Source organism: Apodemus sylvaticus, chromosome 6 (genome assembly GCF_947179515.1).
Source record: "Apodemus sylvaticus chromosome 6, mApoSyl1.1, whole genome shotgun sequence".
NCBI classification, from domain to species: domain Eukaryota; kingdom Metazoa; phylum Chordata; class Mammalia; order Rodentia; family Muridae; genus Apodemus; species Apodemus sylvaticus.
In genome coordinates this window covers 16,544,027-16,616,115 of record NC_067477.1, presented here as the reverse complement: position 1 = coordinate 16,616,115, position 72,089 = coordinate 16,544,027, and positions in this window count along the sequence as shown.

The following is a 72,089-nucleotide window of genomic DNA, read 5'->3' as shown; positions in this document are numbered from 1 at the left end:
CTCCCATGTAACTCCTTGAAGAGATGTCTTAAGCATTACAGGTAGCCTGGGCTTGGGGCAGTTCCTTGTGCATTATGGCACATGTAGGTATGTCTCTGTGACCTGGATGCCACCACCTATACCTTTCCTAGTGTGACAACAAGTTGCCCCTAGCCACATGTCCCCAAGGTGACATTATTATAGATCATGGCAATATCTGGGTGACAGTGAGGAGCCCTGTTTTTCCAAATTGGCTTCACAGCCAGTGTGCTTTGAAGCACATTGGCCTCAAATGAGCTGACCAGGGTTTATGTTGGACAGATGTGTGGATGCCACAGAAGCTGTCCTCCTGGCCATAGAAGCAATGAATTCTTTTCAGAAAACTTGGCCAAGTTAAACACAAAGATATGCACCTTTTTTCACCAGACATAAATCAGTCATGAATATATCTATTTCTGCCCATGTGCCAGTGTACTGTGTGTGTGTATATATTTATGTTATATGCAGGTATGTGCATGTATGTGGTGTAGGCAGATCTGTGCATGTCAGGTATATAGTTGCGTACATGTATGCACATGTATTACATAGATATGTGTTCATCTGTATTGTACCTGTATGGGGCAGGTACTTGCATATATGTGCACATATATGCACATAGAAAAACATATTTATATATATGACTATATGATATATATGCTGGGTTACAGTCACATATAGCCATGCATAATTTTGTTGTTGTTGTTTTTGAGACAGGGTTCCTCTATGTAGCCCTGGCTGTCCTGGAACTCACTCTAGACCAGGCTGGCCTTGAACTCAGAAATCTGTCTGCCTTTGCCTCCTGCACTCTGGGATTAAAGGCATGTGCCACCACTGCCCGGCCCAGCAGCATAATTTTTTGATGTGGGCACTGGAGATTCAATCTCAGATCCACACACTTTCAGAGCAAGTACTTTACCTACCAAGCCATCTCCCAGGCCCCCTGACCACCTAGCTTTTTGAGATAAGGTTTCCTCTTGGCCCCAGAAAAGCAGCCTAAGTAGGCTGTCTCTGCCTCCTTAGCTCTGGGACTACAAGAATGTGCCATGGTGGACTCACGAAGCAAGCATTTTACGGGTTGAGCTACCCTCCCCCCCAGACCCTGCATCTAAGTTTTCCCCTCTTTGGCATCTGTGTGTTGCTTGATATATGTACCGTGCCCCAGTTTGCGCCGTCTCTATGCCCACCCTCAAGATCTCAAATACTGTCAAACATGCTACGGGCCTGCAGCAGCTGCGTGGAACTCTGTCATGGAGACTGGCTGTGAGCTGCTTCTTGGTTCACAGTTACGGACATCCCTGCCGTTTCCGGTTTTTCTCTGAGATAGACACGGAGATAGAACAGTACATTTGGGCTGGAGATAGGCAATAGGTAGCAGAAACAAGATGGGGTGATGAGGGGGCATGATGCCGGGGTGCCAACTTTGGTCATGCAGGAGGATGGAGAGGCTCTGCTGACTGACGAGGGAGGCATGAAGGCAGACTGACAAGGGAGGCATGAAGACATGTGCGCATGCTCATGCTACCCAAAACCTAGAGATGCCCAGGGGTCAAGTGGAAGCTCTAGTTCAGGCTCAAGGTACTGTCTGAATTTATCTTTGAGCTATCATGCAAGCCACATGGGTCATACTTAAGTTTGATAACAATTTATTTACTATCCCAATATCCACGCCGTTGTCAATGTTCAGGGCTAGCTCTATCTCGAGTTCTTAGCAGCCAGAGGTGGCTCGCGGCAACCTTATCAGAAATAAAAGTGTTCACTTTGTTACCTTAAGTACGAAGAACAGTGCCTAGAAAAGCTGATGCTGCCACGTAGCTGGTTTAGAAACAGCTAAAGACCCCGGCAACACAGGGGTGTGCCGAGAGTGATCCGGCCCAAGTCGCCCACCATGCTGAGCCTGGGCTACAGTCATCCACTGCCGACAATCGCGCAAGAGTACTGGATTCACCGTGTAAGTTCAAAGCCAGCCCAGACAACATAGGGAGTTTTTGTCACAAAAGGAATGCATTGAAGGGCTGAGGGGGTTAAATCAGTGGTGGAGCATCTGTCCGCCGCCATGTGCGGACTCTAACCAAACACTGAAGAATGAAGTCAAGGAGAGGAAGGGTGAGCCCGTCACTGGCAGGTCAGCAAGGACTCGTGAGCTGAATCCCATGAGGAGCCCTGTATACAGGCAGGGGAAGGTGGCCTGTGAGTGAGCTCACACAGCTGGGGCCGCCTCATCAGAGGGGGTGAACAGCAGATCTGTGAGAGTGTTAATATTCACTCCAAAATCCAGTGTATATTGCCCAGCCTTCATTGATTCATTTCTGTATAAATGTTATGCAACTCTCTCTGTCTGTCTGTCTGTCTGTCTGTCTGTCTGTCTGTCTCTGTGTCTATCTGTTTGTCCCCCCTCCCCTTCCCCCTCCCTTTCTCCCTCCCTCTCTCTCCCCCTCTCTCTCAGGGTAGCCCTGGCTATTGTGGAACTACTCCCTATTGTAGATGACCAGGCTGGCCTTGAACTCACAGAGTTCTGCCTGCCTCTGCCTCCCGAGTGATGAGATTAAAGGTGTAGGCCGTGAAGCCTCAACTTCCCTCCTTGATAATTTGGGGATTAAAGGAAGAGCAAAAGCCCACCATATACTGCCATGGGTCCTGTGTGACACTTTTAGCCATGCTCAGCTTTTGGTGTGTGTCCCCAGTCCCCTCTCCTGTTCCTTCCCTGATTGCTGCTCCCCTTCCTCCCTCCAGTACCCCCAGCCTGCATCTCTGTTGAGTGTACATGCACACTACCACACCCCCACTCCCTTAGGACCTCCCTTGCCCCAGTGATGGCCTCTCTGTATCTTCCTGACCTATATCCTCCTTCATACACACACCAAAGAGTTAAAGATCTAGAAAAAAGATTATCATCTAGGATCTACATAGAACAGAAAATATGACGTTGTCTTTCTGAGTCTGGGTTCTTTTGCTGACTGTAATCATCTGCAGGTCCAGCCATTTTCCCAATGACTGATTTCTTTGCCTGCTGGGCCACACACGGGCAGTCAGCTAAGCAATCTAAACTCCTGCATCCTCACCTACAAGGCTTGTGATGTCAGGCTCATGAGGTGAGTGTGGACAACAGCTTGGTGGTGCAGCATGGCGTTTGAAAGTGCTTGACACCTGCTCACTAGCTGCCGGATGAACCTAGGTCGGTTGGCATCTTGTCTCTTGTGTGCACTTCAGCAGCTGTCGGAGGGAAAGCGTGGCCTCTGATTTTTTTGTAGGGCCAGGGTAATGTATATATCCTATACTCTTGAAGTTTACAGCCAGGAAGGTCAGAGCTACAGAACAGAATCACATTTCCCTGGAATGCAAACGGAAAAAAGTACTGGCAAGACCCTGCCCTCTGCCTGTGCCTTCAAATATTTGACCCTGCCCTCTGCCTGTGCCTTCAAATATTTGGGGAAGCAGTAAGATTCCCAAATCAGTGTGATGAGGCATCCAAAATAGGACATTCAAGGGAGGGGGGAAAAGCCCCACTGAGTGCAAGGGCATTTGCAGCGCGGAGTTGGAGTGTTAATTGAAATCGGACGCTGCCAACAGGAGCTTTGGAAGGCACCCAATCAGGATCTGACTAATTAAGACATCTTTAAAATTGAACAGGTTGGACTGCCTTAAAGAAGAATTGAACCACAGGAAAACTGCGTGCTGAAGAATCTGACTCTGGAGGTCTAGAGAAACGAAACAAGCACGTGTGGCAAGAGAGTTCTGATGAAGCCCAAGGGCTAGGGAGGTGGCCAGGGTCATGACCTTGAGCAGCTGTGCCCCATCACAGGCAGGATAGGTGGGCTGGGCCTGGGTCATACAGTCTGCTCAGGACACCCAGGAAGGAACCAGCTAGAGTTTGCTTGTGAGTGACTTTGATTTTTGTTTTTTTAATTTACTAGGGATTGAACTAGTTTCTCACAGATACCCAGAAGTACTTTACTGCTAGGCTACAGGCCCAGTCATTTATTGTCTGTCTGTCTGTCTGTCTGTCTGTCTGTCTGTCTGCCTGCCTGCCTGTCTATAGTTTCGAGACAGACTCCCTCTAAATCACTCAGGTCACACTTGAACTCACTTTGTAGCCCAGGCAGGCCTGGAACTTGCAATCCTCCTGCCTCAACCTTGAGATCAGGTGGATTAAAAATCCTGCACTGTCTGCTCATTTTAGACATTTTCAGGGTCTCCTCTCCTCCTTCGTGAACTGTGCCAAAACAGTTCAACAGGCCCCTGCCATGCGTAACCTGCATCTTGTCGGTTTTCTTTCCTTTTGAAAGTCTTCCTGTGGCCTCACTCTCTCTGTTTCCCACAAAGCCAGTCACAAAGGCTCTATTTTAGCGTGTTACTAAATAAAGTAGTGATTCTAGAGAGAACACAGATAAGACGCCTAATTTTTAAGGTTGTGCGAAGCACTCTGCTCACCTGACAGCCTGTATTTAGTATAATGATTTATTTGCTCTTCCAGAAAGCTAACAATTTACGTTAAAATTTCGGATACAAAAGGTAAGGTTACCACGGCATCGTTTAATCAATAGTGTGACTCCGTACACAGGAAGACTCCAGCCCCACCAGAAAATATTTTGACAAGACTTAAAACAGTTAGAACTTCATCAGATTTGCTCATTATTGGAGACGGTGGTTGTGTGTGCCGACTGAATCGCAATAAATATTTCCGTGATTGAGAAACTTGTTACTGCCTAAGAGCGAGCCGACTCGAGCCTTAAATTATTTCTTCATAATCTGTAAATAAGGTTGACAGTCCTTTGGCATCACAATAAATATTAAGGCCATTTGGAAGAGAATGTGCTGGTTTAGAGGCCCGATTCACACACAGAAAAGCTTATTTATATTATTGGCACAGAGGACGGGGACACATCATAGCCTTCTGCGTTTGGCAAACCAGCCTGACATATTTCACGTTATCGTTACATTTGTTTTGGGGTTCAGAAGTCATATAATTAATATACTAATAAAGAGTTGGTGGAGCTGTTTTTGCAGAAGTATATGCCCAAATCTCTCTCTCTCTCTCTCTCTCTCTCTCTCTCTCTCTCTCTCTCTCTCTCTCTCTCTCTCTCCTTCTTTCTTTCTTTCTTTTTAAAATAGCGCAGTCAGTGAAGGCTTATTCAGCCAATACTAGTTGATAACAAGACCGTCCATCCATGGTTTTGCTGTTTTTATTGATAGGTAATGCCACCACAGACCGTGGGGCAGCAGCTTCCACAGTCACATTTGCTGGCACAAATGACTTGGTGATGTGCGAGAGAGATGAGGAGCCAGGAAGGTAAGTAAGGAAACAGAGGGAGAAGGGATGGAGCTCTTTCCTAGAATTTTTATTCATTTGTTTTTTGTTCAGTGTTACACATTGAACTCAAGGCTTTGCCTGTGCTACACAGGCACTCCACCACTGAGCTGCGTCTCTTGAGGTGGTCAAGACGTTTGCTCTATTGGCTTGAATTCAGAGGCAGTCTTAGTAGGTAGCCCAGGCAGGCCTTGAACTGGAGAGCCTCCTGTTCACCCTTCTGAGTAGCTGGGACTGTAGGCCAGGCCACTGAGAGGGCAAGCGGTGTTTGTTTTTGTGCTGGTGAATCACATGAATTGCCTAATGACTAAAGCTATGTTCCACCTCATTCCTGCCTCATTGTTCTTGCCTTTCTGTTTTTAAAATTGAAAGAACCACTTCTCTGTTGTGCCTTTCTCTGTTGTGCCAAAAGATGATGGTCACGTCATCCTTTCTAGGGCGAGTAAAACCGTGTGATTTATTACACTTGTGGGTTTCAAATGTTGCTGAAAAGAAGTTAAATTCTGGTGCGGGGTGGGGTGGGGTCAGTGTGGGGTGTGTCTGTGACACCCCCCCCAACCCCCCGGGCATCCCTGTGTTTCCAGCCATCCCTGGCCTCATCCCTTCTCTGTTTCACATGTCCACAGTGGGAAACTTGCAGCTGCTCTCTGGAAACCCAAATATGTTCCCGCTGCCTCTAGTCTGCTCTGGTCCTGGCTGTCCCCCGGGAAGATCATCACTGTACCTGCTCTCTCCATACCACATGGATCTCAGAAGGCTCTGCAAAGCTTTCCAGAGGGGTCTTCTCTGGCGCTCTGAGATGGCCCCACCTACTCCTGGGGACTTTCTTCCTCTCTACCCCACCGTGTTTTACTTCTCAGGACGTGTCACTACCCAAGTGTGACCATGTGGACGCTGTGCGTTTCCTGTCCCTCTCATCCTCTGTGTCATGAGCTCTGAGCTCGCGGACCTTGCTCATTCTGTATCCGTTGAACCCAGACAGAACAGGTGGTCCTCAGATGTCCCCTGAATGCCCCACAGAGAAAACTGGGCAGATAGGGTCCTGCTTTCCACATCATGAGACCGAGATCTGGAGAAACTAGTGACTCACTTAAGGAACCTCAGCAAAGGTGACAGACGGTCTTGGCCTCTGTCCCCAGCCCAGACAACTCTACTTGTTTTCTCTGTGGTCCTTCCTTGAGACTTCATTCTTGTGTAGACTGCCCTTCTGCAAGCCTCCTGACACACACAGGGAAGACTGTCACCTGTGTGCTTGCCACACCTCTCTCTTTTTTTTTTTTAATGAGCCCCATGGCTTTGGTGTGAGTCCCATGGAGAGTGCATTCACTCCTTGTTTATTTGTATAGTGCTGGGGATTGAACCAAGGGTCTTGAACACACTAGGCCCTTGTTGTCATGGAGTCACAGCCTGGGTGTCACTTATCACTTTTACTAATTTAGCAAGACAAGTGGTCTTAGTCTTCTTAAAATTTCAACTCATGGGGTTGTTGAGATGGCTCAGTCTGATGACCAGAGTTCAATCCCTAGGACTCACACAGTAGGAGAAAAGCAACTCTTTCAAGCTTATTTTAAAACACACACACACACACACACACACTTAAAAATTATTTTACTTGATAAAGGGACTATGACTTCACGACACTATGTGTCGTTGGAGGTAACCTGAGGTCAGACCCCATCTTGGTAGCTGGACTTCTTGGTGCTCAGGAGATGACCTCCCCCAGGTGTCTGTCTGTCACACTCACCCCCCAGGTGTCTGTCTGTCACACTCAGAGGGATGCCCTCATTCCTTACAAGGCTCTCCAGCAGGGGACTTCTGCAGGGAAAGGGGACAGCACTGGAGAAGGTGCAAGGTTGAAAAATAGAGAATGACATCAGGGGAACCAGGAGGTGAGGAGGCGTTGGGGGGACAGAAGGGAGGATCTGCCAAGCTGTGCTCAAAGGGGAGTCACGGACTCTGCCATGCTGAACATGGTTCTGGGGAGGTCTCAGAGTGTGGCTGTTCCTCCTATTCCTGAGTATTCAGTCACACACACACACACACACACACCCTTAATGAAAACTAGAAACAGTCACTATAGAATATCAGAAAAATGAATAATACTGGAACCTTACCACTCATGTTAATATTGACCTTCTCACGTGTTGTTTCTGTGTGTTTTTAAAATTAGAATTCCTCTTTAAACTTTTATCATAAAAATGTGCGAATAAAAACATCACACATCAAAATTAATCAGACTGGAAGTCTATATGCTTCAGCAAAGTTCTGCGCAGCTCAAATCGCCATTCCGAGCTGGCGAGGCTTCGCACTGGATTCCGCTATGTAATGGATTTTTGTGCACGCATCCACTGCCCAAACCAAAAACATCCATGACAGAACCAGAGCTAGCTGTTTTTTTTCCTGTATTGCCATATAATTTTTTAAGCATCCTTTTGTTTTTTAACGTAGTGTTCCTAAGTCTTGAGTGGGTCCCTTTAGTGCTCAACCATTAGAGTCTAATTTTAATGCGATTGGCATGGCCCAGGGTAAGATGTGTCACTGTCAGGAAGCCATCCCTCTATATTTAGACAGCTCCCTCCCTGTTTGTCACAGTTATAAAAAGTTGGATGTAGACGGTCTTGTGTGACTCAGAGGTTCTATGGCTGACTGTCTTGAGGGCCTGAGTTCACCCAAGTGGAAGCCCTGAGTGGGAAGTACAGGTGATTTAGATTCCTGGTGTCATGGTCGAAGGGCTTGGAACCTGTTTTCCTCTGTGTCTGCCTGGTAGTCCTGAAATCAGAATGGAATCCTACAAGGTGCGCTCTCCCCACGTCCGCATCACAGGCAGACAGTGACATCAGAGCAAAGCTGTATTCCTGGGACTGCCAAGAAGCCTCGGGGTCCCTAGCTAAGAAAAATCCAGAGATCAGCCTCCTGGCTTCCCGAAAACTGGGCTCTGCTAGAGACGGTGGTGGCGAAGACACACTTTTCAAAGATTTTCATCTGTTTTCGGAAATAAACTCTAAACACGTATTTTTGAAGCTGCTGTAAATTTTGCTAAGCTACAATGTTTTCCTTGGGCGTCCAGGACATATGGTTCGTCTTTCGGTGTTACTAGTAGCCAAGTCCTGAAAATATTAACTATTTCATTCTTCCAAGGAGAGTGTAAAATTATCCTTTATTTTCTTTTTTGCCTCCCACACATTGGTTTTAACAAAAACCGAGACATTCCTATTATAAGTAATTACAGCCCTCTGTTACAGTCGTTCAGAGCCATAAAATTAGCTATTGTACTAAATAATTAGCACATGTCATTCAGAATATCCTAAAAATTATCCGCAACATCAAGCAGGAACTATACACTGACACAGGGCCACGCTCTCCAGCAAACTGCTCAATGAAAATTAGGTGCTGGCAACAGGTGCCGTGAGAACAATTTATTAATCATTACCAAGAAGAAGAAGAAGAAGAAAAGGCTTTGAATGATGGCATGTAAAATTGTTTCAAAGTTCAGAATTGCCTGAACTCTGACTTTTGAAACACAGTCTTTGCCTGCTGGCATGCTAATTGTATCCTTGAGGAGAATTCCAGCACTGACTTTGAGCAGCTGATTTAAAACTCATGCACAAACAGCCGAGCCTCCTGTGGGAGCAAGAGGTTGGACAAATGAGGACTGGATCCCCTGAAGGGTGAGAGCCCCCATGCAGAGAGGCATCACCAGCAGAGAGAGAGAGTGCTTTCCTTTAATCAGTGATATGCATGTATGTATGTGTGTGTGTGTATATGTATACATATATATATATATATATATAATTGCTTATGAAAATGTAGCTGTTTTGAAAGCTTTAGTGGCTCTGTGGTTAGGTAAGGACCTCAATGTGCTCACAGACCTGAGTTGGGGAGTCAAACATATTATTCCATGAAGTAATGAGAATTCCCAGTTTCTCCAGCTAGGGAGACATGTCTGATGGAGACCATGTGTTTTAGAAGTCTTGCATTGAAGATCCCATCAGAATTTTGACTGGAATAACTTAGTCCAAATTAGGTAAGAGTTTGACTTCCAGAAGACTTTTTTTTTTTAAAGGTAGATTAGTTTTAGTATCTATGCAGGAACTGATACTCAACTGACAATCAGACTCTGTGGAAGTTTGATAAGAATTAGACAGTTGTGTGCTTAAAACTGACATGAGCCCACGGAAGACGAGACAGAAAAAGAGGAATATTAACTCCCAGAGTAAGCTCCTGCACTCTGCTAAGAATTAGACAAAACAGGCCTGCTGAAGGTAGGAGGGGGTTATTTTATACACAGAGAGGGTCAAGGATGGCCGATAGTTTCAGTTATCCCAGCTCTAGAAGCCAAGGGTAACTCCGACAAAGGTTGCAAACTGAAACTTCCTGCCCCACCCCCACTCTGTCACAGTTACAGACTGGAAGGACACAGAATACTGGACCAACTGGCCAGAGGGATCACTGAGAGCCACCATTTCCTGCCCAAAAGGAGGCACGTTGCTCTGAGGTGTGTGTGTGTGTGTGACACTTTGCAACCTCTTAAGCTATGACCTTACAGTATATGTTCTATTGGAAAGCGCCCCTTAAGCAGGCATTGTGATTTTGCTGGAAGAGGGTGTATCCTGGGCAGGAGGGATTTGAAAAGTTCGCCAGTGCATTTGGGGTGTGGAGCCCAGACAGGGAGCCGCCAAGCCAGCTTTTGTAAACCTGGACAGGTTTCAGAGAGCTCGTGAGTGGGGCCTGGGTCACCATCACTTCAGTGCGTTGACACAGATGCACCTAGGAAAAAAAGTGGGTACTTGGCATTAAAATTCTTCTTCTAAACAGTTTTTGGGACAAAAAATAACCCCAACAAAAACAAATTATTTAGAACTAGTTGATGATAATGGTGGTGCTAGTGTGTGTGTGTGTGTCTGTGTGTGTGTGTGTGTGTATTGAGAATAAAACTGAAGACACACATAGAAACCAACATCCTTTAAGGGCTGGAGAAATGACTCAGTGGATAAAGTGCTTGCAACACAAACGCGCAGAGCATGAAGACGTGAACCTGAGTCTCCAGCATCGAGCAAAAGCTCAGCACAGAGGCCACTGTTTCTAACCACATCGCTGGAGGTTCCAACGCTGCCAGGTTCTGGAGGCTCAGTCACCACTGGCCTCGTAGATCAGATTTAGTGGAAGACTCTGTCTCAAAGACTAAGGTGGGAAGTGACAGAGAGATGGACAATCTAGACAGCCTTGACTTCTGGCCTCTACATTCACGGGCAAGCCCTCCCCCACTCACCACACACACACACACACACACACACACACACACACACACACACCACACAAACCACACACACACACACACACACACACACACACACTCATCATATATACCTCACACACCACACACTCACACACACACACACACACACACTACACACATACCACACACACCACCCACACCACCCATGCACACCACCCACATACCACACACACATCACACACACATAACACATACCACACATACACACACCATACACACCACACATACACACATACCACACACCCTCACACACAACTACCACCCCCCACACTCACCACACACGCACGCACACACACACACACACACACACACACACACACACGCACACACACACACACACTCATTACACACACCACAAACACACCACACACACCACACACACACACCACACACACATCACAGACCACACATACACACACAACTACCCCCCCACACACACAGACATGAGAAAGAGAGGCTTTAATTAGGAAATAAAAGGGCAATGTTAATGAGAAATTAATTTATGACGATAGAAAAAGAGCATCAGGTTAAATCCAAGGACACAGACAGAAAAACAAGCCATGGAGAGGTATTAGCAAAATAGGAAGCAGCAACAGCAAAGTACTGTATCCACAGAGAGCGCTTGAGCAAACCAGCGTCCTCTGGTCCATGGTGAGACGGACAAACCTCAACGTTAGGACAGCAGAGAAGGAAGACACACGAGAGATAAAGGATGGCGAGGAGTTTAAACTGGGACACCATGATGGAAAAAAAAAAATCACGCCAATACATTTGAAGTCGTCAACGAACCTCAAATACCAGAAAAAAAGCAATTCCTCAAACCAATTTAATAGGAAACAGATCTAAATTCATTAAAGAAACTGAATCAGGGCTTATTTTTTTTTCCAGAAAGAAAACAGTAGAGCCGAAATGCAGTTCAGAGGGAATTTAAGCCTCTTAGTTAAATAAAAGAGGCACTTGGTTAGTGCCTCTTGTACAAACTCTTTAAAATTTTCTTTTTCAGGGGCTGGAGACATGGCTCGGTGAGCACTTCTGCAGGACCTGGGTTCAATTCCCAGAACTTACGTGGCAGCTCACAGCTTCCTGTGACTGCAGATCCAGGGTGCATTCTCACACAGACACACATGCAGGCCAAACACCAATGCATAAGAACTAAAAATAAAGTAAAGAAGAATATTTTTGGTGTGGTGTGTGTGTGTGTGTGTGTGTGTGTGTGTGTACACATATGCGTGCATGCACCCACAGAAGCCAGGAGAGGGCGCCAGAACCCCTGGAGCTGGAGCTGCAGGTGTTTATGAGCCTTTGCAGGGATGCTGCCACTGCCCTTTTCTCTGCAAGAACAACAAGTGCCCTGCACTGCTGCATCACCCCTCCAGCCTCAGCAAACCCTCGAGCAAGAACTTACAACGCATTTTTACAAAGCTGTGTTCTTCCTTTAACACCAAAACCAGAGGAAGAAAAACCAAAACGAAAAGACAGTTGTGTTAATTTCTTGTCCGTGGACAGAGTACAGGAATGTGGTCTAACATACAAGCAAAACAGACTCAAATGATATATGCATAATTTAATGTCATGGCAAGAGGGCTTCCTAAGGGGAGGGAGGGTCAGTCAGTCTTCCCCTGTGAAATCAATGGCTTCATTGCACTCATCAAATAGAAAGGGAAAACCATGGCAGCCTCTTGAGAGAACAAAATTCCACATCTAGGCGCTGCAGAGATGGCTGAGCATTTGTGAATGTGGACCTACTCTTTCAGAGATGCAGAGCTACGTTTCCAACACCCACCTCTGGTAACTCGCACCTGTAACCCAGCGCCAGGAGACCTGACCCTTCTCCTGGACTCTGTGGAGCATTCCCACATGCACACACAGAGATACAAAATTAACAATAAAACACATCTTATAATCTTTTCACCTCTTAGGACCTCTTTGCTTCTAGGTTGTTTTGTCTTTGTGGGTTTCTATGTGTGCAAATGTGTGTACCTCGGCCTCTGTGTTTGTTTCTTGTGCTTTTTCTTTGGCTTTTTCTTCTCTCAATTTGTTTGTTTTGTCTTGCCTGCTCTGATTTATTTGTTTTTATTTTACATTATTATTACTATTACTAATGTAGGTGCCTGTTTGTATTCTAATGGGAGAGAGAAAGAGTCTGGGTTTGGGCCTGTGGAGAAGTGAGGAGGGTCGGGGAGGAGACGGGGAAGGGGAAACTGTAATCGCAAGATCGTATTGAAAAAGCTGTTTTCAAGTTAAAAAAAAAGTCTTTAAAAAGTTCTACATCTGTTCAGTCTAAAAGCCATTCTAATGAGATTTGAAACACAGAGAACTGTTAATGTGAAAGGAGATGACAACACCTCTCAGTGGATGCCACAGTTGGTGGTCAGTGCTGGGACAGATCTCTTCAAGGCTGGAACAAGGAGAACTGAAGGCCTTATCCCTGAGGAGAAGAGACAGCAGCACTGTATTAGTCAGGTTTCTCTAGAGTCACAGAACATATCCGTAGTCTCTATATAGTGAGGGAATTTGTCGATGACTTATGGTCTATAGTCCAACAATGGTCAGTAGCAGCTAAGGATGGAAGTCCAAGGATCTAGCAGTTGCTCAGTCCCACAGGCAAGCAGGTGAAGAAGAGAGAGTGAATTTTCCGTCTTCCAATGTCTTTATGTAGGTCTCCAGCAGAAGGTATGGCCCAGATTAAAGGTGTGTGCCACCATGCCTGGATCTGGGACTTGCTTTGTCCTAAATGACTTAGAACTCAGAGATCTCCCTGTCTTAATCTTCTGGGATTCATAGCCACTATACCCCAAGATCTCCAAGCCAAGATCCAGGTCAGAGCTCATTCCAGATAGAGTCAAGTTGACAACCAGGAGTAGCCATTACAGGCACCATAGAGAGGGAGAGGTGACATTGTTGGGAGTTGAAGCTGACATCTCAGTATGCTGAGGATACCCTGAAGAATCCACAATAAAAACAGGAGTATCCACTAGAGATTAGTGCAAGCTGAGAATTATAAGCCCCATGGGGAAAGGCCATTCTTCACGGAACTGTCATCTGAAACCTTTGTATGACACCGAAGTTATAAGGTCTCAATAAACCAGCTTTACATGATGCAGTAGATTTTTATGGGGAAAATTATACAACTTTATTCTTTGAGACTATGTTCATTTGTTGTAGGGTTAAAATATTTTGTATGTGTGTGTATGTGTGCTGGATATACATGCATACTCATGTGTGTGTTTGTGTGTGCAGGTATGGAGGCCAGGGGCCAACTTCAGGTGTCTTCTTTAGTCACACCTCCAAAGGTTGCGTAATACAGGATTTTCAGCCTGTGGTTTTAATAGACCTCTTTCCTTTATAAACCTAGCCAGCCTCAAGGTTTTTTGCTATAGTAAGGAAATCAGGTAAACACACCCGCCGTGGCTAGTAATATGACAAGGACAGTATTATGGAGAACATGGTGAATGAAGCCCCTGCTCTGAAGGGGTGTACTCAGGCAGCACCTGGCAGAGAGGGGGCTGGACTGGAGGTCAGGACTTGGTACCAAAAGCAACACAGGAGTCTCAAGGACCCCTCAAGACCGTGATGCACTCTTAGTAGTGGGATGCTGCTGGCAGGAAGGAGGAGAGGCCCGTCTCTCTGTAGTCCTGGGGTGGAGTAGATGCTTCAGAGGTGGAGTGGGAGTGGAGGGGAAAGGGAGTGGAGTGAAGGCTGTCATTTCCCCTGCCACTCAATGCTGAAATCTGCCTGTGGTGGACAGGGCTCCCTGCTGTGTAAAGAAAGAGGAGAAACAGACTCATTTTTTTCAAGATGTATTTATTTATTATATGTAAGTACTCTGTAGCTATTTTCAGACACACCAGAAGAGGGCATCTGATCTCTTTACAGATGTTTGTGAGCCACCATGTGGTTGCTTGGATTTGAACTCAGGACCTCTGGAAAAGCAATTGGTGTTCTTAACTGCTGAGCCAACTCTCCAGCCCCGAGACAGACTCTTTTGCATGAGTTCTACAACCTTGCCTTGACACAGCCTCCTTTGGACCACATCCATCATCAAGAAGATCCTTCCAAGCATGATGCGAGCAGTCCACATACTGCCTTGGACTAGTTTAGGAATATATGACATACTCACTGACCCCAGCCTCCCCCCCCCCTTTTTTTTTTACAGAAGCCACAGCTGTCTGCTGATGTTCAAACACTCTGATGAACCTTAGTCTGTCTTCTCCATAGGATGGAGACATTTCTTTGGGAAACAGTAATAAAGATCTCTAGGGCCAGTTGGAAAATTACGCTGTTCTTAAGTACTTACTTTTAGAACAGTGTCTGGCACATGAGAACTCCGTATGTGTTGGCCCGTCTCTGAAGAGGTTTTGAAGTTTATTGAAGATCTCTCCTCAGAGCTGCTGGGGGCCACACTGCAGCCTTAACCTGAGCTTCTGTGGTGGCAAGCTGGACAAGCTCAGCTAGTGGAAGAAGCAGCTGACATTGAATCAAGAACACACGGCTCTGAGGAATGTGACTTCCGGTTGGACTTCTGTGGTTGTCTGCTGTTCATCTTTTTAAAGGCTATCTCACCAACTGCATCATCGACCCAGCCATTGATGTGTTTTGTCTTGACTTTCATTTTTAAAACCTTCAGCTGTCTTTTATGTGTGTGTATTTATGATTGTGTGTGTGTGTGTGTATGTTTCTGCCCACCACATGCATGCAGTGCCAACAGAGGCCAGAAGAGGGTGCCAGATCCCCTGGAACTGGTGTTACCTATTGCCATGAGCTGTTTTGTGGGTACTGGGATTCAAACGCAGGTCTTCTACATGAACAGTCAATACTCTTCACAGCCGAGCCAGCTCTCCAGTGCCAGTATTTTTTATATGAAGATTTAATTTTATTTTATATGTATGTGTGAGCCCGTGATGTAAGTGCACCAGGTGTATCCCTGGCACCTACAAAAAGTCAGAAGGAGAGTTTTTGGACTTCCTGGAACCAGGGTTACAGGCTGTTATGAGCTACTGACGTGGGTGCTGAGAAAGTGTTATTAATGACAGAGCCATCTCCCCAGTTGCTTCATCCAAGGGTTTGTTTTGTTTTGTTTTTTAAACTTATTGGTATACTTTTAATTGTCAAGTTCACCTGCACCTGAGTTTCCAGTGTTGTAAAGTCCTGAGCAGGAAGCAACTTGTTGCTGCCTGTAAGACTATACCTCCCTGTGGTTCCAGCATTCCCGAAGCCCACTGGGTTCCAGCTCCTGTTCAAGTTTGGCAGTCCTCCTGCCCCCAGTCGGCACTCTCTGTTTGTCTCTGAGGATGTACCTGATTTGCCATCACGTCTCTTAAAGGTTCGATGCAATCTCGGAAATCTCTTTCCCCATCCTGGTGTTTTAATCATATTAAAAAGGCCAAGGTAAGACAATTTCAAGCTCAGGAGAGCAGCTGACTGTTCATGTGCCCAGCTTTTCGAGTTCAAGGGTCTCTGCTTTGAGTATTGATTTCTGTGAGGGCGTCTTGGAATTCCTTATGGTAAAGCTCCACTCTCCCTCCGGCCTCAGCTCCACCTGCAGAGAACAGAGTGGCCTTCATATGGGAATAGCATGACGTGGACAAATCTCATCAATTAAACGAGAGAGGAACTTAGGTGCAATCTGTACCCACTCAGGAGCCGGACACCGAGAAACGAGCAGACGGGCTAGGTTCCTCCCTCGCCCTTCACCCATCTGCTGGTGGACCTGCTTTTAAATTCTGTATGAGCTACTTTTCTTAAAGCTATGATGATACTCGAGACAAAAGTAACCCTTAGGCAAGGGCTTCTTTTGGCTCAGAGTTTGAGGGGTGAGGGGTAGGACTAGCTGGTCACACTGCATCTGCAGTCAGGAAGCAGTGAGATTCGAGCCCTGGCTGCCTTGTTCAGTCCAGGGCCCCAGACTGTGGAATGGCGCCACTCTCCCTTTGGCGGATTCTCCGCTTTAGTTTACCCAATCCAGAAACTTCTTGCAGACACCACTGCAGGTTTGTCTCCTCGGTGACAGTTCTAGATACGGTCAAGTTGACAGTCAATATTAACCACACATTTGGTTATTTATTCAATCTCTTTTCAGTACCGAGGGCCACCTGTGACCTCATCCTGGCCACAATAATTCAGCCCTTGGTCCCAGTTGCCCGTTATGGATTATTTAGGAAGAACATCACCTGTTCATGACAAGCAGGGACCCATTACCAAGAAGTTTCCTCTTCCTCAGTTACAGGACTAGGCTGAGCGGCTGGGGTTGGAGCTTCAGTGGCCACCCCAGACTTGACTCAATGCAACCAGATGTTTCCAAATGTATACTTTGTGTCCAACCAAGGATGCCCAGCTGGAGAGGCTGACAGTCAGGAAAGACCTCCCCCTTTTTTTCTACTTTAGGATGTCACCGGCTTCCTCAGGGTCAAGGACTGGCATAAGTCCAGGTTCTAGCAAAATGTCGGAGGGAGGCAGGACTCAGAGGAAGAGGAGATGGGTGTCAATCCAACCTTGTAAGTCAAGACCTGTCAATCAAGCCCCGTCATTCACTCAACACAAACTCTTCCTTAGGGAAAGGGCTGAGGTAGATTCTGTGCCTGTGACAAGACACCCAACAGCAGGATTTCCCTTGATGACTTTCCCAAGGAGCTTTGGGACCAGACATCCAAATGATGGCTAAAAATTCACCATGAAATTAATTTTCTCTTCTTGTAATGGTGCGCTGGTGTCATTTTGTCACTGTCCCTTACTGCAAGGGCAGTACCTGCTTCAGAGAGCTAGGTTGGGACTTTGAGAAATGCTGGTCGGGCAAGCCAGGCCTGCCAGGGGCAGTTGTCTTTCACATTCTGATGCCAGGGGTAATCACGTAAGTCAAGGCTTGCTCTGTCTTGGGGGATGAGGCTACCAAGAGAGGGGGACTCAACAATCAACTTTTCATACATCCTCTGAGCTCTTAGCAAGCAACAGATTTGAGGCACGCTACTACAGTGGGCAGCTGAGAAGGACTGTGTTCAGAGTACCAGAGCTGTCGGTTTGGAAGGTGGGGGGGTGCATCTTTCAGTCCTACTGATGTTAATAAGTCAAGCGAAATCATCCACATATGTGGGAACAGAAGATTTTCAAAGCAGCGCCTTCATTATAAAAAATGTGTTAAAATTAGTAACTATTTTATATCTTGCCTATTTTTCCATCCAACCTAGTTTTTTTAAACATCCAAATATAGATTTTGCAATATTAAGGTAGATATGCATGAAGTCTCAGAATGGAGAGAGAGCAGGATCTGACTCCTTGCCCTGAGGGGAACAGGCATCCTGGGGGACAACAGCACTCCTGCCTTAGGGACTGTGGTCCAGCTTCAGCGAGAGCCCTCTGTGTCCTCAGCCACAGTCTCAGAGAAATCTTTCTCAATCTTTACTTCACAGCCCTGAGTCTCTCTTGATTTTTATGGGCTCATTGTATAGTCATTTTAAATGCATTTTTTAAACATTTATTTATTTAAATTGGAGGGCAGTATACACATGTACCACATCATTTGTACAGAAATCATAGGACAACATGACTCAGTCTTTTTTTCTACTATGCGGATACTGGGGCTCAAACTCAGGCTGTCGGGCTTGGTGGCAAGCCCCTTCATCCCCTGAGCCACAAGATGGCCTTGGGGTGCAGCTGCTCAGCATACTCTTCCTCTCCTAACTCAGGTTCTCATGCTTGGGATGGAGCAGGTCCTCTGTGCACACTTCTTGAAGGAGGAAGTAATGAATAAACCTTGTAATCATGTCATGGCGTCAAGGAGCTAAGCTCTCTCCTATTGTGTTATGGTATTGTGGACAGTGATGGCCTGTGATACCCACGTTAAAGCCATTTGTGGTGGTGCTGTCAATGTTGTGACTTGTTGAGATAGCCACGCCATTTCCTTTCGGAGAACGGTCTTTGCCATTCCATAAAAGTTCACTTAGGGGGACGCAGTTTGCCTTCCGGTACAGGCACCCCATACCAGCTCAGGGTGGATCAGCTCTCCTATAGCCTTTGGATACAACTAGAACAGGATGGAATAGAATCCGCCTGTTTGGGGTCAGGAAGGAGAAGATTCACCAATTCCAGTGCACAGAAAGTCTTGTGTATGTAATTTCATGAAGATGATGGTGGCAGAGCCGGTCAGTAGAGTGGTTGGTTCCCTTTAGAGTGCAGAAGATTGTGAGTGAGTCCTAGACATCCTCCATGGGGCATTCCACATATGTGGGCTTTGGTTTTGCTTTGCTTTGATTGTGGCTGTGCTCTGGTTCTTCTCTTTTAGAATAAGTATGTAACATGCTTAGAGTAAGTATGTAACATGTTTAGGGTAAGTATGTAACATGTTTATGGTAAGTATGTAACAGTTTAGAGTATGTATGTAATATGTTTAGCTTAAGTGTGTAACATGTTTAGAGTAAGCATGTAACATGTTTAGACATTTAAACATCAGTCATCAGTCTGTCATGACTTATTGAGACAGCCATGCTATTTTCTTTTGGAGAACAATCTTCTTTGGATTACAGATTAGAGTAACTATGTAACATGTTTAGCATAAGTATGTAACATGTTTAGAATATGTAACATGTTTAGAGTAAGTAGTAATATGTTTAGAGTATGTATGTAACATGTTTCAGAATTTATAGGAGCCTACTGGTGAGAGATTTTGGAATTTTAGAGAGACTTTAGAGGTTTAGAGAGACTTAGAAGTTTTAGAAATACTTTGGCTATTTTAAAGAGGCTTTGAACTTTTAAAAGTGAGTTTTAGAAAAACTATGGGAGTTTTAAAAATTGGAATGTTTTAGTGGTATGAAAATAAAATATTGGGGATGAACAAGAAAAGAAAGATTACAGATTAATAAGTGATGTGCTTGCATGTCAAGTTGACAGTGGGCCAGCTGTGCTGGTTGTTTTTGTCAACTTGACACACACACATAGACATATGAGAAAAGACAGAATGTTAACTGAGAAAATGTAGGCAAGTCTGTGGGAGTATTTTTAAAGAGGGATCAGCTCTCTGTGAGCAATGCCATTCTGGGTAGGCAGACCTGAGTTATATAAGAAAGTGGGCTGAGCAAGCCGTGGGTAGAAAGCCAGTAAGCAGAGTTCCCCCCACAGGCCTCTGCATCAGGTCCTGCCTTCCAGTTCCTTCCCTGAATTCCATTATGATGTACTATGACTGTAAGCTGAAAGAAACCCTTTCCTCCATAAGTTGCTTTGAGTCATTGTATTTATCATAGAAATAGAAACTCTAAGACATTAGTATATTACATAGAGAAGTGTGTGTGTATGTGTGTGTGTGTGTGTGTGTTGCATGCAGGATAGTATCTCAGACTGCTGAGTGCATAATTAGAAGAGTAATGTGTACATAGCCCAAGCCAAGTGGAGTCCCAGGCCACTAAATGATTCCCTATGCATATCAACCTCACAAATGTAATCCTCACAGCCTCCACATAAGGTTTTTCAGACCTCATTTTCTCTTAGTCTCCTGCTTCACAACTAGAAAGCCAAGGTTAAAGCTGCTTTCTTTAAGGGGGGCTTGACACATTTGAATGGAAGTTTAACCCTCTAAAATTTCCCTTTCATTTCAGAAAAGTCACTCTAGAGAAACTATAAAGAACTTGTTCAAACCAGCTAATGCCATCAGACCCTCTTCTAGAGAGACAAATTTTTCTCTTATTATATAACACGAAGGTCTTTGCCCACGGGGTTTCCTCTGTTTGTTGTGTGTTGGTGGTAGAGGAAGAAGCTGGCTGTCCTTTTGGAGACTTAGCCTCTGAAGTCACCTGGTGGTACACCCACTCATCTCTATGCCTTGAAGCACCCAAGCCCACGCAGCCACCTCTGGCGAACAGTAACTCATCCCAGAGAGCAGCAATGTCAAGGCAGAGCCTAGAAGATTAGCATATCTGGAATAGACTTAGACTTTCTGATTCCAAATCCAAATACAGCAGAGTCTTAGAGACGGGTTAGCTGGTATCAGGTAAGCTGGGTATGTGACCCTAGGCAAATTATTTACTCTTAGGGTCTCAGCTTCATCATCTTGGAAAACAATGAAGAAATTACCTTAATCTGTAACAGTGACAGTTCATTTAAATGGAGCCAGCAAGAGTGCTCAGTAACATGATGGTGCAGGCAAGCTATGTAACAAATGTGGAGACATTAGGGACTGTGTTTACAAGGCCCCTTTGACAGCATGGCTAGTCTTAATTGTAATTTTGATATTATTATTGTTCATTGTCATTGTTACTGTTATGCATTGCCTGAGGCATAGTAAACTCAGACAATATTCACTCTCTGCCCTCTTCCTCTTAATGTGGGCTTTGACTCTGGGCTCAGTGACTCTACCTTCTCTCTGTATCTCTCTGTAAGGATGAAAAGATGGTTTACATTATGTCTAACCTCTGTCTGACATCTTTATTCCTGTTTGATTTGGGGGCTTTTTTTTTTCTTCTGTGCAAACAGTTCAGTCAGTCCCTTGCTCTGCTTGAAATATAAAGCATGGAGAGTCTGCCTCAGGGGATTTGGAATTGATAGAACCTCCAAATGAGTTTGGGCTCTGCCCTGGGAAAAAGGGAGGGGCATAAAATTTTGCTAAGAACATAGGAATCTACCAGGCTTCTCCTTCCCTCCCACTCTCTCTCTGTCTCTCTCTCTTTGTCTCTGTTTCTCTCTCTCTCTCTCTCTCTCTCTCTCTCTCTCTCTCTCTTTTCTCTCTCTCTCCCACTGCTCTAGTGTTACCATGAACAGATCTCATAATATATTCACTTGGTTTGCTCATCTATATAAGATTTTGGGGAGCTGCAGTCACAGGAGGATATGCATTAGCCATATACTGAGTCATGTATAATTCTTGTCTATTTCCCCTTTCATTTCTATTACATGTGTTTCCAAAGGTAGAAAACACATTTATATCTGTTTACCCATTAGTCTACTTTTCAAGATTTATTCATGTGTGTGAGTGTTTTGTTGCATGCTGTGTATGTGCACCATGTGCATATGGTGACTGTGGAGGCCAGAAGAGGGCGTTGAATCCCCTAGAACTGGAGTTATAGATGGTTGTAAGATTTTGAATATAGAACCTGGGTCCTTTGCAAGAGCAACAAGTGCTCTTTGTCTCTGAGTCATTTTTCTACCCCCTCATTTACCTATATTTTGTGAGTATGGTGGTATATATTTATAATCTCAGCAGTCAGGATGCTATGACAGGAGAATGTCCTGGCAATAGCCTGTCTGGGCTGCACAAATCCTGTCTACAATACAGCAGGCAAATGCCAGCTTATTCTTGTCCTGAGCAGTCTCATCTACTCTTCTGAAACAACACATTGCTGATAACCATATACCACAGAGGGGGCTCCCCTGAACCAAGGACGGAGAAGACAATGGAAAACGATGGCCAGAGCTGCTGACTGGAACATGGTTGACTCTTCTGGACCTCACATCCCTTCCTCCTCTGCAGCTAAAATTAAGTCAACCTTAAAACGCCCCTCCCTCCAGAGTTTACATCCCCTCCACTCTGTGAGGCCACCTGGGTGTCCTGCATACATTTATAACACAGCACTTGAGCAGCTAATTGCTCTGTATTACAGCCTATAGAGGTGGCTCCCACTTCAGAAGCCAGATCTCCTCAGTAATGCACGAATAACCACAGGTTCTGAGACGTTATGTGGAGACAACTGCAGGGAAATGCAGGACTGGGCTTGCAGGGGACACCATAAAGACCCCAAATGGAGCATAGGACCGCATGAGGCAGATGGGAGAGGCCTCTGAGATGGAGTGGGATTGCTTTTATTACTGTGTCTCTAGACTCCCCGTGGTTTAGGGTTAAAGTCTGTGCCACTCTCAAGACCATGGTGACCATGCTGAGTGCCCTTATTCTTAAGTGTGAGTGTCTCATAGTCTGGTGACATGCTGCTCTCTGACACCCTGGGTTGGTACTGGGAATGTTCCTCTTCAGGACTGGATTCTCTCTTCCCTTCTCTCTCCCCTCTCCTTCCCTCCTTCCCTCCCTCCTTTTCTACTTCTTCACTCATTCCCAAGTTAATGCAGAACCACTGAACAGTCACCATGATCATACATTAGTCATCATTTTAATAAATACTGATGTAAAACAGTTTGGAATGTGTCTGTTCTAAGTAAAGTTAGGCATAGTCTGTCTGTCTGGTCCACAGTAACCCTGTAAGTAGGAATAATAGGCTACTTGAAAGACAACAGATCAGAGACCCACAGAGGTTGAGTGGTTTACTCAAAGCCTCACAGTGAGTGGCAGTCTTGGTCCCTAAATGCAACTCTTCCTGGCTTTGATATTTCTGCCTGCCCCATACCTTCTGCCAACATATATTACTTAAATTTCATGGGTTTAGCTTCTTTTAAAGGTAACTACAAATGCTTTTTATTCCATTTTCAGTATCCAGTGTAATGATCACCAACTGTATGCCAAGCTCTGAGCTGGGTACAGTCACGTACCTGGGTACTTAAACCCCATCTTTGATAGTCCCTGAAAGACAGAGAATGCAGCCTGTACGACTCAACTCAGGCCTCACAGTTCCTGGCCCAGTGCTGAGCGAAGGGCACACACCAAACCTGTTATTTCTTCTCTGCACCATGAATTCCAGGAATAGAGCTTCTTGCTTCTTTCCCATATATGGCTGCTCTGAGCTTCTGTCCCAGAGAATGTTCTAATTTGCTTTTCTTTTGATGTGATAAACACCATGATTAAAAATAGCATGGGGGGCCGTGTTATTCCATCTTATAGCTTACAATCCACTATGAAGGGAGATCGGGGCAGGAACTCAAGAAGGAACCAGGCAGCAGGAACAGAAACAGAAGCCACGGAGGACCACTGCTTACTCGCTCCTATGCCTTGCTCAGCCTGCTTTCTTAGATGCCTCAGGACTACCTGCTCAGAGGAGGCAGTGCCCGCTATGGCATGGGCTCTCCTACATTAGTCATTACCAAGAAAATGCCCATATACATGCCCACAAGCCCAGCTGGTGGGGAATTTTTTCACCTGAAGTTCTCTCTGCCCAGCTATGTCTGGTTTTGTGTCAAGTTGACAAAACCCAACCAGCCCACAGAGCTTCCACAATTGTTTTGTACTTAGACCTCAACTTGTAGGTCACGACCCTTTTGGTAAACCTCTATCTCTAAAAATATTTATATTCTCATGCATAACAGTAGCAAAATTCCAGTTATGAAGCAGCAATGAAAGAATTTTATGACTGGGGGGATCACCACGACATGAGGAACAGTATTTAAGAGTGGCAGCATTAGGAAAGAGGAGAAGCATTGGTGGAGAGGGTGTGTCCACATGTATACAGTCCTCTTATTTACAACCAAAGCTATTTCACAAGCCAGAAGGCCTTGAAAGATGAACACTCATCTAAGCCTGTCTGGGTGTTGCTCAGAAGGTGACACAGGGGCATTCTCACTGAGATTGATTTTGTTACCCTCCCTCACTTTGGAAACACACAGAGACATTGAGTTGTATCCATGGAGAATCTGGGATGTGCCTGACAGAAGTCAGGGGTGCAGCCAAACATCATTCAGTGTCCCGGGAAAGAAATAACCTGTGACAACAGAGCTAGATACACTGAAGATGATTCAAACACCAGGCAGTGTATACATGCGCTTACACACTGCCTAGGAAACATCAATATTCGCAGTCTTGATGCTTTTATGCATCAGTTAAAATAAAATGTTAAGACCTACAACCCAGCTTGACAAACAGGAGTGAGGGCTAGTGCACGTAGGTTTTGACTTTCTGCTGTTAGAATGAAGACATTTGAGAGTCTTCATTTTTGTATGCTGTAAGGAGACACAATCCTAGTGTGCCACACGCAGGAAGTACTAACTGTTCTCTCCTTCCTGTCATCTGAATCCCTAAAACTGCATTGAGCCTTAGTACCTCAAACCAGGTGAGATCCCAGCATGGTGGGCTAAGGTGAGCAGGAAGCCCCACTTGCCGAGAAGCTTCTGGTGCTTGTTGGCTGCTGGGAGAGAGAGTCAGATTCTTTTAAAGGTGTAGCCACTGGTAGGCCAGCCACGCTCCTGTGCATGATCATACGTCCAAGAGTATGTGGGCAGGACCAAGGAGACTTGAAGAGTTTAAGAAAAATAGGACATGAAGTTGGGTGGCCAGGGAAGGTGGGTGAGACTGAACTGGATTGGGCGAGAGGAAGTGGATCTGATAAAAACAAAATAGGAAATTCTGAAAGAATCGGTTTTAAAAAATCTGCTATGTTTGGAAGCACCAGGGGTAGCAACATGAATCACTCTATAGCAAAGCTCACTAGAGCTTTTAGAATTGGTCTTTAAGATGAATTGTGGGTTTATAACTTTCTTTCCTCTTTGGAGAGACCAAGGCTGGAAATTGGCTTTATGAGACAGCATCAAATGGAGCTGGAGAACATCATCCTAAGTGAGGTAACCCAGTCTCAAAAGAACACTCATTGTGTGCACTCACTGATAAGCAGATATTAGCCTAGAAGCTTGGAATACCCAAGACACAATCCACATAACAAATGATGTCCAAGAAAAAGGAAGGAGTGGCCCCTGGTTCTGGAAAGGCTCAGTGTAGCAGTGTAGGGGAATACCAAGACAGGGATGTGGGAAGGGGTGGATTGGGGAACTGGGGGAGGGAAGAGGGATTATGGGAATTGTGGGGAGGGGTGATCAAGGAAAGGGGAAATCATTTGAAATGTAAATAAAGAATATATTGAATAAAAAATGAAACAAACAGAAAAAGAATGAAACTTGGAAATATTTCTGAGTCTCTGCAGAGTAACATTATATATGTTCAACACATTATTTATGAAAGAAAATTATATAAATAGATTTACAGTGATTTTAATAAAAAAAAGGTCCTTATGTATAACTTGTGTGAAGCCTGCAAGTTGGTTTAAAGTGATGCTTCTAATCTGGACAATGCTGCATCTGGACCTGTTTCACTAAGAGTTCTTGTTCCCATTCTTTTTTTTTTTTATTCGATATATTTTTTTATTTACATCTCAAATGATTTCCCCTTTTCTGGTCCCCCACTCCCGAAAGTCACATAAGCCCCCTTCCTCCCCCTGTACTCCCACCCACCCCTTCCCACTTCCCTGTTCTGGTTTTGCCTTATACTGCTACACTGAATCTTTCCAGAACCAGGGGCTACTCCTCCGTTCTTCTTGTACCTCATTTGATGTGTGGATTATGTTTTGGGTATTCCAGTTTTCCAGGCTAATATCCACTTATTAGTGAGTGCATACCATGATTGATCTTTTGAGACTAGGTTACCTCACTTAGTATGATGTTCTCCAGCTCCATCCATTTGCCTAAGAATTTCATGAATTCACTGTTTCTAATGGCTGAATAGTACTCCATTGTGCAAATATACCACATTTTTTGCATCCATTCTTCTGTTGAGGGATACCTGGGTTCTTTCCAGCTTCTGGCTATTATAAATAGGGCTGCTATGAACATAGTGGAGCATATAACCTTATTACATGCTGGGGAATCCTCTGGGTATATGCCAGGAGTGGTATAGCAGGATCTTTCAGAAGTGACGTTTTCTGAGGAACCGCCAGACTGATTTCCAGAGTGGTTGTACCAATTTGCAACCCCACCAGCAGTGGAGGAGAGTTCCTCTTTCTCCACATCCTCGCCAACACCTGCTGTCTCCTGAGTTTTTAATCTTAGCCATTCTGACTGGTGTAAGGTGAAATCTCAGGGTTGTTTTGATTTGCATTTCCCTGATGACTAATGAAGTTGAGCATTTTTTAAGATGTTTCTCCACCACCCGAAGTTCTTCAGGTGAGAATTCTTTGTTTAACTCTGTACCCCATTTTTAATAGGGTTATTTGGTTTTCTAGGGTCTAACTTCTTGAGTTCTTTGTATATATTGGATATTAGCCCTCTATCTGATGTAGGGTTGGTGAAGATCTTTTCCCAATTTGTTGGTTGCCGATTTGTCCTTTTGATGGTGTCCTTTGCTTTACAGAAACTTTGCAATTTTATGAGGTCCCATTTGTCAATTCTTGATCCTAGAGCATACGCTATTGGTGTTCTGTTCAGAAACTTTCCCCCTGTACCGATGTCCTTAAGGGTCTTCCCCAGTTTCTTTTCTATTAGCTTCAGAGTGTCTGGCTTTATGTGGAGGTCCTTGATCCATTTGGAGTTGAGCTTAGTACAAGGAGACAAGGATGGATCAATTTGCATTCTTCTGCATGCTGACCTCCAGTTGAACCAGCACCATTTGTTGAAAAGGCTATCTTTTTTCCACTGGATGTTTTCAGCCCCTTTGTCCAGGATCAAGTGGCCATAGGTGTGTGGGTTCATTTCTGGATCTTCAATCCTGTTCCATTGATCCGCCTGCCTGTCACTGTACCAATACCATGCAGTTTTTAACACTATTGTGCGGTAGTATTGCTTGAAGTCAGGGATACTGATTCCCCCAGAATTTCTTTTGTTGTTGAGAATAGTTTTAGCTATCCTGGGTTTTTTGTTATTCCAGATGAATTTGAGAATTGCTCTTTCTAACTCTATGAAGAATTGAGTTGGGATTTTGATGGGTATCGCATTGAATTTGTATATTGCTTTTGGCAAAATGGCCATTTTAACTATATTAATCCTGCCGATCCATGAGCATGGGAGGTTTTTCCATTTTTTGAGGTCTTCTTCCATTTCCTTCTTCAGAGTCTTGAGGTTCTTGTCATACAGATCTTTCACATGTTTGGTAAGAGTCAGCCCAAGGTACTTTATACTGTTTGTGGCTATTGTGAAGGGTGTCAATTCCCTAATTTCTTTCTCAGCCTGCTTATCCTTTGAATATAGGAAGGCTACTGATTTGCTTGAGTTGATTTTATAACCAGCCACTTTGCTGAAGTTGTTTATCAGCTGTGGGAGTTCTCTAGTGGAGTTTTTTGGGTCACTTAGGTAGACTATCATATCATCTGCAAATAATGATAGTTTGACTTCTTCCTTTCCAATTTGTATCCCTTTGACCTCCTTATGTTGTCTAATTACCCGAGCTAGTACCTCAAGTACAATATTGAAAAGATAAGGAGAAAGGGGGTAGCCCTGTCTAGTCGCTGATTTTAGTGGGATTGCTTCAAGTTTCTCTCCATTTAGTTTGATGATGGCTACCGGTTTGCTGTATATTGCTTTTACTATGTTTAGGTACGGACCTTGAATTCCTGTTCTTTCCAAGACTTTAAGCATGAAAGGATGCTGAATTTTGTCAAATGCTTTTTCAGCATCCAATGAAATGACCATGTGGTTTTTTTCTTTGAGTTTGTTTATGTAGTGGATTGTGTTGATAGATTTCCGTATATTCAACCAACCCTGCATCCCTGGAATAAAGCCTACTTGATCATGGTGGATGATCGTTTTGATGTGTTCTTGGATTCGGTTGGCAAGAATTTTATTGAGTATTTTTGCATCGATGTTCATAAGGGAAATTGGTCTGAAGTTCTCTTTCTTTGTTGGATCTTTGTGTGGTTTTGGTATCAGTGTAATTGTGGCTTCATAGAAGGAATTGGGTAGTGTTCGTTCTGTTTCTATTTTGTGGAATAGTTTGAAGAGTATTGGTGTTAGCTCTTCTTTGAAGATATGATAGAATTCTGCACTGAAGCTATCTGGTTGTTCCCATTCTTAAAACCAAATCAGGACCCCAGCTGAGCATCCCCAGCCTCTGCATGCGAATGGTGGCACAGTGATGGGTTTGCTCTAAAACATGCCAGCTACAAGGAAGTTAGGGTCTGGCATGGTGATGCAGGCCTGCCACCTCAGAGCTCTGGAGGTGGAGGCTTGAGAAGTCATCAGAGGGTGAGAACTGTGAGTTAAAGGAGAGCCTGGGCTACACAAGGAGACACTGACTCAAAGAAGCAAGACCGAGGGGTGGGGGTTGGTGGTAGAGCATGAGCCCAGGCCTGGGTTCCAGTCTTCAGCTTCAGGAAACACACCAAGGAGCAGATAAGAGACACTAGGGTGACTGTTAAAGCCAGATCACACCACACTGGAATACATTATTCTTTCTGCTTTGGTGTATGTAGAAAGTATAGAGAATGAATGGGTTTGGAGGGTGTGTCCTGTGGTGTTTGACAGAGTGACCAGTGACACCTGCGTTTTCAAACACACTGGAGGGAACTGGGCCCTTGCTCTGCCTCTGTGAGCGTGGAAACTTTTTCTTCTTCTGTATGTGTATGAGTGTTTGGGTGCAGGTGCCTGAGGAACCTGGAAGATGATAATAACGAAGAGAGGCCATCAGTTTAAGAGATAGTGAGAGGGACATGTTGGGAGTTGGAGGGAGGATAAGGGGAGGAGGCAAAGGATGTAGTTATAATTCTACTAAAAATTTTTAGTATAAAACCCTAAGGACATCTCACACACACACACACACACACATACACACACACCTGGGTAAACATATACATGCAACACACATAGCACATACATATACATGCACAAACATACACACACACCTGGGTAAACATACATATAACACACATCACGCACATACACATGCACACATGTGGGTAAGCATATACATATAACACACATATCGTATACATACACACACAAGCTCACACGCACATACACATACATGCAGGCATGTGTGCATACAAGCACACATCACCCTAAGAGAAAATAAAGTAACATGGAATTATATTCCATATTGCCAAATCTTCATTAGAATGATGGAAGTACACAAAGTCCCAAACCGACCCTCTGAGCATGGAAGATGAAAGCCACAATGTCGAAGAGTAAAATTAGCTCAATGAGATTACTGTGTGGTATTGTGGGAAAAGATCAAACTGGCATGCTCCTGTGCCCGCGGCTCTGCTCCGGCAGCCTAGCCGGCCATGCATTGGCAGGCTACAGCGACCTGTTTTTATCTCATGGAGACTCTGACTCAGAACTCCACAATCTCTTCACCCAGCTCACTAGGTTACCACTGGCGAGCCTGCTACCACACCAATCCAATGCTTCAAATTTCCCACAGCCTTTGTGGAGCATCTCAGGCAAACCCATGCTTGACCGCCCTACCTTTTTCTCTTGAGCCCAGACAAGCCGTCGTGTGAAGGAAAACACAACTCAAACTTAGTTCAGGAACAATGGTAACTCAATCTCTAGGCACAACAACTAAAAAATAATCTTGTTAGCCTTATTAAAATCTGATTCCTCTGGTGGTGGATCCTTGCAGATCCACCATGATATCAGAAAACTCGAGCAGCTACATCTTACTCCTCTTCTGTCCATGTTCCAAAGAGAGACCTAACTTTCTCCTGCTTCCTCTCTTCTTCTGCCCAATCCAGAAGTCCCGCCTACTCGCCCAGTGATTGGCTCCTTTATTCATTAGGGGATTGGTTCACAAGAACAGCACCAGGCCCATCCACAATAGTGGATTCAGCATCTGTATGAGAAAAGGGTAAGAGAACTCAAAGACATAGCAATAAAAACCCATCAAAAACAGAGCAAAATGAAACCAAAAACCAAACCCCTCCAAAACACACACACACACACACACACACACACACACACACACAGAGAGAGAGAGAGAGAGAGAGAGAGAGAGAGAGAGAGAGAGAGAGAGAGGGCAAAAGAGAATTTAAAAACCGTCAGAGCATCACTGAGCCATAGGGCAGCTTCTAGGATGTGAGAAATGGGGCTTCTCAAAGAGGAAGGGAGGAGGTGGGAAGCTTGGAACTTCCCACAGGGCTGAGAAGCTCAGGACTTTATAAGAACTTCTGTATATACATAGGCCGATTATAGGTTGCTTATGGCTTAAGTCTCCTTCAAAAGACAATTGAATCCTTATACAAAATTCATCATAATATTGTGCTGTTGGTGGAACATATATAAAAACAAGTTCAAAATAACTTGATATTTCACCTGTGAGTTTATTTGGCTCTATATACCGTATTCAGATTCGAAGCATCAATTTATTGAACTTGAAATCCAGACGTCGATTCATACTGACCACAACTGGTCAAGATGAAGGGGATAAGGGATTGCAGAATAGCCAGTGTGTATATATTTAGCCCCTTCATCCCTGGCTCAGGGGTCATTGTAGAAGAAAGAACACAAAGACCACAAGAGCCAGAAGTGGGACCAAGGAAACTTTCCTAGACCCAGCAGGACCAGCGTGTGTTTGTATGGCTTCACAGTGCTTGTGACAGTATGCACAAGACTCATGACGGTTTAAGTCAGATGAAGTCCCAGCATGCATCTGGAGATAGGTGTGAAGTCCCACCCCAGCTGAGCACTTATTGATAACTCGTAGCTTCGGGGAGAGGAAGAATCAGTTTGCAGTTAGGGTAGATCCACCTTGCTCCAGTGGAAGGCCACATAACCAAAGGTATATAGACAGCACAAACTAGGCTTGATGCATTTGAAGATACATAAGGAGAACTCAAAGTTGGGTGGACTAGAGAACCATGAAGGGGTGGATCTGGGTAGAGTTGAGGAGAGATACGAACAAATGGAATCAAAATACATTGTGTGAAGTTCTTAATGAACTAATAAAAGACCCAGAATAAGAAAAGAAACTCAGAAAAGTCAAGTATTTTTAAACTTTAAAACAATTATGCTATATTTCTTTAACCTGGTGGGTACATGGATAGGAAAATCAAACCAAACATAGCAGAAACAGACATCATAAAATTCTAGAAAACAAAAACTAATCAACAGAAACAGAAGGCAGATCTGTGATCGCCTGGGGAGGGCTGGGAGGAAGCGGAGCCTGTGGGGACTCATCATCTTGGCCATGGTACATAGCCTCATGAGCGTGTGCCCATATAAAAAACATATCATAGCGAGTATTTACACGTGTTCTTTATCGTTTGATAATTGAACTTCAGTGAACCATTTAAAAACTTCTTAAAGGTTTGTTCTTTTTATTGCACGTAAATTTCAGCTGCAACGGGGAACCAAGACAAACGCGACGCTTAGTAAAGGGAGAGCCTGGTGTGACCCAAGGATGACGCATCTGATGGCTGTGGTGTGACGTGATTGGCAGAGCAACAGAAAGGTCAGAGAAGCGATGTCTGCATGGAGAGATGGAAAGAAGGGTGTCATCACAGAGTTGTGTCTCGGCGAAGGGTTCCTACCCCATACTCTCCACACAACCCCCTGACCACTGGAACAGATGTGGACCTTACAATGTTTCTGTTTCTTGGGGGGGGTGAAGTTACAGTGCTACCCTGGAGCCTCCTCCCTCAAGATTTGGAGTCCTGCCAGGCTGTCCTTGCAGTTCCTTGTAATGTAATGTTTAGTCTGCGGGAATGCCAAGGAAATGCCAAGTGGCTTGAATGCCAAGGTAGACCTATCTGATGTTTTCATTGCTCACTGAGGGAATCCAGTTTCCCACCTGTGATGCTTTCCAGCAGCACAGTCCCATGACAACATGACAACACATGGAAATTCACTCAGAGCCGGATCTGTTACCGTGGCTGGTCTAGTGCTCTGAATCACTGCACCCAGCTTCTGTTTGGACGCTGAGAAGTGTAACTGATTGCTTGGACCTCCAGGACAGAATACTGAAGTCAGGGTGCCTGTAGCAGCATCATTTCATGTGTTGTCTGTTTGTCCAAGTGTCCGTGCGGTATATGCTACCCACCCGACACTCACTCGGTAGAACTTCGGTCTGTTCTAATGGTGGATGGTGCCCTGCCTTGCCGTGTTCAAGGGATTCTCACTCAACAATCTGATGGTTAATTTCATGAAATTTGGAATCACCATGAATAAAAAGCTTCTTGGCATATCTGTAAGGAAATTTCTAGGTTACCTTAAGAGAAGCACCTTGAGTGTGGGTGACGTCATCCCCTGGCATGGGGTCCTAAATAAAAAACAGAAATCAAGCTGGCTACCAACACTCATTGCTCTAGGCCCCCTGGCTGTGAATGTGATGTCACCAGCTGCCTCCCACTTCTGCTGACATGCCCCCTCCCCCTGCAGCACACAGACTGTATCCTCAAGATTAGCTCTTCCTGGCTTAAGATGATCATATCAGGTATTTTGCCCTAGGAATGGGTGGAAATACTAATGTAGCTTAAGCTAAAGCTCTTTATATGACCACCATTTTTGAGAGTAGACTCCAAGACACTACTTTTCAAAGGGTAGTGAGCATCTATTCAAAGGTGTGCATCTATTAGGGGTCCTGGAATATGTACCCTGTTGTACAGTCATTATTCAGAGATGCTGCAACATATTTGTCTAGTGGAGACATAACTGAGTCTGTTGCAGATGTGAAAGGTGAGCTATGTTTATCGTAGCCATCTTTCCCCCTGAAACCATGTGCTGGGCTATCTGTGCCTGTGTGGCCTTTCCTAAAGCAATGGCTATTTCCAGCTCTCTCTCTTTTTCACTTGAGGCTGCTGTGTTACTATTTGGTGTTGATGTGATGACACACCATGACCAAGGCAGTTGACAGAAGAAACAGTTTATCTTGGTTTATGGTTCCAGAGGGAGAGTTCATAATGGCAGGAGAGGCATCTCAGCAGGCAACCCAGCAGGAAGCAGAGAGATCACATCTTCAGTCACAAATGTGAAGCAGACAGAATGAACTGGGAGTGGTGTGTACTGGTCAGGGACCTCACACTTCTGCTGACATGCCCCTCCCCCTGCAGCACACAGACTGTATCCTCAAGATTAGCTCTTCCTGGCTTAAGATGATCATATCAGGTATTTTGCCCTAGGAATGGGTGGAAATGCTAATGTAGCTTAAGCTAGAGCTCTTTATATGACCACCATTTTTGAGAGTAGAACTTATGGAATGTATCTAAATACCTATAGGAGATGATGTATCTAAATATCTATAGGAGATGATGTATCTAAATATCTATAGGAGATGATGTATCTAAATATCTATAGGAGATGATGTATCTAAATATCAATAGGAGATGATGTATCTAAATATTTATAGGAGAGCTATTATAATGGCTTACAGGCTGTGGCCCAGCTAGTTTAACAATGGCTCTCCACCAATGGATGGTCCAAGAGTCCAAAAGCTGTTCAGTTCTTGAGTCTGGATATCTCAGTTGGTCTTTAGTATGCATTGGAATCCTGAAGAAGTCGGCTCTGATGCCACTGAAGGAGTGGACTTGCTGGGAGTGAAATCAAGCAGGAAAAGTGAGAGCGAACTTCCTTCTGCTTCCTTTAGACAGATTGCTAGCAGAAGGTGCTGCCCAGATTAAAGATGGATCTTCCCACCTCAAAGGTCTGAATTAGAAGTGAGTCTTACCACTTCAAATGACTTAATTGAGAAAAAAAAAATCCTTGGGGCTGGAGAGATGGCTCAGTGGTTAAGAGCACTGGCTGCTCTTCCAGAGGTTCTAAGTTCAATTCCCAGGAACCACATGGTGGCCCACAACCATCTGTAATGGGATCTGATGCCCTCTTCTGGTATGTCTGAAGAAAGCGACAGTGTACTCGTAAAATAAATAAATAAATCTTAAAACAACAACAAAAACTCAACTCTCACAGGCGTTCCTAAACACAGTAACACAATAACTAGGTCATAATTATGCCTAACATGATGTAACTATACCACCAGGTACCATAGCAAATGCATTATATATCTAGCCAGATCATATTTATTCCTAATATGATATAACTATGCCTCATATAATCACAAACACATTATAAATTTAGAGTAACTGGCAAAGTTTCTTGAGGGACATCCTTTTAGTACCTCAAACTTAAATATGATAATCACTGATATTCTCTTAATGGATGTTATGTCATGGTGGTTTGAATGAAAATGGCCCCCATAGGCTCAAAATGACTGGCATTATTGGGAGGTGTGGCCTTGCTGAAGTAGGTGTGGTTTTGTTGGAGGAAGTGTGTCACTGGGGGTGGGATTTGAGGTTTCAGATGCTCAAGACAGGCCCAGTGGTTTACTCTCTTCCTGCTGTCAGCAGATCCTGATGTAGAACTCTCGGTTTCTTCTCCAGCTCCCTATCTGCCCGTGTGCTGCCCAGCTTTCTAGACAGAAACTCTAAACCTGAAGTCAGCCCCTAAATACATGTTTTTCTTCTATAAGAGTTGCTATGGTCATGGTGTCTCTTCACAGCATTATAAATCCTAAGATATATTACATAATAAAGAAGTTGAGGAAAGAAAACCCAAATATCTGTACAAATAGATTCTTAACAAACTATGACAAACACTCATATGATCAGTGAGGATCATATCATTATAATCCACATTTCTGCAAAGGATCGCATGGCATTAGCTGGTATTTTAGCTACCTTCCCCTGCTGCTGGTCCTGTAATTCCCCCACCCTCAGCAAGTACGTCAGCAGGTCTTGGTCCTTTTCCTGAAGGAGTGACCCATACCTTCATTCCTCATGGTCTGTGCTCTTTGTTATCCTGCCTGAATTAGGTTATTGTTTCCCACTGACTTTAGTCACAGGGCATGGTGGCAGCAAGAGATGCCCTGAAGGATCTCCATCATTCCAGACGTAATCCTTCTTACCTCTACTGTAGAGAAGCAACCCGATTTCCCCTTGGTGGTCTGGAGTAGATACTTAACTTTATTCCATTCTTAGCCTGTCGGCTTAAGGCCATCATCAGAAGCTCACAGTGGCCAGGGGGAAGACTGAGCTCCCAGTCCAGTAGGATGTCAGTTTTGTCTCCCGGCAGGAGCACTCACCATTCTAGAACCAAACCGTCTAGGCTGGTAGAACTTCAGGTGACTGGAGCAGGAAGCAAAATATTGTCAGTAGGGTGATACAGTGAGTGGAACTAGTCCCTTTCCCACCTCTTCATTCTCAGACCCATGGAACCTGGCTATGGAAGGAACTTTACCATATATTGGACGCTGATCCAAAGCATATGCCGCCTTTTGGAGACCCCCTCCCCCAGCCTTCCAGACTGCTGTCCTCTAATTGACACTATAACTGTGTCTTCAAAAGACCATTCCATCTTTCTATGAGTCCAGCTGCCTCAGGATGGTGGGGAACACTGTAAGACCAGTGGATTCCATGACCATGGGCCCACTGTCACACTTCCCTTGTTGTGATGTGAGTTCCTTGGTAAGAAACATTCCATTGTCACATCTCAGTCTCCATGATCCATCTGTCTACTGTACTGGCCAGATAAGAGAGTTAAAGGGATTTGTGGTGGAAACTACCACCCCTGCAACTTTCAAGTCCTTGATAGTGGCACTAATTTCTTCAATTCCTACAGGAATGTGTTACCTACCTTCTACTTCTTGGTCTTCTTGTTCTTCTCATTCTCTTCTTCCTCCTCCTCTTTCCTTTTTTCTTCTTTCTCCTCCTCCTTCTCTTCCTCCTCTTCCTCCTCCTTCTCACTATTTTCCTGGTAGATGCAATTCTAAAGGCTTCCATTTAGCCTTTCCAACCATAACAGCCCTCACTCCACAGGTCAGGGAACTAAACTAAAAAATCACTAAGTTCTAAGTGTACCTGCCCCAGTTATACATTCTGGTACTGAAGGAATAAACACAGGATGAATTCAGAGACCTACTAAACATATTGTGTGTCAGATTTCAGCCAGAACATTAGTCACCTGATCTCTATAAACCCTCACTTTAACTGTAGGGCCACAATATTTCTTGGAATCTTGCAGAATCAGTGTCAATTCAGATTCCTGAAAGTCTGATTGTTTCCTTTCCTGAGTATAAAGTTACCCTTGTAAGAATCTGTAGGTCCCTCAAGGGGAGAACTGAATCAAGGCTAACAGTAAAACATTTTAGGTATTTTAAAGTCCTTCCTCAGAGGGATCTGGCTGTCCCTGCACTCAAGGGCTTCTGGTCCTGCAAACTTGCCTAAGTCTGGAAATTGGTTCATAGGCCAAGATTCCCTTCTGCCATGATCCAATGAACCAAGGTTAGAAACCCTTGGAGCCCACCCCTATGCACGTGATCTACTTCCTATACCAAGTTCCACATCCTAAAAACTTCTACAACCTCCCCAGACAGACAGCACCAACAACAGGGACCAAGTGTTCCAATATGTGAGCCTGTCAGGGACATTTCTGATTTAAGCTGCCAGAGCTACCATCTGCCATCTTGAAAGTCCCAGTGGCCTCTGGATTGATAGCTTCTGTCCCCTTTGCCTCTATATAGGAGGACAGGCAATCTTTGCAGAGGAGAGGAGTGGGCCTGTCCCATTGAGTCCATCTTCCTTGAGCACTTCAGGAACAACAAGAATCACATTAAAAATAACTTAGTACCATAGTGTCTCTGCCCACCTTTCCAATGCCAGTCCCATCCTAGCCTGGGCTGTAGGCACCACTGGACTTCTTTGCCTCAATATCCCAGGCCTCAGCTCTAGCCAGGGCTTCCACGTGGGCAGTCTCTCTCACCTGTGCCCTTCCATGTCTTCACGTGCCACTTCACCTCATGGGGAATGGTCTTCTCGGATCAACCCAACCCTTAACAAAGACCATAGTGGATCCCCAGGTATGTAACATCCACTGAAACATGTTTTTCTTGCTGGTGCTGGGATTTCTGATGTCGAGTGTGTCAGCAACCCTGTTTCAAGACTCAAACTCTATAAGAGGGGAGGAAACCTTCAAGCTGATCATCATCCTAGCCCTAAGCCCAAGGGCGTGAGAAGGAAGGAAGGAAGGAAGGAAGGAAGGAGGGAAAGAAGAAAGGAAGGAAGGAAGGAAGGAAGGAAGGAAGGAAGGAAGGAAGGAAGGAGCCAGTTACCCTTTGAGTCCACTGACCTCTAGCTGTTTGCCAATTGGTCATTCATTCATTCTTCCTACCCTTTAAGCTAGAGTTTCAGTAGTGGGATGACAGACCAATGAGGCATTTTCTAAGCATCTGGAGTAAGTTCAGAGGTGGGGAGAAGGTGGACAGAGAACAGGGTTAATCATGATTCCTTTGCTTGAAACCCCTCCTGGCTCTAACTGCCCCATTCATTAGCATGGGAAAGACGAAGGTCGGGCATCGTTTTAAACAACAGTTTGAGGCATTTCTATTCTGGTTCAGAAACTGCTTAAATATTTTATGAGCTTTTAAGACTGGGAGAAATTAAAGCAAGTATGTAATCTTGTTCTCTGTGTATATAAATACATACACATATGAAATTTAAATATACTCACACAAAATCTTATTGTAGAGAATCTCATAAATCTAAAAAAGATAGGGAGTCTAAAAAAAACCTACCCATATGTAAACATAATATGAAAATATATTCAGTGTTAATTTCAGAATTTATTGCAATCTGCAGCGTGTCTTTAACAATCGCACGTACGATCTCCCAAGAGCGAGATAGAATTTTTTTAAAAAAATGAAATATTTTGCATAAAATATTTTGATATTTTAAAAAAACCAATATAACTTTAAAAAGCCATAAAAGATATGTCTAGCAAGGGCTGTCAGGGAGGAGGGTTTTTTGGGGAGGTCATTTTGTTGTAGTTTCTGTCCCCTGCAAGTAGGACCAATGTGCTAGATAATTATGTACTTTGAAATCATTAAGGGGCTTTCAGCAAATAATTTATCTGGTGTTCAAATGGGAATGTAAATAAATGAGTGATTTTTTTCTTGTTAATTATAATTCTTGGGAATTACAATGTCTAGGCACCTCTCCAGGACCACAAACCCACCCATGAGTCAGAAAACTCCACCAACATTTAAAACAGAATCTGATGAAGTTTTTTTTATTGTTGTTTCTTTTTCTATCAGTGACCATCTTCCTGGTTTTTAGATCATTTTAGAAAGAGATGCAAACAGTAAAATTAGATGCAAACCGTAAAATTAACTTCCGTTTCCTTGATATTCCGGCATGCACTCATTGATTTAGAAGATGTTTCTTTCTTTTCAGCAGAGGTGTTGGTTTCTATTAAGTACGTATTATGCATATTTCATTACATCTCGCTACAACCAAGAGTCTTTCGGCAGTCGAACTGGCAAGTCCCTCTCTGTTTCTGCCAAAATGAAACACAAAGAGCCCACGTTCCTGTGGGACTCCTGCTAAGGACTGCTACAAACCGCAACATCAGAACAATTGAGAGTTACAGATGACTTCGGATTTCTGATCAGTTTTGTGCAGCCTTGGTTTGATTATCATAAGTCTTGGTTATGTGCATTAGGAAATGTCTTCTGTAAGTGATCTTCCGACTTCTGCATTGCCCTCCCTTTAAATACCAAATGTAATTCATAAAAGAGGCCCAGGATTTGCAATTAAAATTGAAGTGTGCTGCCTGAACCAGAAAGGGTGCTGCAGCCTGACCTTCCATTTGTGTAGAGCAGTGAGTGCTAACAGGAGTAGGGGGGGGGCATGGAGGAGAGTGAGTGTTCATGCGCACCAGTGCGTGCGTGCTTGCACATGTGTGATTGGTTTTCCTCATTTTCCTTCAATCAAAGGAAGGCAACTACCAAGGGTAAGCCGTGAAAGTGGTTAAGTCTCAGGATTCTAAAGGATCTGAAGAGTTTGTAAATTCTGATTTGGAGAAGGGAACACACACGCCCAAGCCACAAGCCAGCACGCATGGAGGTCAGAGGCCAATATCGGGTGTCTTCCTTCTTGGCTCTCTGGCTTACAGTTTGTGACGGGCTCTACTGGATTCTGGGTTCACTGTGTCAGCTGGACTGGTCCTGTCATTTCCTGTTCCCACCTCCTCAGTACTGGGATGACTGTCACATACTGCTGCAACAGCTGTCTTTTTATTTTGTTTATCTATGTATCTATATATCTATGTATCTCTCTATGTATCTCTCTATGTATGTATGTATGTATGTATGTATCTATCTATGTAGCTATGTATCTATGTGTCTATGTATCTCTATGTATCTATATCTCTGTATGTATGTATGCATGCATGCATGCATGTATCTATCTGTCTGCCTCTCTCTCTCTCTCTCTCTCTCTCTCTATCTATATAGGTGCTGGGGTCAAACTTTAGTGCCCATACTTGTATAACTGTGACTTTATTGACTGAGCCACATCTGCATACTCCCAGGAATGTTGATGGGGATTAGAGAGGAGAGATAAAGACATCTCTGTCATGATTCAGACACAGAGGAAACGCCACAGCCAACCTCAAGGATGAAGCCAACAGCACTCACTATGCACCCTTTTACCTACCCCCATAGTCTCTCATTCCAAAAGCTTGGGAAGATCACTGAGATCTCCATCTTAACCTTGGCTGGTTCAAGGTCACATGGCTAGGAAGTGATGGACTGTCCTAGTGGGTCTCTTCCCCATCCCCACTCTTGACTTTTGAGATGTAGACAGTGGGATTAAAGGAGTCTGTCGCCAGTGTCATTTTCCCACACCTCAATACATTGTAGTAGCAGCATGCTTATCTGCTGAACCGTGTCCATTTATCTGCTATGTTAGTCCCTAAAAGCTGCCCAGAGCCTAGGTCTCCTCTGTCTGGGTTGCTATGTCCCACACTTCTTCCCTCGCCTCACCAGGCGGTCAGCGATTTTACCAGGAGTAAAGTTTGCTCAGTTTCCCTTGCTCAGAGGTGCCCAGTCTCATGAAGGACTAAATTAACCAAATAGCACACATTTCATGTTAGTCAGAGGAAACGTGTGAAAAGTGAGTTGCTTTGAGCCAACTCTAGACGAAGGCTCCGAGAAGATGTAGAAAGGAAGGTTGCTGTGGGAACTGCTGTCAGATTAGGTGTGGAAGAGGCAGTGTAGAGGCTTCCTGGGGAGGGAAAACAGACAATTCAGAGTACAGGCAATTTCACACCTATCTTCCTGTTCTGGGAGCGCCCTAAAAGGAAGCCACAGACATTGTTCATGATGTTACATCCAGAAAGCAGGCCACAGGCCCCTCCACATTCAAAAGCCAAAGGTTTTAGAGCAGTTTGTTAAATTAAAAAACATTCAAGGCTTTCATGGTGCCCCTGCTTTAATGGGCCATACCAACCAACTAATGCTCACAATGGAATCGAATCCCGGGGTTCTGACTTGACTCTAAAAGCCAGTGTTTCTCTCTGCTGGGTGCTTAGCCTAGGAAGGACACGGCCCAAGCAAGGGTCAAACTTGAACTGGGCGGTGTGGATGCTAAGACCCCTCTTCTACAGTCAGCCATGGCATGCACCTCAGCTTGCCAGGTCAGGTTGCCGGAAGCACCTGTGTGTTGTAGATCATGTCCTCTTGTCCTCTGCTGTAGACAGGTCCTGATGAGCAGAGACACAAGAAGATAGCAGACACAGAGTCAGAGGACATGAGTTCAGATTGCAGTCTCCCCAGTGGACTTAGATTATCAGGTAAGTTGGAGCCTGTGTTATGTCCCCAGGAAAGTACAGATAATGACATTTCCCACAGTGTGGTCCTTAGGATAACGTGACAGTGGTCAGGTAAATGCTTAATAAACATGGGTCCATCTGGAAGGCTGATGGGAGCTCATGGGAAAGGTTTATGAGGTGGACTTGGCATCCTAAGAGGAATGTGGTTCACAGCCACCACCAGTGAGACCTGAGGAGTGGGGGCGGCAGAGCACCAGGATGGGCTCGAGGAGGAACCGTGCGGGAGAGAAGGTTGAGTGGAAATGATTGCTTTGGTGACAACAAAGGCCTTGCAGGCCAGACTGAATGCCTGTGTGACAGCAGGACAGGACAGACTGCATTTGAACAATTGACTTAGAGCAGTGACACACAGGATGACTGTCAGATTTTGTTACATCTACAGTGCTGGAGATATGGCTCAGTGGTGAAGAGCTCTGGCTGCTCTGCTGGGTCCTGCTGTCAGCACCCACGTGGCAGGTCACAACCTTCTGTAACTCCAGTTCAAGGGGACCTGGAGTCCTTTCCTTGACCTTTACAAATGCTAGGCATACAGGTAGGGCACGTACATGTGTACAGGCAAAACACTTGCACACATAAAATAAATATAAACCTTAAAAAAATCCTATCATGTTCATCCATCCGCATCCATCTGTCTGTCTACCCATGTATTTGCCCAGTTTCTGCGTATACACCTGTCCATCCAAACGCTGATCCTGCCTTTCATCTATTCATCCACCCATCCAGGGAAGCATCCTTCGCCCATTGATTGTCTCTTTAGTTTTTCCTTTGCTCATCTCATCTCATCATCTCCCCTCTCCCTCACTTAACCATCCACTCAACTACGCATGCCTGAGGGTATCCTTTCCATCCAGCCACATACCATTTATCCATCCATCTATCCACCCTCCCACCAACAACCCACCCATCCATCCCATGCGACCTTCCTTCCCTCCCACTTTGCATTGAAAACATGGAAATATAAAGATCAGGGAGGCAGAGGTTTCTCTCTCTTTGTGGAGTCAGATCACCCTAGCCTTGTGCTACAGGACCTGTCTGCTGTGGCACAACATAAACCAGAGCTCTGCTTCCTTTGCATCTCCTGACAATCACTTGATGCAGTCAGCCTGGCCTGTCTTCTATAGGTAAGGACACAGGGAAGAGAGCTCACCAACCTTACCAGGACTTGGGGGCACTAGAAGACCTTGAAGCAGGTCTTCAGGCTTACACAAACTTGCCATTCAGCTTTGTAGACCTCCTGGGCTCAAGGGGGCGCTGTACTCCTTCCAGGGTTGAGAGCAAGCACCTACTACTCCCCAGAGGAGCCTCTACTCATGAATGGGAAGATGGCTGCTTCTCATGCAAATGTACAAGGCAGTCTGAAAGCTGTGTGTACCAAAGTGTCCCCATTCATAGAGCGGGGAGACAGCTGGAAGCAATTGCAAATGCATTATGCATTGTGACTGCATTGGCAGAGGGGTAGGAAATGTTAAAGTTTTGTTACAATAATAATAACCATCATGACAATACGGTTTGTTTTACTGACGCCCATTTTTTGGCAACTCCATCGTTATAAACACAGCGTGTGACTGTATGTTAATGAGGCTGTATGAATGTATGCTCGCTTATGGGGATCCAGTTATCCAGCCCTTCGTCTTGGGGATGCCTCTTTCTCCACAGCTCTGGTTATGTGCCCTTCTGCCTCATGGGCTTGTTGCGTTCCTTATAGGAAGGGCTGAGCCTGGCCCAATGGAGAAGCCTGGAGAAGAGAGGTTTTCTGTAGCCTGGCTGCATGTCAGCATCAACACATGTATGGTTTAAAAGACACCCACAGCTGGGGACTTTCTAGGCAAGTTAAGTCAGATTCTTTTGGTCTGGGGCCAGTCAGGGGACATGTGTGAGAGTCTCCCAGTTACTCTTAAATGCAGTCAAGTCTGAGGGTCACTACTCCTACTTCATACTTCTGAATGAACCACTTGAGGATCTTTCTAGAACTCAGATTTGGACTCTATAGGTTTGAGGTGATGGGGTGGGGCTGGGAAGGCAAGAGAAGGGTTAACACAAGAGATGCCATAGTACTGATGAGGCCCAAGGAAGGCTAAAGCAGTTGCCTCTGAGCAACCTTTAGGTAGGTCTTGGGCTGGACTCCACCCTCTGTGGTTTGTACAGACACAGCGTACAGTATTCTGTCACTCAGGAACTGACTTATTTAACAGGAAAGAACACCATTGCACATGCTTGAAGGAGAGCGCTCAGAAACACGTGCCCAGAGCTCTGCGGTGCGCTACAAATACCCATTAGCTCTCTCTGGTCTGGCCGAGTTCTGGAGAAGTGAGCACAAGACAGACAGATCACCCATCCCCGGGCTTCAGCAGCATATGTAATAGGTGCACTGTGGCCACCTGGACCTCATGAGTTAGCTTCTGATCAACGCTGCTACAGGCTCTGCAGATGAAGGGTTCCAGGGCTTATAATTCTGCCTGCTCATTTGCTTGAGGAAAGCTGATTGTCCTGTCTCTATGTTGATGGTTGGCCTAGCAAGGGCCAGCAGTGAGAAGGAAGGACAGGACTTTGCCTGGTGACAGACAAGGCTCACATGTCACTATATGAGTAGAATTTCATGTCTCATTCACACTTGGGGTTGTCAGGCTCAGCAAGTGCAAACGGGATACTCAGTTCCACTTCAGTTTCAGAAGAACAAGTTTGGACTGGATGTTTTTCTGAAATTCAGACAGCCAGGCATCCTGTATTTGATCCCTGATGGCCCGCAGGGGTTCTGGTCATCTGGTCACCAGGTAGAAATGAAAGAAGGCTCTGGAAGGTCTCACACTCAAGACCCAGTGTTCTTACCAGGAAGTGCTGTGTATCCTTTCGCTTACAACTCATTGGCCAGAGCAAATACGTGGCTTCATACGAGTCCAAGGGGCCCTGGGAACCACCGTTCTGTGGGTTGCTGGGAAGCCATAATGCAAAGTGAGATCTGTTGGTGTGATGGACAGCGAACAGAAGAGCAGGCTGTGAGGAATTTAAAGGGATCCGGCACTTTTCTGGCCCTGACCATTGTGGTCAGAAGAATATGATCTTTACCTGCTCCCTACAAAGCCTGTGAACACGTTACCTCATTCTGCTGAAGTACCTGCACACAGAGAGGTGACCCTTGATGATACTTGGGAGTCCAGACTGGTCATAGGGAGTTCATAGGCAGGAGAGTCTGTGAAGGACAAAGCCCAGATGAGGGAATGTTGCCCGGAGCTGAAGAAAGCAGGTAGCTTTGGGAATTCCATGCTCTACTCTGGAGACCTGGAAAGGAAAGGGATTTTGCTGACGGCAAGTTCCACCATACTTAGACGGACTTGTAATTTTCATATTTGCAAGGCTATAACTTGGTAATACTTTAAGCCTCTAAACTTGGGATAATTCATTATGTCAGCAAGAGGAAATTAGAGCACCCTTAAAAGGTGGATGACTGTTAGGAACAGCCAGAAGGGGGCTGAGGCCATTAGCATGGTGGGAGGGAGTGGAACAGGGGAGTGGACAGGTCTGGCTCCTAGTAAAGCTCCATCCAGATTGCCGTGGGAAATTCTAGAGCAAGACATGGTGTCCAACATGCATGAAGCCAGTCTTACTCTCTGAAGGACAGTGAAGGCCACAAGGGCTTGCTTTCTACCCCAGTGTGTAGATACGCTAGAGACCTAGTGATATATAAGTAGAAAAAGGACCTTTCCCGGGAGGACACACCCCTCTCTCCTCTCTCCAGCAGGGACTGTCTATCAAGGGTTTGCTCATCTCCGCTACCACACAGAACCCCAGCCTGAATCCTGGTGTGGCTTCCTCACTCAGAGGCGTCCCGATGACTAGGAACTGCCAGGCATACGAGGGCTGAAAGCATTTAGGTTGCAGAATGGCTTCCATCTACACTGTCGCGTCTTCTGTGGCATCCCAGCCCTCTCTGGGTTAGATTGAGCCTTTTCAACATCTTCTGCACCTTCCTCTGGCAGTAACTCAAGATGCTGACACAGCAGACAGTGTAAGACTGGGGGTAAACCAGCGTGGTTTAACATGGATAGCAGTTCCCAGAACTGCAGTCTTCAGCTGGGCTGTCACCCTTCGGGGACACCGTGAGTCGCTTGCCAAGATCACAGAAGCGGTAACCCAGTCATGCAAGAGTTGTCAGGGCAGCTGGGCCATTTTCACGCGTGTTCTTTCTCCCCATTGTCCCCACAGGACTGAGGACACAGGGCAGACTTTATTCTCACCAAGACTCAGGCTGAGTGAGGGAGCTTGGAGTGAGGGAGATTGATTGGTCCTTCCAGTCACGGGTCTCCTTGTGGGAGAGCTGTGGATCCTGTGCTGAGCATAATCATGACTTCTGGCAAGAGCTCCCTGAACCTGTGGCTCAGTCATTGTCCTGTGGCCATCTACTGTGGGCTTTGTTTTCTCTTTCTGGAAATCACTCGATGGGAGACACTTGATTGAGAACCAACTGGCCTACTGTTGTGTCCATGGCTGTGACAGACACACAGAGAAAAGGGAAGCTTTGAGAGGAAAGGGTTTATTTGACTCCCAGCCCTAGTTCACCAAGGGGAAAGCCCATGTAGCAACTTAGAATCCATGGTTAAGGGCAGAAGGACACACACACACACACACACACACACACACAACAACGACGACAACGTAGACACATAGATCCTTGCTTGCCTGATGTTTAACTCTAGCTAGCTTTCTCTGTTTTTATCTAATTTGGACCCAGACTCAGGGGATGGAACCACTCACAGTGGCTCAGTTGCCCCGAATTAACAATCAAGATAATTCCCTGCAGCTCTGCTCATAGGCCAACCTGATTCAGGCAATCTGCCAGTTGAAACTCTCTTCCCAAATTAGGTGAGGCTGAGACAGGTTGATACTTGAACTAACCTGCAGCACAAGGAAGAACAGGAAGAGCCCTTACTTGGTCCCCTGCAGGGGCCATAGCATGGCGCCCATCTGGGGAGGGAGAGGTCCAGCCCATCATGAGAATTAGCACATTCTCTGGCACAGAGGGAGGAGACCTTAAAGACACAACTTTATCCCCTTGCACAGCAAAGAAGGGAACACACAGAAACTAAAAACACCTCCCTGTGAGGGCAGGAAGAGAAGGTTCCTTATCAGATCCTTGAAGCATTTCCCAGGACAAACAGACAGATCTCACTCCTGTTCATCAGGTAAAGAAGTCTCAAACCTTTTGGGCTGACCTCTGGTAAGTAGTGACAATGCCTAAGAGGCATGAACTTGAAAGGATCCCTCAGAGGCTGTTGACAGCAACCCATGGGCTGAGGCCACCACAAGGCCTTCTGGAGACCTTGTTGCAGGACGTGTAAGAGCCTTCAGACTAAACCCCACTGGGCTCCACAGTTCTGCTCCCACAGATCCTCTTGGACCGCTGGGGTTCCTGGGAACTGTTCCTGCACACATCCCATTGTGATTATGAGTTGTGCAACGCAATATTTGTCTCTTGGGCCATTTACTGTAATATGGGGTAGGGATTGGGAACATTTGTCAAATGCAGAGTCCTGGCACTTTGCTTGGTACTTTTGATGGTAAACAGAGGTAATTGAAATTACTCTAAAGTTCAGAAACCTCATTTGTGTACATGAGTCTAGTGCCAACTCACCTATTAGTACACTTGAAAAATACAGAATTTTATTCAGTACTAATAAGGTGGGTATAATTATATGTTTTTCACACATGTGGAATTAATGACACGAAATATAAAATAAGTAATCTGGAAAATTAGTCTTTAGCAGCTCTGCCTCATAGTCAGCACAAAAACAAGAATGCATTTGGATATTTTTCTCCCAGTAGGAGGACAAGTGATATTTAAGAGACACACGAAGGAAGACAAACATGACCACTAGAATTTTTTTTAACCTGATAAACTAGTTGATGGTGTTATTCCCTAATTACATCAAATAAAAACTTGAGCAATTTAGTCCAGAGGGCACAGCCATGTTATTAAGTATGATTTTTCCATGCCACGTGGGGAACATTGAGTGAGCACCTATGAATAAGGGGAAGATGTCATCCCCGACATAGTTACTGACACACACACACAGAATTTCTTTCTTACTTAATTGTACTTTTTTATTTTAAAAGAATAATCACTTTTATTTGAGTGTGGGAATGTGCAAGTCCCGTGGATGGCTTCAGCTGTGGGAGTTGGATCCCTTGGGGTTTTAGGCATTTGGGAGCCCCAGCAATATTGGACTGGAAACTGAACTCTGCAAGATCAGTAGGTGCTGTGTATCCTGGAGCCATCCCTCCAGCCTCCAAAAGTAACTTTGACTTTGCAGCTTTTGTGGCTCCCCATCTGCTTCTCTCCCCCTCCCCCTTTCCTAACCTCCCTTCTCTGTTTGTACTAACTATTATTCCCTTTCCCACTTTCATGGCACACACAAAACAATTTCTGTTGCAAATAAGAGGAGGAAAATGTGCCTCTCTTCTCTGAGAAGTTGAGGGATAGATTTGACTTCAGGCATGGGTGGATTCAGTCACCTGCTGCTCTGGATAGGTCTGGCTTCTCCTGCAGTCTCTGGATGTTGCTTCTGGCTTTGTTCTAGAGGTAACAGAACTGCCAAGATTCTCTTCAGGTAGTCTCTAAATCAATCTTAGGAATATCTCTAGGGCTGCAGAGATGGCTCAGTGGTCGAGATCACTGGCTGCTCTTCCAGAGGACCCGAGTTCAATTCCCAGCACCCACATGGGGCTCATAACTGTCTATAACTCCAGCTCCAGGGCATCTGACACCCTCACACAGACACACATGCAAGGCACTAACGCACGCACAATAACATAACTAAGTATATCACAAAGATTAAGAATCTCTCTAGTGAGAGTGGTCTAGGTCACATGTGCATCCTGAGCCAATGAGGAGCAGCCTGGTAGAGATCCTGCACTGAAGTGGGGGCTGGTGGGGGGAAGGTGGTTCTGCTAAGCAGGCCACGGTATATTTACACCTCCATGATGTACTTGGAGGTAGCCCCTGACGTAAACCAACCCTGGATAGAACAGAGGGTGCATGAGGTATCTATGGTGGCTCAGTGTAAGGATTAAAACTCACGTTGGCAAGGACCTGGCTGGGTCCAGGAGCAACAGCAGAACAGCACATAGAATCCTTTGGACATTTCAGTGTGATGGGGGACTCAGAATCCACTAGTAGTGGGGAATCCTGAGGGGCTAAGGTGAGGTCAGGGGAGGACTCCCAAGCTGTCTAAGGAGGCTTCCTTCATATCCCCCCCCCCCCAAAGTCGATAATAACCACGGAGAACTGGATTTAGTCCCTTACCCACCAGGGGCACCTGAGTCTTTAGACTCAGGGTTTCATGGGTAAGCATATTCCATCCAATCAAAATTTTAAAGGCCTCTTCCAAACTTCTTATTAAAGAGCTGTGATATCTGCTGATTGTATGTAAAAGACACTATGTGGTCCATTGAGTTTATCCAATGGAAGCACTGAGTCTACAGTATAGAAGCTGGGCCAGGGTTATGTGTCTGAGCTAGGCTGCTCTCTGCCCTCCCCATTCACAGCAACCCTGAAAAGCTCCGGGTAGGGAAGCTGGCTAGGCAAGCTCTTCTGATGGCCTCCTGAAGAACAGAACACAGTCCTCAGCCCACATCACAGCTGAGAAGCACTTGGCTGGGGAATCCCACCTGGGAACAGGGCCGTGACTGCAAGGTTGCAGACAGTGCCATATGTGAAAGGCAGGGCAAGGTACAGAGCCTGGAAGAAATTGTCATATCTCCTGGACTTAACAGTGGGCGCTCACTGAGTTCCGAAGGAGGGAGGAGGTGTCATCTAGAGCTCTCCAGAGGGAAAAACAGCTATCCAGGTGTGGAACTGTAGGACTATGTCATGAGACTAGATGGACACACAACCCTGAGTGTGAGTTTAGGTCTGGTTAACCCTATTCCCACCAACTGGGTGTCTGAGCTTTGTTAAGTGCCACACTGGGAGTCCGTCATTTTGTCTCATTTGGTCACAAGGTTGACTGGGATCTACCACTGATCAGTGCCCAGAGGTGGGAATAGACCCTATGTCAGTAGCCCAAGTAAAGATCAAAATCCAAAGGGCAACTTATGCTCCACTGCAAACCAGTTCCACGCCATTGCAAAACAGGGAGTGGTTACTGGGATGGAGCAAAGGGTAAGGGCACTTGCTGCGAATCCTGTTGACCCGAGTCTGACTCTGGGACCTACGTGGTGGCGAGGAAGAGCTAACCACAGAAAGCTGTTCTCTGACTTCCGCTGTGTGCTGGGGCAGGCGCACCTTTCAATGAATGGGATAGAATGCAGTGAAAACTTGAAAGTTGGACCAGTGGAAGTTGAAGACCATCAGACACGTGGACGATGATAGACAGACAGGCAGGCAGGACAGACAGATAGGTAGGTAGATAGGTGATAGATAATAGGTGGGCACATTATTCTAGCTAAACAGGCACAAGACCCAACAGAAGCTGGTAGTACTGCAGGTGTTGGGAGGCTGGAGGAAGTCAGGCCAGGGGCAGGGAGGAGACTTCCATCCTCTCTACCTCTACTCTGTTCAGACTGTCAGCATGATGAATGAGAGCCAATCGACCTCAGGCAATCTTCCTTGCTCTATGCATTTAGGTTTCCCCACTGTGAGATCTACTTGGGATTCCAGTGTTACTCTCACTACTCTGATGGCCCCAGGACAGTGCTCGGTCAAGCATCTGAGTAACCTGTAACCCAGTCAAGTTGGCACGAAGTTAACACAGGAGACAAAGCACAAAGGTTTGGAGCCTGCTGGGCAGAAGGGACAGTAGAGGTAGGGACCCTGAGTGGGTACTTGCTTCTGTGCTGGGGACAAAATAATGAGGTCAGTTGGACTGTGGGATAGAAGGTGAGATAGGGTCTTGAGGTCATGGGAAGTTAAAACTCAGGGGAACAGTCAAAGGTTTGAGCCCTGACCCCCTCTGTGCCTGCTTGCCCTATACAAACCATTATCAATACGTAGAATGAGACCATCTATTATCTGTACGTCAGCCTGCCCCATAAGATTAAAAACCACAGAGGAATTAGGCCAGGAAGTCAACCATACCTCAGCACCTCTTAGGAGATGCAGTAATTACTGATCTTTCTTTTTTTTTCTTTTTCTCTTTTACTTTTTCTCTCTCTGTGTCTCTCTTTCTGTCTCTGTCTCTGTCTCTCTCTCTCTCTCACACACACATTTACAGAGGTCAGAGGACAATTTGTGGGAGTCATTTCTCTACTTCATTTGAGGTTAGAGCTCAGGTCCTCAGACTCTACAGCCAGAGCCTGACCACTGAGCCACCTCTCTGGCCTCGAGCCATGAGGCAAGCCTTGAGGAGAAGTGTAAAATCTGAATGGAGGAGGTAAAAAAAAAAAAGTACTCATTCCCTTCCCTGAAGGTTTTATAATTCAACCCAATCTTTAGCCAAGTAAATTCAACAGCCGTCTGTTGCTTACCTTCATTATGCGAGTCATTGTGTTGGGTAGGGGCCTTCAGACACAAAAAAGTAAAAATACTCACAGTAAACAAACTTTTCTGTGCCAGTTGCTGTGCAGAGTGTGGGGTGTCTGGATGCTTGGCACACCCACTGAGATCTTACAGCCATCCTCTCCCAGGGAGAGTAGCTGTCACCATGATGCTTGTATGATGGCCTGTTGGAAGTCCAGAGGCCAAGGCATGAGGTGACCCAGTGTCTCCCCAAATGGAGTCCTAGATTCAAACTCCAATCTTGCTGTGGGGGTGGGTGGAGGTGCAGGACAGACGGTAACGGTGTGAACTGCTTTTCTCAGGGTTGTGACCAACTACTCCAAAAGAAGCAACCTGAAGGAGGAAGTCTTTGTTTGGGCTCAGTCTGAGGCTGAGCCCATCTCTGTGGGGAAGGTCCAGTGATGGGAGGCCACTCTCATCTGTGGCGGCAGGAGTGTGAGACTGCTTGTTCACATAGGGGTGGTCAGCAAGTGTGGCTGGGTTATAAACCTCCAAGTTTGCCTCCTTTGTCACAGACCCTCTCTCTTATACAGATACCATCTTCCAAAGGCTCCTCAGTCTTCAGAATAGCACCAAACGCTCAAAACACCTGAGCCTGTGGGAGAAAACTCACCTCTAACTGTAGCAGCGATGGTTGCTACCTCTTAAGAGTCGATCCACCATGTCTTGCATAGAGTCTCCATACTGTGCTGGGAAGGTTCAGAGGGATCGACATTTCTAGATGGCCTGGATACACCTTGTCAATCAAGAGTGATGGGAAACAGAGGGTTTTGATAGTGGGAGAACAGTGGAGTGACATGAACTCTGTTACACTGTTTCCCACCACCAGGACCAGTCCATTTCTACTCCCCCCTACCAAGGCCAAAGTCAGGGAATAATATCCGAGGCCTACAGCAGAGATCTCCCTGTTTTTCTACAGCCTGCCTATCTGGCAGTGTAGAAAATATTTTCCTCCAGTGTAACTTAAAGTTCCTTGACCTTCTTTTGTTGTTACTATAAAACCCCATGAAATCATTGGTCGGTTAGAATGTGGTATTTGAAGCAACCTGAATCTGTGTCCCTAGGCTGTGGCCACTCCCATTTGGCTCCAGAACAAACAATTTCTCATTCCCTTTGAGTTGGGTTGTGGGTTTGCATCAACAGAGAAGACTCCTTGTGAACATGGAGGCAGTGGCCATGACGCTGTGCCACAACAAAGTCCATCGCATCATCACCCAGACACCTTGCCTGTGTGATTTTTGAGGTTGCTGGGATCGTTTCTATTTTCCGGAAGATTTCCAGATGCACAGTGGGTGGCAGAAGTGAGTGAGCATGAATGAGCTGTGTCACTGAGGAAGGTTCTCTGCTGAGTAGTCTTCCTTCTCCTTGCGTGTGACTGCAGGGATAGAGATGACATCCCAACTCAAAACTCCCTGTCTTCCCTTCACCCAACGCTCTCCAATAGCCCCAGGGAATTTCATTCAAACCTGTGGCTAAGCCTTCCCGTTCCCTGTCATGGTGGATGTGTAACGGAACAGGGATGTGGCAAAGCAGAGACTGCATTTACCTTGTGGGAAGCAGAGGGGACAAATGACATGGAAGTCAAATTCTTGGGGGCTTCTGCAATCACCCCGCTCTGCAGATCATCCAGTTGAATTATTTGAGCTAAACGCAGCTCCCAGCATGAGGAGGGCTCTGTTTTGTAAGACTGTGTCACAAGTGGTAAGACTTATTTTTCTAATTACACTTTACCTCTGATGTATAAGATGTGATTCATATATAATCACCGTTTCAATGTTTTATACCTTACACGGGTGAAAAAGTAATGCGAATAAACTATCAATATCTTCCTGACAATTGACAGTTCATGCCGACATGTAATTTAAGTGAAGGACAAGATATCAATTAAAAGATGGCGATATAGCATTTTCCTCTCATTTTGCGCTCAGAGGGAGTATTAGGGATGCTTAAACCTTTTCTTCTCTTTTCAAATTAGGAAAAAATAGTTTAATACATGGTTATGTTAAGATGAACATAAGGGCAGAGATTCGACCTTAAAGATACTTTTGTTTACGATATGTTATCTAAAACATTGTCACTTCTCACAATCAAGATTATTCATAAGCTGCAGTGAGAGAGATGGTTTAGGGGTTAAGAGTGAGTCCAGAGTTCAGGTCCCAAAGCTCATTTTGGGCAGGTTTCAGTCACCTTCAGCCCCGGGGGATCTGACATCCTCCTCTGACATCTGCAGGCACCTGTGCAACCACTCCATAGACACAATTTAAAAATAATAAAAAAATCTTTAAAAAGTAGAAGATTCATAACTTGGTGGGATTTCAACATACATTTATTTTGTAAACAGTAATGTAAACTATGACATTTTGGATCATATTGACCCTTTTAAATAAAGGGTTCTGAAAGGTTACTCAGGAATGCCAATGTGGATTAGAAGAAAGGAGCGTTGGGCTTGGAAATAGCATCCCAGTTGTAGGTCATTTTCTCAAGAAATTCACTGTGCCAATATTTCTCCCATTTGCTTTAGCTATGGTGTTTAAAATCATGTTAGTCTTAATTTCTTGGATCAAGTAGTGTAAAATGGGAGCTGCAATGTGTATCAGGAGCCTACAGAAACTTTTTCTGTTGGAATTCATTTTTGCTTGAATGTTAATTTCACTTATGTATTTTCTCTGGTGTCTAAACTAATTTTGGCTGCAGTAGGAATTTAATGTACATTTTACAAACCAATGAAGGAATGAATGAGCAATGAGATGAGTAAAAAATGGATGGATAGATGGATGGATAGTTGAGTGGATGGATGTGTGGGTGGGTGGATGGATGGGTAAATGAGTAGATGGGTGGGTAGATGGATGGTGGATGGATGGATAGATATGGGTGGATGGGTGGATGGATGGATGGATGATAGATAGTGGATGGATGGATAGATAGATGGTTGAATAGATGGATGGGTGGATGGATAGGTGGGTGGGTAGATAGGTGGATGATGGATGACTAGATAGTGGGTGGATAGATGAATGTGTGAATGGATGGATGTGTGGGTGTATGTGGATGGGTGGGTATGTGGGTGTATGTATGGGTGGGTGGGTGTATGTATGGGTGGGTGGGTGAGTGGATGAGTGGATGGATGGATGGATGGATGGATGGGTGGGTGGATGGGTGGGTGGGTAGATGGATGGGTGGATAGATGGTTTGGTGGATGGATGGGTAGATGAGTGGGTAGATGGATGGTAAGTGGGTGGATGGGTAAGGGTAAAAGGGAGGTGAATGATGGATGCATAGATGAGTAGATGCCTCAATGACAGTCTAAAGATAACTGCCCCAAGTCCAAGGATATAACAAATAGATTTGCATACAAACTCCCTGAATCCAAGGAAGGGTGATAACATCTGGGTTTGACTCTGTTTATGTGTTACATACTAAGAGTCATGGCCTCGGGTGGAGTTCCTGATCCACTTGTGTCTTCGTTGGAACCGACATACACATGTACACACTGGTGAACATTCAGTCCCTCCATGGACATATTCAACCTCCATACTGTCACTGATAGTAAGAAATTGTTTGTCACCTTTGAAACTGGAAGCTTACATTCAAGTCTTGAGTCAGGACTCTCCATGTTGCAGATCACAGCATAGACACTTAAACAGTTTGAAGAGAAGAAAATAGCAAAAAACATTAGTACAGTCTCTCTCTCTCTCTCTCTCTCTCTCCCTCTCCCTCTCCCTCTCCCTCTCCCTCTCCCTCTCCCTCTCCCTCTCCCTCTCCCTCTCCCTCTCTCTCTCTCTCTCTCTCTCTCTCTCTCTCTCTCTCTCTCTCTCTCTCTCTGTCTCCCCAACACAAATGGGCATGCATATTTAGATACATACATGAAGATAATAATTTCAGCGTTGCTTATGGGTGCACAGAATTGTGAACTGCTTACATGCCCAGCAGCAAGGGACATTTCAAATTAATTGCCAAATATCTGTATCATCAAATATCATACTGTCATTAAACATTAAGTTTTGGAAGGATAATAATAGTTCATAATAATGATAGGAGCTAATGTTCCAACATTTATTGAGCACCTGCTGTGTGCCAGGCACGATCCTAAGTGCCTCGCTCAAAATAACTCCTTCAATTTAGGATTTTTAAGGATATTTAAGGATATGACAAACTGCTAGCACTCTATTACTCGGTGGGGGAAGAAAAACCAGATGAGGTTGTTTTAACACACTGTATGTGTTTATTGTTACCTCTTTATACTATGTATTAATATAGAAAATAACCCATTGCACTATACTATGAGGATCATACCTATGTAGTTCCATCCAGGGCATTTTGATTTTTCTTTCTCATTTTCTTGGATGGCTTGCAAATTATCTCTCACAATATAAAACCCATTATTTTTTTTACACTAACTAGAAAGCCAGCTATTGAAGTGGTAGTGGAAGGGTGCTTGTGTGTTCTAAGAGACAGCCTGGAAAACAAGCTGGAAACACAGAGAATACAGGCTTCTGAGATAAAGCACGCCATCCACAGAGGCAAGAGGAGCAGACTGCTCTTTGCTCGAAAAGCGCTGGGGAGCCATCAGACGTCTTTCTCTCTCTCTCTTCTCTCTCTCTCTCTCTGTGTGTGTGTGTGTCTGTGTGTCTCTGTGTGTGTGTCTGTCTGTGTGAGTGAGTGTGTGTGTGAGAGAGACAGACAGACAGACAGACAGACAGACACACACACACACACACACACACACACACAGAGAGAGAGAGAGAGAGAGAGAGAGAGAGAGAGGCAGTGATGGCCTGAAGACTAGAATGGGAAATGGCCTGACAAAGACACAGAAGTCTTAAGCCAGCATTGGTGCACAGCATTGTTACAGAGGGGCCTCACCATGCAGGTGGTGCTGAGGATGGGAATCTGTGTGGCCTGGCAGTAAGATGGAGGGGTGACCTAGCAAGCAGGCAGGACGGTGTACTGGATGGGGTGATTAGGGAAGCCCAGCACAGCACATGCAGGTGACGCCCTGTCTCCCCATCCCTGGGCTTTAAGGACCCTTTGCTCCTCCTTCATGAAGCACACAGCAAAGCTGGCACAGGCCTTTCATCCTGGCATCGGGATGTGGAAGCAGGAGGGTTAGGAGTTCCAGGCCATCCCGGCCTCATGGTGGGCTTGAACTGCCAAAGCAACATGAGACCCTGTCTCAGCAGACAGAACACTCAGCGGCCTTCTATAGCTGGGGCCGTTCTTCCAGGTAGTCAGCCAACACTAGACGGAAGACATTACATATAGATGGAACAGATAGTGTCAATCTGCTCTTATCAGGATTCATATATGCATTACAGAGATGTATATCTGTGTGTATGTATCTATGCAAGTGTGTGCGCATGTGTACACACACATATACACACATATACACATATACACACATTCACACACATACATACACCTACACCCATACACATACATACACACACATACATATACGCACACATACACATATACACATACACACATACACATGCATGTACACACATACACACATACACACACATACATACACATACACCCATACACACATACACACACATACATATACGCACACATACACATACACACATACACACACATACACATGCATACACACATACACACACACATACACACATATACATACACATACACACATACACATACACACATATATACATACACACACATACACATACACACATACACATACATATACACACACATATACACACATACACACACATACACATGCATGCACACACTGCACTTCAGAGCTGGCAAAGGTGCTCAGCAGGTAAATGTGTTTGTTGCCAAGCCTGACGACCTGAATTTCGTCCCTGGCACTCGTGGGGAAAGGTCAGCAGAGACTCCCACAGGTTGTCCCCTGACCATCACAGGGGTGCAGAAACACGCTAAGTAAATTATAACAAAAAATACAGATAGTTGAAGAGCCATCTCTGTGGCTCTTCTATGGCTCTGGCTACCCTGAGTCTTCAGGGAAGGATACAGCTTACAGGGACACAGGGGTGGAGGGTGGAGGGTGGAGGGTGGGGGAGTTGCTTGCAGGCCAATGCTGTCCAATTTGCTCTGAGGGACTGTGTGCCTCAGATTCTGGTTTCTTCCAGTTTCTCTGTAGGGTGCAAACTCCACAAGGTCCAAATCAGGATTTTGTTTTCTCCTTGTTTCCACTTCCCTCCCTCTTTCCCTCCCTCCCTCCCTCCCTCTCCATGCCTTCCTCCATGCCTCTCTCCTTCCCTCCATCTCTCCCCTCTCCTCCATTCTTTCTTTTCTTCTGTTTTATTTTATTTTTTATTTTTGAGAGAAGCTCTTGCTTCACAGCCCAGGCTACCCCCCAAACCTACTGTATATCCCAGATTTATCCCTCTGCCTCTGCCTCCCCACCACGTGGATTTCGGTGGGTCCCTGCGTGCATAACATAAGCTCCGTTTTCTGTGAATGCTTACTGAGGCTTCTCCAAAAGCCCTCCCACCAAGTCTCCAGGCTTGAGATCTCCGATGAGGCAGTCAACATAGTTAGTTGTATATGCTCTCAGCCCTGGGACATAGAAGGCATGAGATGGCAACCATGATAGCTTATGACATCAGAATTTTCTACCTTTGGAATAGAGAAAATAAATTACTTTCTTATGAAACGAACTTTTTTTTTTCAAACAAAGAAACCAATTTTGACTCAATTATAAAAATAGTAACATAGTAACAGTGCTTCCACCAGGGCGCTGGAAGTCCCCTTGCTCCAAGGAAAGCTATCCTTCGGTGTTACTGATACTCAGCCCGGGTGACATGCTTGGTCATTCTGGGACTTGGTTTTGTGACCTTTGAAGAGGACAGTGATGACTTAGTCTTGGATGCTGTGGAAGACTGAGTGAGTCTCAGCTGAGTGAAACAGGACACAGGAATCTATTGCTCAGCCCTACTGAGGAAGTCCCCGGGCAATGCTGCTTGGTGACCACTGTCATTTTCCCAAGCAAAGCAACTCCAGTTTTTGAAAAGAACTGTGCCTGACTCAGACTCCGATTCAGACGTTTCTACGTGCCCAATTGAAATCATACCTCATAAATGCTCTTCGCTGGTGTGCTCTCTACGCCTAACCCATTTAAAGATGTCAGGCCACGGCCAGAAGGGCTTCGTTATTGCGGTCCGAATGGGCACTGCATCCTGTGCTGATACCAGCCACCTTCCCCTGCTCCAGCAGCCTCCCAAGGAGCACAGGTGCACTCCTCTCCCTGGAACAGCAGTGCTTGGAGCATTCAATAAAAGCAAGCTTTCTCAGCCCCTGGCACCATGCCCCCACACAAAGAAAGTGCTCACTAAATGTTTATTGAATTTTAAAATAATTATGATTGATGGCCACTACATTATCATTTTGAATATTTATCCCTAAAAGCCCTAAACTCTAGCAGTGCGTCTTGGCACTGCAGATCCAGATAATTTACCCTTTCTATTAGCACTCCTAGCTGGGAGCAGAGGCTGGCAGCTGAGCTGCCTCCCAGCCTCTCCGGATGGAACTAGGGCCCCTGGGTTCTGCCCCCCTTCCCCGTATAGCTGGGAATAAATCTGCACAAGCTTCTTCGAGTAGAGCTCAATGTGAGGTCCTGAGTGCAGTGTAGCCTGTAGGCTTTCTGTCCCAGTGACCCAATTCCCCCCTTTCTCCCTCCTTCCCTTCTCCCTCCTCCTCATTTAATGAAACCATCAACAAAGGAGATTATTGTCCATTTTGAAGGGATGTTATGAAAATTACCAAGTGACTAGTCCACAAAACGGTTCTATCAATGACAGCATCGTGCCAACTGGAGCAGGAGAGTGTCTTTGTGTCAGGTACAGGGACAGAAATATTTTACTTTATGTTGTCACCATGGAATTTAGGGTTGTAAACATCTTTACACTTTTTCCATATGATTATTTCTATGCATGCAGTTCTGCTGTAGTGTGTTAGAGAAAGGATTTATCACTTCTTCCCGACACAGCAATAGCGAATTCTCCTGAATACACTCAGAGAGCACCCGTCACAATCGCCCTGCTCCAGGCTCTTGGGATATAAGTGAGGCCCTTACGAATGGTGTTGTTCAATCTCATAAACAAAAATATTTTTAATGAACTAATCTGCTTATAGGTTGGTCCCAGTTCCTGCACTTTCTGTTTTTCATTAAGGTAAGGAACGCCTTCTGGATGACTGTCTCACCTCAGCGGCGAGGAATCACAAGGTCTGTCCTGGCCCTGTCATTCACAGACATCCGCGGATGATGACACGTCTCCCACAACACTCTTTGCACGGTACTGTTTGAGAGCAGAGCCTCCCCCCATAGATACTCCCGTAATTCTATTAATGTGGTCCCCATCACCATATGGCGCAATGAAGCCAATTACATTGTTGAAACCAGCAGACTTCTTAGAAAGGAGACCATCTTCTGAGCCAGGACACACCCTCATTACAACGATCCCTCTCCCCAAGAATGGGCTGTCCATGCTGTCTGCCTGGAGATTCGTCGACTCCCAATTATTTAATCAGTATATTCTTGATGGTTCTAAGAAAAAGGCGTCATGAGAGGCTGGGATATTTTTCTTTTCATTCCGGCACCCCTGCCCCCGCTATGTACAATATATGATGTATACAGCTTTTGGCCTGCAAACTGAGGGCTACCAGGCTTGGGTGCTCTTTTGCTTGTTTGTTAGGGTTACTGTGATGTGTGGCACACATGTTTTGTGGCGGCTACCTAGAGAAAACAGCTCTAGAAACAACGACGACGATGACAAAAGCCACTCAGAGCACCTCAAGCTACCAAGTGTCTTTCTTTTTGAGCTCCCAAACGCAAGGACTTGGTGTCAGTTCTGAAACTTCCGACAGTGGCATAAAAACACGGAACGAGGGGCTGTGTCTCTCCCTAGGACTCTGTGTACAATACAACCCACCCTGTAAGAATTACCTCCACTTCACATATCAAAATACAACTGTAGTTGCAAAGTACAATATTTCGTAAATCTGAAAATGTGCTTCCCAAGCTCTGGAGCAGTCATTTTCTGGATTAGCAACCTCTCTTTCCCAACCCTGAGCAGAGCCTGCCTTTTCTGTCTTTTTTTTTTTTTCTTTTCCTGATTTCCATATTTTCCAATAATTATTAAGTGGTCTTATCTCCCAGACTGGCTTCATCAGTTCAGTCAGTCACTGGCGATTGCGACAATGGCTGTGTATCTTGCGAGTTAGTACATTCAAAAATCTCGTGCTAAGACGTGTTACCGAGCTCCTTAAGTTAGCAGATGGCCTCAAGAAAGTCTCGTTTTAATTTTTCAACTGCGTAAGAATAATTACACCGCACTAACATGCGCACGTAACAATGAAGTGCGCTGGCTGGGTGATGTTCTCCGCAGTCTCATGTGTGCGTGCATACCTGTATGGATGAACTTCCTGTGCAAACAGCCTGGCTCAGACATCCTCACCCTTCTGTGGATTAAAATGAGACAGGAAAGGCAAAGTCAAAAAATTAAAAACAATGAGAAGCCACGGTAGGAAAAAAAAAAATCTTGGTCAGAATGGGAAAGTTTGTGAAAGCCATTTAATAGGCCCTGGATATCAAAACATTTTAACTTTTGCAGAAGTTTCAGCATTAAACAATTAGGAAGAAACACAATTAGGATGGTGCATTGTAGAGGCTGGTCACTTTTGTATGTCATGTGGCTTTAAAAACAAGTCAGATAAATGATGGTGCCATTAAAACTGAACTAATTAAAGAAAGCTTCTTTTAAGAACTCATTAACTGCAACCTCATTTGCATAATGATGCATATTAATTAAGTTTTAATGAATCTGAATTTGCACCAAGCCTATTCATGTTGGCTTTGAAACAAATTGAACAAATTAGTTAAAAGCTTTTTGGAATCTACTTTTCACACCAAACAGCGTATGAATGCAATCATCTGCACACACACACACACAAAAAGAAATATTTTTTCCTTTAATTTAATTCAGAGGTATGCAGGGCCCATCTATTAATTATTTTTAAATGCAATACGTTTCACCTTTTCTTTGGAAAAAAACAACAAAATTACTTATTCTTGAATGAGAAATATTATAAATGTGGGTTGTGGGGGAGAAATGATTACGACCAATTTATTGGCAGTGAGTTGGAGATATTTGACTTTAGGGTACATTTAGTTTATTTAATAGTGGGATTAAGAAGCAGGGAGGTGATATTGGGGCCTTCAGAGAACCTCCAAGGATCAGCTTTCGGGAGGGACTGACAGTGGCCTCTTTCCCCAGGTGGTGGTGGCCGTGGCCGTGGCGTGGCAACCCGTTAGTAGTATCACACTACCCCGCTGCAAACTCCACAGTAGCACAGGAAAAAATTAAACGTTTACAGAACACATGTTCTTTTCTGCTGGATTTGTGCAAATCCTAATTTTTTTTTATATATACACAAGAAGTGGAATTCAATTTTAACAAGTTTGCATTGGGCTCATAAGAAAAACAAGAATTACCTCGGAGACACTATTGATTTGCTCGTGTTGCACTGTGTCTTCATCGAGAATGGAGAGATTTATGTAATTACGACTCCATCTTTTGTTGTCTGGAAGCACTCTTTTTTTTGTAAGTCAGCATCTACAAAGGATGGAAGCGCTTTTATTGTCGAGATTACAAGATCATCGCTCCCTCCCTTGTTAAACCGTTTCTCCAATAGGTGCTTTGAAGAGGTCCGCAATTAGGATGGTGCCTTATATTGGAAATGCACATTTTTAAAACAAGGTATTTACAGGTATTCTTTGGCAGTGTTTTTGTGTGCCTATTTTTTTTTAACCCATTTATCCCTTCCCCATTCTCCCTTCAATGCCTCCCATCTCCGGAGAAGCAGTGCTAACTACTGGCGGTGGCGGCAGCGGCAGGGGTGCCCCAGGAAATCCCCTTTAGCCAAGTGCGGAGGATGATTTTTTAAGAGGTTGCGAGACAAACCTTCTGGATTATTCTTCCTTACTGACTCTCGCCTTGGGATTCACTTGAGCATGGGTCGCGGTCACTTTGCATTCTTTTGGGGCAGGGGGTGATGAAACCAGTTCTTACAAGCCATGCTTTCGTCTACCCTGACCAGGAAGCAAGCATCCAGCTTAAACTGCATTCTCTGCTCTGGCTTTTCACCATGCACTGTGTTTTCTCTCCGCTTGTGAAGCAAAGTCCAGTGGCTTTGTAAAAGACTGCCCACTGTCCCCGGCCACTTTTTGATGGGGAACTTTTTCTTATTCAACAAACACTTATTGCAAGAGAACACCCGCCTTATCAAAGCATGGTGAAAGCAATTTAAAAAAAAAAAAAGCTATTCAGATTTTTTTTGGGGAAAATTCTAACGTGAAAAGTCCTGTTTGTCTTTTCCCCCTCAGTTTTGTCTGTCACGGGGCCCCCACAGGACACCTGAGGGACTCCCAGGATGAGTGGGACAGTCACTGGGGGAATCTGTAGCCGGCTCTCAGCTGGGAACCACGTTTGCCGCAGTTACTTGTAACGAAAAGCAGCACGCTCGGATTTCCTCACATCCCGTGTGCCCGGTTTGAGCTTTGCCTTCAGAAGGCTGAGGTTACTGGGCATTTAAAATACCTTCTGACGTTCTCGCAGGGGCAGGCTGCTTCTGGATCGTGCCCAGGGTCTGGGAGCGTCTTTTCTCGAGTTTTAGGGCCAGGAAGAAGGGCATCACAGTGGGACCTATGAGTCAAACGACAACGCTGAAGGTAGTGGAGTCTCCCATGCCAGTCCGTGTGTGGAGCAGGTGGGGAAAAAAAAAGAGAGAGCGAAGGGGCATCTACACCGCCCCCTAGCTGAAGGACTAGGAACACAGTAACCCGGGCTGCGGAGTGTCCAAGTATACTGTCTTGGCCCTTCAAATGACTCCCCTCCTTTTTTCCCATAATTTTCAAAAGATGCAAATATGAACCAAATAATGCAGGGAAAGAGGCTTCCCCTACCTCTGCCCCACTGATGCCTCGTCAAACCCATTTCCTTCTAGAAGCCTTTAGTAAGGTAGTTTTTTTTTTTCTTTTTTAAAAGTGCAAATTTTGCGTGGCGAATTGGCTTCTTTGGGGGAAAATTTTGACAGAAAGCGCCTTCCTTGGGGAAGGTCAGGAGTCACTGGTATTAAACCAGACAAGCTGGTAGAGGAGTGTTAATGGCCACAGCAAGCAGATGTTCTGTAATTAGGGGAGCTGTGACTGACAAGACTGGAGAGGTACGGTACACGGGCGGGCGGCACAAAGCAGCTGCCGCCGCCGCTTCCCCTGTCACGGATGTACACAAGTCAGACCAGCCCCCGTGAGGCTGCCGGAGCAGTGACAATTAGAAAAAAATTGTATTTGATTAAAATAAGTAATACATCACGCAATGCTGTGCTTCCCGTCCTGAAGAAAGAAACCCAGGATGGACTCTGGCAAAAGTGAGCCGGGGTCCAATTCACCTTGGAAACAACTATGTGGTGCTGAGGTTGGTGTTTGTCTGGTACTGAGACTGAGACTTTGCAAGGAAGAAGGATGCAATCTTTTCCTTGCATCCTTCAGTTTCTGCATTCAAGCAGGCTACAAGGCCTGGTTGTTTGTTTGTTTGTTTGTTTTCATACGTGTATAAATAGATGTGTGTGGGTGTGGGTGTGTGTGCTTAGAAGGGAGTGTGGAGTTCAAAGGTCAACCTCAAGTGTTATTCCTTAGGAACCATTTGAGATAGGGTCTCTTACCAGAAACTGGAGCTCCCAGTTCAGTCACACTGGTCTGCCAGAGAGCCCCAAGAATTCTCTTGTCTCTGCCTCCAGGTGTGCCTGGTGTTTCCGGTAGGTTCTTAGAATACATTCAGGTCCTGTCGTTAACCAAACTGTCTTCCCTGCTCCCAAGACCTGTCTCTTTTATCTCCAGAACACAATCCCTTTGCTTCAACCTCATTTCTTCTGGACTGTCCAAAGCCCCTCTTGGTTTTCTTGCATCTGGGTGTCTTTCTACGTTCATTCCTGATACATACTTTGATCAAGATAGGAGGAGTTGTTCTTCAGATAATTCCAGGATCTGAATAGGATGTTTAGCGCCTAATTTGTACTTTCTAGGCTCTGACCCCAGCACAGTGCCAGAGATATAAGGAGCCTTGGGTCTCTCTCTCTCTCTCTCTCTCTCTCTCTCTCTCTCTCTCTCTCTCTCTCTCTCCTTCTCTCCTTCTCTCCCCTCTCTGTCTCTGAGTCTCTCTTTCTGTGTGTGTGTGTGTGTGTGTGTGTGTGTGTGTGTAGCATGCAAGCACACTGGGTGCTCAGTGCAATATGCATCACAAGCATCTTTTGCAAAGTCTCACACACACAAAGCCTCTTTTGTTGGCCAAGAAGAAGTGGTGCCTTTTTGTTTTTTAGGGCATCTCTGGACACTTTTTGGGGTATCATAAAGTGGGGTAAAGCAGTTGATCCCTCCCAGGAGGCAGCTTGGCCTGGTGGACTTGAGGTCAGAACTGAGACTTGGAGGACCCCAGGCCTCTTGAAATCTGACTTCCTTACTAAGGGATGAGTATGGTACCATTAGGCTCTTGGGAGTGTCGTGAGGTTGAGAAGGGGTCCTGGGGCTTGGCTCTACTTTTGTTCTGGCTGTGTTGGCTCCATTTTGTCAAACGAGATCAGGGACTTTATCACCCATGAGGCACTAGGCAGGGGTTATAAAGTTGCTAGGTGACCCAGGGACTGTTTATGTTGTATTCATGACTCGGTGGAAGTTGAGTCTTCTGTGAGCGTCTGCTCCTGCCTCACCCTGTTTGGGGGTAGATCTCAAAAGCCCTATGAGCCCAGAGATGTCAAGCAAGTCACGGGGTCATCTAGCCTGGCTTTGGGCTGGAAGGTGAGTCCTAGCCTACCTGATGCCAGCTCATGTTCTCCTGGGACACGATGCTTGGGTGGGCGGGGATGTCTCCATGCAGAGGCCTTCCTGCCCCTGTTCTTTGAGTGTGATGCTCAGATGCCACTGTCTGTCCTCAGAGACAGAAAGGATAGCTCTCTGGAACGCATTCCCAAACAAAGGACGAGTTGGAAACCTGACCCATGAGCCCGCAAGCCTTTGTCTCCCCTCTTGCTCATGGGGCTTCTTCAGATCTCCTATCCAGCTTCGCTGACTTCTCCCTCCGCTCCTCTCCTGTCCCTCGCTGCCTCTTTATCTGTCTCTCTACCTCTCTCCCTTGATTTCTAATTTCCAAGCCTGTGAGCTATTACAGGGAGCGTAATGACGGCTGCACTTGTCTTAAGCGATGCTGCGGCTGAGATCATTGTGTTGTAGAGTGCTCCGGGAGCCTTGAAAACGAAAGGTGTTATGTAAAATGAAAATCGATTCTAATTCTAAATAAACATCATCACTCGAGTTTCTCTCGGCTGGCAGGGTTTCACGCTCAAGAAGGGCAGCGCGGCGTCTTTGACTCCGTGTGCTTAGAGCACAGACTTGGGTGTCCCCAAACCCTGGGGTTTGTCATGGCAGGGATGGGGACAGAATCTCATCCTAATATAGCCTCACGGGCTCATTAAATTGCACCTGGTGAAGTGTTTCTTTGTTCATTATTGATGAAGGGAAGCAATTTTCATCCATAGGGAATAAAACTGATAGGACTTTTCCTTGTAGAGTAAATCTCCCCTTTAACCCTCAGCGGCCACCAACCCGAATCAGGAGAAAGTTTGTCAGCAGAGCAAGCTTCCCCCTTTCAGAACGAAAGGCTTTCTCCCTTCTTGGTGGTGTAATTTATAAGGACATGCCCGCTACAAAAATGGAAGTTTGAATCATTCCTGTGGAAGAACTCATCTTTCCAAATCAGAAATGTCATAAACGTTAAAATGCCACGAGTGTTTCCCCAAGAAAGGAATAATTTTCTTTTCACTGAGAACACTGGAGGACATAATATACTTCTTGAAATTCAGAATTTCATAGCAAATGCAATTTATCCCTCCCTCGGATCGTTCATCTTCCTTTAAGAAAAGGTAACTGGGTGTTATATGGATTTTATATTTTTTTTGCAAAATTATCTTCCAAGCACTTGTTTTCTTAAAAACACACCTGGCATGCTGGGGAGAAAAATGAACGGTTTCGTCTTTGGGAGTGTGCCCTGGAAACTTCCGGCACCAGGAAGGACGGGAGAGCTGGCTTGGGTTTGCTGTGATAACTCAATCAGACATTCATTTGCTTCCATGGAAAGATCTGGAGCGCCCGAGGGACTCCTGTCTTCCGTTAATTTTTCTCTCTCCCTTCTTTCTGTTTTATGTCTCTTTAAGGACCTGGGAGTGTCTGTCTGTAGCTGGGACCCTGCAGTCACTCTGAAGATGGACAGCCACATTCAAGAGACAGAGCCCGGACAGACCGATCAAGCTGTCTTTCCGGAAGAGGTCCTGCGAGGCCCTTAGAGTTAAGATGCTCCTCGCGAGGGAGCTGGTGAATGAGTAACTGCTGTATACTTGGATGCTGGCTCACTCTGTGCTGGAGGTGCCCGGCATCTCGCTGAGGAACCTGAGGCTGGGGAATCGCGGAGGTTGTAAGTGGAAAAGCAGGGTGACCCTAGGCCTCCCCAAGTCCAAGATTTATATATTCCCCCTAACACCTGGGAGAGGAACTTTCAAAGAAATATATCATAAGTTCTATTTTTTTTTCTAGCCATATTTATTACATGCCTATCACAGAAATTTTGGGGAAATCCATCATGATTTGAAGAAAATAAAATAAAGGTGTGTGAGCCTTCTACCATCATTCCAAGGCAGATTGCATGAACCCACGTCTGTTTCCTTCCTGCAGATGTAGCCAGGCAAGCATCTGCAGGACCCGCCTTTGGAAGCATCCATTATATTTTATCAACTAACGATCATTGTGTCTAATTCATTCCCAATGGCTGCTGCTCTATGTGGAAGCTATTTCAGTAGTTCTGTGAGATCTACTCCACACTTTCAGATGAGGAGACAGAAAGGGCAGAATTTGCTCCCAGCAGTGACCAGAGGACAGTTAGGAGACACGGGCCCTGGCCCTGGTGATGCTCCTCTCAGGGACTGGGCTGTGTGGCTTGCCCGATGCTGCCTGGAACACTTCTCAAAACTGTAAATAATCTTAGGATCCACATGACAATTGCATGCCAGGGTTTCCCAGCATTCCTTGCTACTGACTACTGGGGCTCTTTCCCAGCATTCCTTGCTACTGACTACTGGGGCTCTTTCCCAGCATTCCTTGCTACTGACTACTGGGGCTCTTTCCATTTTCTTGCTATTTCTAAACAATGCCAGAAAGAAGACTTTTATGTCTACCATGGACTTTCCAAATGAACACTTCTAAGAAACGCGATTATGAGTCAAATGGCATTTTACAAATCATTGTTTCATAGATAAAATACCTTGTGTATCATGGGCCTATGGAGCCCTGAAGCTGCTAAAAGACATCTTCTGGCCCCTCAGTCCCTCTCACTCCTTGCAGGCTCAGGGCTGGGGTTAGCAGTGGTTCGCCTGTGGTCACTGAGGTCGCCTGTGAATTCTGGGTTGCTCCTGCTTTGCCTTGTGCTTGGGGCCCTCTCAGGGACATCCTGCTTACTCCTCTACCAACTGATGTGTAGCAATCCTCTCTGTGTGTCTGTAAAAGCACCAAAGTTTCAGTGAAACCACAAACCCTGAGTGAGAGCTCTTCTCCACTGCCATGGGTTCTGGGCACACCACAAATGGACTCCATTTTCCCCAGCTCCACATCTGAGCAGCTGAGTGTCACTTGTGACCATGGAGACTGTTGTCCCTTGCCGGGTTCTGGATGTCCTGATCACAGTGAGGAAGTGTGCCTTGTAGGGATTTTTACTAAGGTTTGAGGGACTGATGCTCCGGTCCTCTGTCCAATGGGGTCTGACTTCTTGGCAGAATCCAGACACGGCTTTGGGCTTTCCCCTTCCCTTCTCTGTCTCCCTTCACCCTTCAGGGGACAGTAGACTATATCTGAAACACATATTCCCAATGACCATGAATCAGCTCTCCAGCTTCCAGCTCTCCAGCCTTCCTTGTATCTGGTACCCTGTGGCCACTGCTACCCTAGGGGAGGTGCATAACTGGTGAGCCTGGGGTCAGCGAGAGACCCTGAATTTAAGTAAAGTAAAAGATGAAGAGAAACTGAGGCACGACAGGTGAGGCTGACCTCTGTAAGCACACATGCATGTGCACAGACACACACACACACACACAGAAAGACAGAGAGGCACACATGACAGACAGACAGACACACAGAAACACACACTGACACACGGAGATACCCAGACACACACATACACACACACACACACACACACACACACATTCTAAGAGAAAGAGAGAGACAGTCAGATACACAGATACACATATACAATTAGAGAAAACGAGAGAGACAGACACATGCACTAACAAACACAGACACAGAGAAACAGACATAGACACAGACACACACAGAGAAAGAGAAAGACAGACACACAGAAAAAGAGAGAGACAGAGACACACAATGATACAAATGAAGACATACAGAGACACACAGACACAGAGAAAGAGATTCAGACACACAGAAACACACAAAGACACACACACACACACACACACACACACACACACGTCTAAGGAGGTGCCAGGTATTTGCCTAGAAGAAGACTCAGAAGTGGGGTTATCAGGTTGCCCTCTGACTGTGTTGATTTACTTTTGGCACGGCTGTAATCGTCCTCTAAAACAAACAAGGGAGCGGAAGGTTCTGGTGCTACGTCTGAGAGGGCGGAGTGGACTTAGCTCCTCAGTGATGGAAGCACACCCCAGACTCATTAATCAAATAGTCTGCTTAGGAGAGAGTTCTCTCTCATATGCCATCTGTGAAATGCCAGTTTCCAAAGAATTATACAACAAAACGTAGGAACCATGCAGCTCATAATTTAACCTGCATCGGATGGGACAGAAGTCACCTGAAGGACTGCACTTAAAGCTATCAGCTCTGCAATGTCACATCCACAGAAGGCTCTCTCCTGGCTCTGACTGACCCGCTGCTTTTATAAACAGAAAACTCAGACCAGGGAGAAAAAACAAAAAGAAAACAGACACACCTTACCCAAGCCTGCTGCATAAGGAGCTGGATCCAGGCAGAGTGCAAGCAAGATCCCAGGATGATACACTGCCCCGCTATGTGTGTGGGGGCGTGGCCGGGGCTGGGGTGGGTGGGGCTGTGTGCAGGTTCAGGGGGTGGGACAGAGTGCCATTTTGTAATCTCTAAAGACTCAATTCTCCCTTCATTTCTCCCTTCCCTCCCTCCCTCCCTCCTTTCTTCTACCATCTTTCTTTCTATAAATGTCTTTGTCCATTTTACTGTAAGTGGACTTTGGTTATGACTGTTCCCTACTCCCTCCCTTTCCCTCTCTCCCTTTCCCCTCCTCCCCATTTTTCTCTCCCTTCCCCTCCCCCATTTTTTTCTATGCCCCCTCCTCTCCTCTTAATTTCGAGTTAGCCCCCACCCCTCCTGGCAGGAGACTGCAGTTGGATTAAACAGAAGTGTGAGGTGAGGTCACAACTCTGGGACCCCAAGACCCTAAGGCCTGATGACACAGACAGAGATGGCATGGTGCTGTGTCTTGGCTGCCTTCTCCAGTGGGGTTCCATCAACCATTCCCAGCACCAAGGGCAGGCTTGGGTTAGAACATTCTGGAGTGTTTGTTGAATCTGTGAATAGGTGACAGAGAATGGTCATTCCTCATTGGTTTTCATTTCTATCATCACTCTAACTGTGTAACAAACAATGTCCAAAGACATAGTGGCACACCATTGCAAGGATTTCTTCTTCCCATACTTCGTGCCTTCCTCCTGGAATACCTTTCTCTCCCCCACCCTCTCCCCTCCCCCTCCGCATTTTCCCTCCCCTTCTATTCCCCTTCCTTCCCCCTCCCCATTTCTCCTCCCTTCTTCCCCTTCCCCTTCTCCTCCCCTTCCCTCCCCCCTCTCTACCTCCATTCTACAGATGGAATGTATGGTTCCTGACACCCTAGACGAGGTCTCCACCACTAAACTATACCCCCAGTCCTATTTGTACTTTTGTTCCTCCTAGTCTGTGGATCTAGGACCCCTTCACCAGGCTTTGGACTGTTCTGGCCAGGAGGCCTTCCTGTGGCTCCCATATACGCTGAGGTCTGGGCCACAGGCCTGTTGGACTCTCTAACGGTGGTCCAGGAATGTTCTGTAATGGTGTGTACTCAAACATCACACGCAAGAGGCCTATGCTCAAGACTTATTTCCGAAGGGCCCACTGGCCAAAGAATATCATGCCACCAAACCCCCAGTCAGCAGGGTGGGGTGTGTCTCCACTCACACTCGGATCAGGGAAAGAGGAGAAACTCCATGCAGAACAAAAATTCAATCTTAGAGGAAAGTTCTCCTAGCATGGATTTCTTTAAAGTTGGCCCAGGAAGAACTACACACAGATTTTAACTTCTTTGGGTCCAAAGGAAAGAAGGCAAATTGTCTAGATATCAGAACCCCAGCGGCCTCAAGACATAAAGTAGCTATGACTGCTTCTGCTTTCAGAAGGTTCTAGGAAAATAAATGGAGCCGTCGGCCATCAATTTCATTTCTTCACCTGCATCCTCCTCTCAAGAGTGATGTGTGCGGTCTGAGGTGCATCTGCTGCCTGGTTCTGCTCTCTACCCTGCTGGGCTGCTACCTTCTTTGTGGCTGCTCCAGAGAGGACAGTCCTCTGATTCATCCTCCAGTCTTCTGGACTGAATAGGGCATTAGGGAAAATGATAAAAGCCCATGCTTTTAAATGGTCGTAGGAAGGTTGTTTCTTTTCTCAGTAAATGTGGAGGTTGTGGGTGGGGTAGTCGCTGTAAGTAGTGCTACGAGAGGCCATGTTCCCTTGCTCTGCGTGACAGGGCCTGAGAAGCTCCTGCCTCTCATTCTGCTCTCATGCCACAGACCTGCCTGGCACTGTCTACCCCTGGCACTGTTCTCTTTGCTGGGCAAACCCCTTCGCCAGCATGCATCCCCAGGGACAGTCTCCATGCTGTCTCTCCTGTTGCAGCCCACAAGTCACATTTGAATCTTAGACCGCCACAGGTTGGTGGCAGGCATGGCTACGTATTCAATGCCCAACTTCCATTCATCTTGGTTTAAACGTTCTTTATTTTAAAAATTAGACATCCTTGAGCTAAGAGGGAGCATGGGGTGGAGTTCTTGCCTGGTGAGACAGAGCTCTGGTCAGGTGTCCTTCTTTTGGCTGTCGCTGCCTTCCCTTTCTTCTGGGAAGCAGATAGCTTGCAAGAGGGAGCTAACCTCTTGACAGACTTTTCATGTTTTGTTTTGTTTTGTTTTTTTCTTTTCTGGTCTGTGGCTGATGGCATCCTGGTTGGCATAAATGCTTGTGCCATTGTGGATTTATGGATAACTTGTTCTGAACTTCTGAGCACTGGTGTGTCACCCCAGTAAGACTCTAAGAGGCCACGTTGAGAAATAGCTCCTTCATTTGCTTCTTCAGCAGTGGGTAGGTGTTAACAGAATTGTGGTTTGTTGAAAGAATTTGGTGTGGTGGTTTGCCTCATACCTGTAATCCTAGGACTTGGGATATGACGCTGAAGGAAAGGCAGAAGTTCAAGGCTAGCCTGGGTTATAAAGTGAAACTCAATAGAAAGAGTCAAATTGTATTTTCTTTTTTATGGAATAGGATAAAGTGTTGGTTGTGTTTGGGATAGGTGGGTAGATCTGGGAGGAGTAGAGGGAAGGGAGAAATATGATCAAAATACATTGTACAGGATTCTTAAGGGACTAATAAAAGATTAGAATTTATTTTTATTATTTATTTATTTACTTTTAATTTATTTATTTTGATTTTTCGAGACAGGGCTTGTCTGTGTAGCCCTGGCTGTCCTGGAACTCACTCTGTGGATCAGGCTGGCCTCGAACTCAGAAATCCGCCTGCCTCTAAGATTAAAATTAAAATTAGGAAACAAGGTCTGTATTTCTCCATGGTGACCTCCCTGCCCTGGCCCCGCCTCCTGAGCTTCGCTCCTCCCCTTGCCCCGCCCACGTCTTGGTCTTGCCTCCCTTTCTATCCGGAATTCTCCTGTCTGTCTGTCTCTTTCTCTTCTTGGAAGCAAATTCCTTTCCCATTGTATGGAATGTTCTAAGAGTGAGACTTCATTATGTGTATCTTGGTCTGATGGGTCACAGGGAAAGGGGGACCCATCTAACAGGTCGGCTTATTGGTGGGTTCATGTCTCCCCCAGCTGCCTTCCCTGCCATCCGCACTTGCCCTCTCTGGATCCAAGTGCATCTTTCTACTTCCGTGGCCCTGCCGTTCATCTCCCTACCCAGCGGGAACCAGAAATAAACCCCGATGCATTTCAAATGTGAGACAGAGAAAGGAAATAGAGAGAACGCTGTCGGCGCTGGCTTCCATTGCCTTACAAATATAGCGTGGTGACTTGAATTCCGTAAGAATTAAGCTCTGGTCTCTTAAAATGCATGCAAATTCTTGCAGAATATATATGAAGAAGTCACTCTAACTGTGGAGGTTCTTCGACTCCCTTGATAAATGGGGCTTCCAGACCACACTTTATTGAGTCTCTGATTTTTAATAATTTGAATCCTGCAAGATTTAATTCTGCATAATTCTGGCTGAAATCAGCTTTTGATTGAGTTGTAATGGCTCTGTTATTGTAAATATCTCTGCATGCTAATGCCGCACTGGAATTCAATAATATTTAGATGAAATTTTTCGCCTCCAGCGTTATGGGAGCAAGGTTTGGAAATCAGGAAGTTTATGTCACAGT